Source organism: Lygodium microphyllum, chromosome 2 (assembly GCF_053477565.2).
Source record: "Lygodium microphyllum isolate KBCC chromosome 2, Lygodium_microphyllum_v1.1.10, whole genome shotgun sequence".
In the NCBI taxonomy this organism is placed as follows: domain Eukaryota; kingdom Viridiplantae; phylum Streptophyta; class Polypodiopsida; order Schizaeales; family Lygodiaceae; genus Lygodium; species Lygodium microphyllum.
The window spans coordinates 47,416,539-47,488,627 of NC_141136.1; the positions used below are offsets into that span (position 1 = coordinate 47,416,539).

At 41.4% G+C, this 72,089-nt stretch overlaps 2 protein-coding genes across 6 annotated transcripts; one reads left to right on the top strand and one right to left on the bottom strand.

Annotated features, from left to right (window-relative positions):
- Positions 1 to 13,197: 13,197 nt before the first annotated feature.
- LOC148039699 (uncharacterized) lies at positions 13,198 to 35,665 on the bottom strand. 5 transcript variants are annotated; one of them, XM_087693153.1, is made up of 6 exons: positions 35,483 to 35,665; positions 35,249 to 35,325; positions 34,896 to 35,008; positions 34,568 to 34,742; positions 34,225 to 34,444; positions 13,198 to 14,688 (listed from the first exon to the last, which is right to left on the bottom strand). In XM_087693153.1, the coding sequence occupies exons 3-6, from the start codon at positions 34,955 to 34,957 to the stop codon at positions 13,358 to 13,360; spliced, it is 1,788 nt and encodes a 595-aa protein (XP_087549279.1). In that variant the 5' UTR covers positions 34,958 to 35,008; positions 35,249 to 35,325; positions 35,483 to 35,665; the 3' UTR covers positions 13,198 to 13,357. The 5 variants fall into 5 exon arrangements, with proteins under 5 accessions (XP_087549279.1, XP_087549269.1, XP_087549296.1 ...); XM_087693143.1 differs by lacking the exon at positions 35,249 to 35,325; XM_087693170.1 differs by lacking the exons at positions 34,896 to 35,008; positions 35,249 to 35,325.
- On the top strand, positions 24,142 to 33,055 carry LOC148039700 (uncharacterized). Its single transcript, XM_087689886.1, has 4 exons — positions 24,142 to 25,325; positions 29,653 to 29,766; positions 29,919 to 30,038; positions 32,915 to 33,055. The coding sequence occupies exons 1-4, from the start codon at positions 24,186 to 24,188 to the stop codon at positions 33,053 to 33,055; spliced, it is 1,515 nt and encodes a 504-aa protein (XP_087546012.1). The 5' UTR covers positions 24,142 to 24,185.
- Positions 35,666 to 72,089: the final 36,424 nt, after the last annotated feature.

Below are 72,089 nucleotides of genomic sequence, written 5' to 3' on the forward strand. Positions count from 1 at the left end.
AGAACATACCTTGAATGCTGCCTTAATCTCATAGACCATGTACAATACCTTGATGGGTGCCCAAGGCTCTCCTACAAGCCCAAGGGTACTATCAAGGCTATAAGTACCTATGGCACCCTAATATGCAAACCATGTCCAAGAAATTGTATCATCAAGAGTCATTATTGTGTCCTACATTGGCTTGCACACATACTCAAAACTAGGAAACACAATAGAAATAGCCTCGCGCTATCATCTAATGAAAAAACAGATAAATATTGAACCAGGCCAATCTTGCTTTCCAAGTTGATTGCACTAGCTGTTACATAAGGGATTTGTCACACCCTTAGTATTTGTAGAATAAATAATAGGATTGCATTGCTACATGAAGAATTGCAGCAAACTACTATAGCATTGCAATGAAGTACTCTACTACTTTAGGACATAATCATATAGACTAGGAATAATATTATGGAACTTGAGAAAAGGATATATAATTTCATGACATCATTAGAGAGACAAGAAATAAAGAATAGTGCTAAAAGAAGACACTAAAATAGAGCTTGAAACATGGTGCAAACTATCAAAGCATGTTTTCATGATCAAATTTCATGATCACATTCAACATAATCAGTAAGAATAAAGAAGAACCATGCCTTTCTAGGCTATGCTTGCTATACCTACATCAACCATTGATCATATGACTTTTTAAACTCCATTTATGTAACAAGACCAAATGATCTATAGATGAACTAGGTAAAATGTAATACTAATGTCACGTGTTATTATGATATCAGAGACTAGGCTAATACTTGCCACAACTCGATGGTTAGCTAGCCATAGCAAAGACTCAAACCCTTATTCATAAATCAAAAGCCTTATCCAAACAAATACATCTAGAGAGTAATGGTTATACCTCATATGAAGCATTGTGCCTCAAAATGAGCCACAAAGAGAAATCATGATAGAGCACCTCTAGGTTGTTCGTAACCTAATGATGTGGTTGCATAACCCACTCTAAAGACAATAATCAAAACATAAAGGTATGCATAGATGATGATGATGATATACAAAAAAAAATGACAATCATAGGTGAATCATGAGCTAGAGTGCTCATGCACAATATGAGAAACAAAAATTAAATATGCAGGAGATTGCTTGCCAACATGTGCCTCATTAGTAGCCAAAGGTACTAGATCCATATAATGTATCTTCTTAGGAGTCAAATCTTTAATTTTCACTTGTTGATTGATATCCATCAAAGCCTCATCTATATCAGACTTAGTACCATCACGAGTATGCATGTCCTTATGATGTCCAACTTCCTTTGCATTTTGCAAAGTGGAAAGCATCTTGACAATTTTATCATACTCAATCTATATTGCATCCATCCTCTCTTGAAACCTATTCTTTTTCTCAATCAATGCTTCCCGATTGTCAAATACGAATCTCTATTGCATCAAATCGTATGGCTGAGGAATGATTTGCAACATTCTAGGATCATATCCTTTCGTTTAAGCCAACCATAACCAAAACTAGTATATTCATCATTTGCGTGATGAAGGCTTTAAGAAAATCCTTAAATTGTCTCATCTATCTTCCAGAATAGCATGAAACAACTGGTTTTGAGAATAGTCCTTCAAAATGAGAAAAGATTGCACTTCCTACAACGAAAATGTCGTAATAGCATGAAACAACTCGTTTTGAGAATAGTCCTTCAAAATGAGAAAAGACTGCACTTCCTACAACGAAAATGTCATAATACTTTGAAAATTCTGCACTTTTTTTGCAAAAAGAATGTAAGTTGTTTTGATAAATCCAAGTCAATAAATTCAATTTCCACCATCAATGTATCAAAAAATCAAGTGTAACTAATTATTTGAAAGTCTTGATAGTTGTTCCCACCAAACTTCTTGCATACCACATGTACATCCATTGAAACCTCCAATGCTACTTGTTGCAAGACTGCATTGGTCATTTGTATCTACAGTTCCTTTTGTAGCAACTTGTAGTTCTTACAATAGCTATCTGTAGTTCTTACATGAATGTAGATAGCTATTGTAAGAACTACATGTTGTTGCAAAAGGAATTGTAGGAATGTATGTTGTTGTTGTAGGAATTGTAGGATTGTAGGTTCCTATAGGTCTTCATGCAAAAAAAATTTGAGGGTGATGATTTCTCCAAATGTTGATTTCTAAAGGCTTGAAAGTGAAGGAATGCGGGTGCAATATACCGTACAAGCTATTTTATCAATATTTTGACTTTGATTTAGCATACAAACAAGGCATCAAAGGCTTGGGATACACTAAATAGTTAGTATAAAACATGAAGTCAAAGAAGGATTTAGAACTTGGAGAATTAGCCAACAATTTAGACGTATATTGAAGGAGAAATAGTCGAAGCATTCACTACTCAGATCAAGTATTTGTGACCAAATGGCTAGCACTGGGATACAAAAGATTGGTGAAGTTCCTTTTGTATCTAGTGGTTTCCTCCTCTTATGTTGCATAGTCTCCTTATGCTCTTTCAAGGTAGTTGGTTTCTCAAACGTGGGAGTCCCTATCATGCTTCATGCAGCATATGTGTAACTTGTGGTGGGCTTGGGATGTTCCTCACTACAAGCCAATATAAAAGTGCTTCCATGCTTAGGACATCATGAACATGTATTTGTTGAGGACGTGTGTTTGTTGTCTTGCACTTTAACCATCATTGGCCATATCTAACAAGCATGCACCATATAATAAGATATTTTCCTTGAAGCCCTCCTAGTAAGCCAAGAACCATGCATGCTACCTTCAAGGTTTATCCTTGGTATCTCAACAAACCATTTAGCATTCCTTGCAACTTGCAAGTGTATTGGGATGTATGGAAGTCAATGTCATGCAACTTGCACATAGTAATGAATGGAACTACATGGATGCCCGATGAACAATTCATTCTTCCCATCAACTAAGCCAAATTTCCATCGATTGGATGCCACTTTCCTATGCGTTTCCTATTCATCATTAGTTTCTTATCAGGGCTACTTGTGAGGTGGCATCAACTTTTATTTTTTGGAACCTCCATTTCTCATATATGGAAAGGTGCTCATGTTGCTTCTCATTCTTGAAAAACTTCATTGTATATTGAGGTAGGTTTTTTGTTTCCATTGAAACAAGCAAAATCCCTCCTTCCCCTCCATTCCATTTTTAAGGCCCCCATTGAACATGATTATCATGGTCAACTAATTTTCCCTCACCTTATCAACCATGAACCCATAAAATTTTTGCAAATAGATATCCACATTGTTGCATATTTAAGAATGCACAACTGAAGAGAAGCATGGACATAGAGAGAAGCGCACATGCATACACATACACACTCCGCACGCACGCACGCATGCACACACACACACACACACACACAGATGAAGAAAAATGAAGTAATTATATTGCATTGACTAAAGAAGAATGCTGATACAATGGGGATGGATGGATCAATCCCTACATGTAGCCCAAAGCATTAATGAGGGCACCAGATCAAGTTGATGATGATGATAACACTAAGCGTGGAGAGTCCAAGTGTGCACCTGCAAATGAAATACTGAAGACTAAAAAGTGTGTGTATGTGTACCAAGTGGGGGATGTAGTTATAAATAGCCAAATCACCAAAAAATTTGGCCAACCTACTCTTGTACGGGTCATAAATGCTAGTTGACCAGTAAAAATACTAGTCATTGAAGAGAAAAATGCTAAAAAAATAGGAGAGACCCCGAGAAAAACCTAGATGACAATGTCAATGTCTAACAGTATAGGCAAACTAGGGAAAGTAGAAACTTGGCCAGGAGATGACAAATTGACAAGACTAACATAGGCAATCTAATACCTCCACTTGGATTCTAGGAGTGTCTAAAGACCTAACAACCTCATGTGATGAAGCATAGAAACCGGGAAAAGGCTTCGTCGTCAAGAGATCTGATGTGTTGTCCTTCATGGGGCAATAGGCCAATGCTAACTCAAAATCCATGATTCACTCTCGAACATAGTGATACTCAACCTCGATGTGCTTCATGCGAGCATGAAACAAAGGGTTCTTTGTGAAAGCTAGTGCACTCTAGTTGTTGACATGTACTCTATAGGTCCAAGTTAAGGAAGCCAGTCTTTCCAACACGCAGTGAAGCCAAACCACCTCCATAGTGGTAGAACATAATGTATGATACTTTGCTCTCTATAAAGAAAGAGCCACAATACACTACTTCTTGCTACTCCATGAGATAACTCCCGATCCAAGGGAGAAGCCATAACTTGGAGTGGACCATTGTGAATCTACATCACCTGCCCCATCAAAATCACTCCAACCAAAGAGAATAACCTCTCTCTATACATGATTGCATAGGATCGATTCCCCTATAATAACAAAGAATGTGCAAGGTTGATCTACAATGCTTGTGTTGAGTGGGAGTCTTCCGGAAAGAAGGCAACAAAGCCATAACAAGAGAAATATATGGCCGAGTGTGAGTAAGCAAGATGAGGAAGCCAACAAGACACCTATAATGGGTGGCATTTTTAACGGGAGATTTGACTACCAAAAGCTTGGACTCTAGGTCCATGGGGTGAGAAACAAGTCAACAATCAGTGGTATCAAACTTTGAGAGAAGTTTGTAATGTACCTATTATTAGAAGTATGAGTGCATGAGGGAAGGTGAGGTGTGAATGGACTAGAGGATAGGGGAAACCCTAACCCTAGATCTACTAACGCTATATACATGGCCAAAGGTCACTCTCAATAGAGATGAGAGAGTGTACTAGTTGTACTTCATCAGAAACTTAGTAGACAAGGTTTGTTCTTATACTCAAGGAGAAAACAGACCTACGCAACAGAGCACAAAGTGAGCCCAAAAGCACGAAAGAATGACAAAAGAAAGAAGAAAGGGACGAGGCGAAGAGAATAAAGGAGGAATCCAACAGAACTGAGGATTGAGAAAGAGAAGAGTTAAGGAGGAAGAGGTGGAGCTCAGAAGAAGACATAGCTCTTACTATCTGCCTCTCAGTGGAGCAACCTTCAAGACAAGAAGAGTTAGCGGCCATGAGCCCACCTCAACACGAAGGTCTAAGCACCAGCTCCAAGACACCCAAAAGCATGCCACCCCCAATGACCGAGGGAAAGGGCAAGGGTTTAATCCACCCTATCCCACCCATCCTACTGCCGCCACCCTAGTCATTGCACCCACCCAAGACTCATGTACCATGGTAGATGCCAGCAATTTTGTGGCTTGGGTGCAGTTCCCAGTTAACAAAGAGGCAACTCAAGGTGTGAGTGCAAGAACCCTCATGACAAAAGCAAGAAGACAGGCAGCTATAGAGACACAAAATCTAGACGAGACCTCAAACAATCGAAGATAGAGGCATTTACAACCACTTTCCCCTCTGCACTACTGTTGTCCACAACCTACGATGCCTATGTGCAAGAACTCCTATCACAAATGGAATGGACTAGACTTGTGATACATGACCACCACAAGAATGTGAAGAGGATGTGTTTGACATTATAATTTAAGAAATGATTTCCTTCATCATTGAAAATCTCAATGGGGGACCCAAAGAGTGAGATGACTTACTTCCATAAGAATTTTTCGTGGTTCTAGTATCATTCTTCTTTATGGCCCTAGCCTCCACCCAGTTAGTCATATAGTCAATAGCCATAATGCAGGGTAATATGAAAATAAGTCCCCCGAATCAAGTATCCAACACTAATAAAAAGTGGAGGAAGCATCAAAGCATCAAGAGAAGAAGATTCCAAGATGTAATCATCATCAGACTCAGGCTCCAAGTTATTTATTTCCTCAATTTTCACATTGGACTTACTAGGAACAATGCTAGAATCCTCAAACTTATCCTACACTTTTTCCTTGCCTTTCTCCTTGCACTTATCATTGTGTATCTTATGGCACTATGGCCTAATATGACCCTGCTTCCCACAATAATGACATGTAAGAGAGGCATTACGACCATGGGACTTACTGCAAGATTATCCATGAGATTGAGACCTCTATGAGTCTCTACCACGACGGTCATTACCACTCTTACCATCATGTCTATCCCTAACATCCAATGCATGAGAAGTAAAATTTACGTCCACATTTTTTTTAAAAATCTCTCCTATGTGTAAGGCACCTCAACATCCTAGAGTTTCAAACCATCCTTAGGCATATTAGCACACATGGCAATACAAAACGTGTCCCATGACTCAATAAGTGCCAGAAGCAAGAACAAGGGAGGAAGCTTATCCTTAAGCTCAATGCCCTGCGAAGTCAACTGGATAAAAATTGAGTGAAACTCATTCAAATGTGTGGACACACTAGTCCCTTTCTTCATCCAAATGTACATGAGTTGTTTCAACCGATACATATGTGAAGGACTTTTCTTGTCATAAAGATTACATATCTTTTCCCATGATTGCCAAGCATTATCTTTAGGTGCTACAACATTGAAATAAACTTGTCTAGACAATGCTAATATAAGAGTGGATTTACATAGCTCATCCAACTCATTCAAAGTATCCTTATTAATGCCGTTGGGCTTTACACTCTCTTTATTAAGCAAGCTACTCTAAGTCTAAGTTCATCACAAATTGTTATCTCAATCTAACTACAAGTAGAAACACTCAACCACTCCTACTATATTTAACTAATCCAAACTCAAGTGCCAAAGTCTTCTATTTTACTACATAATGAGAATACAATTTTGGTGAGTCGATTCCATCCTTTTTCCCAGCAACAAAACATATATTGGCCTCAACAAGAACTTGACAATTGGATGACACTCTTATTGTTTCAAGATCTCAACTTGACCATAGCTCAACTACCTCTCAATTAGTTGGCTCATACTCTGGCTCCAATCCAACAACACACACACACACACACACACACATCTCTCTCTCTCTCTCTCTCTCTCTCTCTCTCTCTCTCTCTCTCTCTCTCTCTCTCTCTCTCTCTCTCTCTCTCTCTCTCTCTCTCTCTCTCTCTCTCTCTCTCTCTCTCTCTCTCTCTCTCTCTCTCTCTCTCTCTCTCTCTCTCTCTCTCTCTCTCTCTCTCTCTCTCTCTCTCTCTCTCTCTCTCTCTCTCTCTCTCTCTCTCTCTCTCTCTCTCTCTCTCTCTCTCATGAAAGCCAATGAGATTTTCCACTTAAGGTTGGGAAATCCACCCATTTTTGTGGCTCTTCATTAGGGGAAATATGGACTCCAAAATGGCCCTTTGTATTAGAGGTTAATGACTTTCTTAATTGTTAACAATTTGAGGTGGACCAATGGGAGAGGGAATGGTGTGTACATTTTATCTAGTTTTAAAAATGGATGAGTGGTTTTGCACCACCAAGTGATTTCAAAAAGGCCCCACTTGCTTGAAAACTCACATGATGGCATGTGGTAAGGCCACAATTCAAAATTCAAAAAGGATTCTTCTTTTTAGATTTGGAAGAAAGACAAAGCCCACTTGCATGATTTTTGGCAAGTCACTAGATCATGACACATGGCAGTGCTAGGCTCCCTCTCTTTTCAAGATTGAATATTGTGTTTCCATGTGTAAAGATATACCTCTTTCCTTTCAAAAATGTGGTTGACCTCATGATTACATACTTGGAAGACTTGAACTTTGGTCCCCACCCTACCAACCACTAGCCTTACTACTAAGATAAACATCCAACCACATCTCAAAAAGGGGAGAATATATTGATAATCTAATTTTAAAATGTCATAATGAAAAAATATGCGATCAAATCTCATGACTAAGGGAGGTTTTTCTCGAAAAAGTTTATTTATTTAATCTCGCCCTTAATCAAATCCTTGCAAGGCTCTTTTTGAGTCCATATTCCCCCTAATGGACCAGTACTTTTCTAAATTTATGCATACAACTTAGCTTAATTAGGTCAAGTCTAGCCTAAGTAAAAGATAATAGAGGTTGCTCACAACCTGTGTATCAATTATGGGTCTTCTAATTTAACTCCAAAATATATTTAAATTTTCATGCAATAAGCCTGGCTCTAATATACTTTCTACAAAAATGTAACAATCTCTCATCCGTAAGTAATAGATGGGATAAGTTACAAGTGCTTCTTATGAATGGGCAATTCCTAGATTGATATAATTTAGTTTCAACCAATTATCTCTTGTCAAAAATAGTTTTTGATACTTTAACTTTGCATGCTTTATTGTCTTCTTTACTTCTTAAAATCAAAAACTACACATAGGGGTCCTCAAGATTAGAGATGCTGGTTTGACCTACCAGTTCCATCTCTAATCCCCTAGCCCATCCTTATACCCTCTTTACAAATTTAGGGTACATTAAGAGTAGGACACCTTGGGCTTGCTCAATAGACAATGTAACCATGAATTCTACCACATCACTCAGCCTTCAACTAACTAGGTACTCAAGTTTAGGACACATGCCTAGGGGCTTCTATGACTTTGCATTAGACCCATCTTCCAATTGCACTTGTACATCTATCACACCATTGTACTGTCAAGTAGGCACACCCTAAAGGAAAGTACAATATTGTGCATCTAAACAAGCATACGTAACCATGAACATTAATAGCCCCATCAATTCCTTGTTGGTAGTGATATCTAGATTCGAATCCCTAATAAAGACCATGACACCAAATTGAAGGAGCCTACCATGAGACTAGCACTTGGCTAGCAAGGGGCTTAAATATTAACCCTCACAAAGGAACAGGTTATTGAAGACAAGTTGGAAGACTAAAGGGTATTAGAATCCAACTTTTTTCAAATCATGATCAACTTCAAGAGAGACTGATGTGTTAATTTATGTGTCACTCATCCACATGGCACTCTTGTAAACTTTATATTTATTACTTACGGTTGAAAACCATCATTTTTATTGTAAATATATAGAAAGAGTCGAATTGACTTCTATGCAAATTGGAATTATTCCCAACGCTATATTTATAAGATCTTTAACTAAAAAGAAGATTACAAAAAATCTTATTCATTGTTACTTAAACCATGTCCACAAAAGCCAAGGTGCATGCAAAAGGAAAGAGGACCAATCAAAAGCCTAGTGGAAAAGCATAGGGGGTGTGCAGCTTAAGTTGAGAACCCTAATCCTAACCCTAAAGTGTACAATGTGTAAAATTGAATGGATGGCTCATTCTTGTATGTGCTAGCTTTAAGTCTCTACTCTTCTCTCTTCTTATCTAACTTTTTCTTATGCACCATTACTTGAGAGTGAGGGAGAGGTTATAAGAGTGTGACCTTGAGTGAGAGACTAGTGAGAGCGATGCTTATTATCCATTATTTATTTCCTTCTATTCTTCCCGTCTTTCTCCCATTTCTTGAAGGGTAAGGAGTAGATTGATAGGGAGTGTGTGAGGAAGAGAGAGTGTGTGTGCACGTGTGAGGGACTTTTGAGGAAAGATCTTCTCCATCCTTTTATTCTCCTTCTTCTTCTCTCAATGCTGGAGCCTCAAGGAGAGGTTGTAAAGGAGTGCAGGAGGCATCTTGGAGTAAAACATATGAATCGTGAGACCATCAATGAAACTTGTACGCTTTTGGACTACAAGGCGATGAAGGGAAGTAGGTGAGTCTACTACATCTCTCAATCCTTTTGGTTTCTTATTTGCATCAAGAGTGTGAGGAAACTAGATGGTTCAAAGTTAGAGTATCATCCAACTAGGTGAGAGATGGTTGAGACCCCATAGCAAGTTGAGTTCTTGAAGGAATAAGATTCTTTGTCCAATGTCTCATTGTTGAGCTCTCATTGAGCCCAATAGCATCTACAATACAAAATCCAACATTTGGTAATGGCCATATCATTTTCAATAAATGAAGAAAGAATACAAGAATAGAGAAAGAAAACATTGAAAGACAAGAAATAGTGCAAAGGCTATATTTACTTTACTATTAGAGAACTATTTTCAACACTTGGTCTCAGGTCTAAAGATCTAAACCAATTTACAGATCTAAGATATGAAAATTTTGTTCTCAATGAGGCATCAATCAAAGTAAGGGCCATAAAAAGCAAAAAATATTATCCAATGGCAGTAAGGAAACCACTAGACCCCAGAAAAAAAAGAATAAAATTAAAATTGTTGTAGTAAAGCAAGACTAACTAAACTAAAATCCTTGGTTTTTTAAAATCTCAAATTATCTACAAATGTGAGACAAGCATTAGTTATCTATTTTTGTGAGTGCAAGCTTCAACTACAAGGCACATCATGAAACCTGCTTTTGTAGGTCCAATATATAAGGCTAGTGAACATAAAATTACAACATACACATAGTAGTTAATTCAGCAAAAAAATAAATGACACAAAGAACCTAAGAGTTGGAGCATTCTTGCATAGTAGATGACACCAAATTGGCCCTCAAGGTGAGAGCCCAATAGAGTATATCTTTAATATATGAACCACTTGTTGCCTTTGCTAGTGATTGGTCATGTGCCTAACTATTCAATGGACTAGATTTGCTCCAATTGTTATGTCCTTATCTGCTCTCACCAACCATGAGAATATGAGCTTTGAAACTATCATGATTCTCACACTGAAACTATTGTGTCTTTTGGCATACATAGCTACAATCACTCCAATATTGACCAAAATGACATTGCAAAATATATTCATAGACTCTAATTACTACCACATTGCAATCAATGAGAAGTTCTCATGAATCTCAATCCTTAGACAAATCTAATTTGTTGAATGAGGCCTCAACTAACTTTGGGTGTCAAAAAATCCTAGAGTCCTAAACAATGAACCTTCAATTGAGTATCAAACTAAATTAATGGAAGGACCAAGCAACCCATAAAACTAGAAAGTGGGTAGTCTATCATGAGAGAAGAGCAATAATCAAAGACTTTTTTAAGCCTACATCCAACTAACTAGCATCACTATATGCCACAAGCATCTTATATCATAGATAAGTGTTTAGGATGTAAGTTTTTCATTAATCTTTGCTTTTGCCTAAATCCACTCTGAAGTGGATTGATGTATGATCTTTTGCTCCCACGTGGCTTCTAGGCAATTTTTGGGCATTAATGTGATCTCTCTCTCTCTCTCTCTCTCTCTCTCTCTCTCTCTCTCTCTCTCTCTCTCTCTCTCTCTCTCTCTCTCTCTCTCTCTCTCTCTCTCTATGTTAGTCTTGATCATCTCATTCTCTCCTTAGGCCTTAGTTGAGCAAGCTTGAGCTACCTAAAACATATATCAAGCTTCTTCAAAATCAATTTGAGTAGCTCATTTCACTTCATTAACAAGTACCATTACTTCATTATCTTCTATCATGCAAGATCACCCATTCATTCCATCATGGACCATTTTTCATTATGGTGTATTATTTACTCTCCTTAAGAGCTACAAGAAGTTTTAATACACCAACCTATATACTACTCATGGATAAAATAATTTGTGGAACTTAGAATTCCAAAAAATTCAATGAGGGATCATTACATGGAGATTTAGTACCATGACCCCTCATTTTAAGAAGTATTGCCTACCAAGAAAGAAGCTTGTTTGGAAAGATTATATTATTCTCCAAAAAGACTTGTTTGAAATCCTACGATGGTTTCTACCAAGTTAACATATTTGCGTAGAGACACTAGTAAAGACTCCTACTATAAGACACGAGAGAGAGAGAGAGAGAGAGAGAGAGAGAGAGAGAGAGAGAGAGAGAGAGAGAATCTTTACGAAAAAAAAAAAGAGAGAGAGAGAGAGAATCTAACATTTAGGCCCAAGCTACCATTAAATGGATCTCCTTTGGTGATTTATCCATTCTTGGAATGGCCATATTATATTGTAGCATTGCAAGGTCTACTTCCCCTATATTGCATGTTTTTAGGATTGTAATATAGTCAAAGTCAACCCAAAGGGATCTATGGTGGTGTTAATACCTTTACAAGTACACCTTTGGATAGCACAATTGTAGCATGCACAAATCTTGTACGAATAACCATTTCAATCAAATCATCCACAAGTGCATAAAAAACTTGAATGGATGTCGTTGATCCTCGTTTGGTTGAGCTAATGTTCTTTGTGAACACAACATGAAGCCTATGAGCTTTACTCACCCATATACTCATTGAAACCAAACTCCAAGGCATGCTTCATAAAACTAACTATTCTCGTTGGAAAATGGAAATGAAGTCTAGAGGTAATGGAGAATTGTTAAAGACCTAGCCAAAGGGGCCCCACAAAAGGAGAAAGGCTTTGTACCTGTTGGCATCACACCCGAGGTGGTGTCATACAATGATCAGAAGTATGTATTTGGCCTCACAAAAGGAGAAAAGGCTTTGTATTTGGCATCACACCCAAGGTGGTGTCATACTATGATCAAAGGTATGTATTTGGCCTAAATGATTCCCCTCCAATCTCAACACAACGATCTATCCTTTGAATTTAGTGAGCCTTTAACACACGTTGACGGGCTCAATCAACTCACCACGTTGATTCTAAGCAAGCTTCCACAATAACATGATACATTGTTTAAGGCAACTTATACAAGTGAGGCTTTAATAAATCTTAGCAAGTTGGTCAAATTTTTGGAGGGAGGAGCAAGAGGAAAAGAGGAAGAAGAGATAGAGAGCATGCTCTTTTGGGTGTTCCACGAGACATATAAAGTATCTACAACATATTTCCCTTCAAAATACATACCAAATACATTAGAGGCCATAATGCCATGAAATTGTGGTACACAATCTATGTATTGCAATTACAATTATTGAACAGGTCTATGATGAAGAGACATTGCATTATTTGTACCTAGCAGTTGGATTTGCCGAGGAGGCTCTTTCAATCACTAATGCCACGTGGAGACATTGCACTATCTGTATCTAATAGTTGGCTTTGCTGGAGAACCACGCTTGTTTTATCATTACCGAAATCTAATTTCCAAATTTTCAAGGCTAGTTGAGCTTAGTGTTAGTACTCTGATGGATTCACATATTGATAAACTTGACCTCCATCAGAAGGCTTGTGGCATCACTAAACTTTATCGTCTCAACCCAAAAACAAACCCCCCTAATAACCACCACCTCTGAACTGCTTGAAATCCTGTGTTTAGCAGACTAGGATATAATTCCATCGCAACCACCACATCTCAATTCATCTTATCTTTCATGAAGCAATCTACCGTATATTTCCTTTGACTGAAGGAATCATAACATAGCTGGCTCCTTAAGATTGAAAACAGTAACTGTATATTGCCAACATCTAAATACTTTAGAGAGTGAATGGAATAATTATATGTACCAAACCATAATTATTTTAGCATTTTGACTCAGACAACAAATAATAGTTCATTTGTCTCAACCATTTATGAGTATTAATGAGACTTTTAAGATATAACAGAAGCCTCACACATATCTTCAGACATTTACAATAGGAGCCTGAAAGTGTCACCTTGCAGCTTCAGTGCAATCCTGACCCCCAACGTCAACAATGTTAAAAGTGTTATTCTCTGAGATAATAACAGGAAATGCTCCCTCTTGAAGCAAGCCTTCTCCATATCTTGTAGGCTGCACCACAGGAAGAAATGTGGAGGAACCCTCCGTTATAGGTAAGTACACTGTTTGCTCCCGCACAGGCATGTGTATAACGGCGTTGACATTGTCATGGGTAGAGACCCTACCACCAGCATTCCACTCTTCATTGGACCCCCCTTGCAGATACCGTCTCTGAGGGGCAACAGAATAAGGTCCTCTTGTAATAATCACATTAACCTGCTGATGTATGGAGGCTTGAGTAGGTGCCGCAACATAGTGAACCTTATGATGCTGAGGTTGCTCACTAGAACATGGTTGATCAGATGTATTGGCTATAGGAGTCATTCTGATCCTTGGATTACAAGAAGCAGTCTTGACCTGTGAATGTGAATTTCGATCATCTTGCTTAGGACTTTGATTACATGCACTAGAACACTCTTTATCAGATGTCTCTGGTATGGGAGTTCTCGCAATCCTTGGCGGATGAGGAGAGAAAACATGGTTTACCTGGGACTCTGCGCCAGAAGCTTGAGAACATGTTTGACCAGATGTATTTGCTTTAGGAGTTATTCTGATCCTTGGATTATGAGAAGCCTGGGCCTCTGAACAAGAATCTTGATGATCTTGCTTAAAACCTTCACTCTGGGCACAAGAACACTCTTGATCACGTGCCTTTGGCATGGGAGTTATCTTAATCCTTGGATTAGGAGAGGGAGTTATCTTAATCCTCGGATTAGGAGAGGAATCATTATTTATGTGGGACTGTGAGTAAGAAGTCTGAGGACTTTGTTCCACTGTTTCAGGCTTTGCACAAGAACAGCCTTGAGGAGATGTACTTGCTATTGGAGTAATTTTGACTCTTGGTTTAGAAGATAAAATTTGAGGGCTTTGTTCCCCTCTTTGAGGCAGTGCACAAGAATAGCCTTGAGGAGATGTACTTGCTATCGGAGTTATTTTGATCCTTGGATTAGAAGATGAAATTACTGTAGTTGTTTTGACCCTGGGATTAGAAGATGAAATTTGAGCGCTTTGATCCACTGTTTGAGGCTGTGCACAAGAACTGTCTTGAAGAGATGTACTTGCTATCCGAGTTGATTTGATCCTTGAATTAGAAGAAGAAATTTTGTGGGACTGTGAGCCTTCTTGCTGCAGTTTCACTAGAGCACGATCAATGATAACTTGCAGCTGCTCTTCACTTGCATCTGATTCTGATGAGTGGGATGAACCATCACCCTTTGACAATACTGCCAAAAAAAAATAAGATGAAGTTAAGTGACTGAGACCCCTCAATTTGCATTGTTGCTAGCTTGCATGCACATAGATATACATCAATGTAGAATGGTGCCACATATATATTCATACAAGCATTTTCTTCTATGCCTCTTTATGACAAACGCTTACATCTACATCTGAACTTTCAAACTGGGAGAGTTGATCTTGTAGCACTTAGACCGTAACAGTATTTATCATGCACACAAAGCATACAGTTGTTTTTTCATTTGAAAAAAACAAAACAATTGTTCTGGTCTAAATGTCCGAATTTTATAAAGAATGTACCTCATTTGCTCAGCCAAAACAAAACAAGAGATACTTCATACCTGAGTGATGGCAATCTATTTGATTAGACATAGGTAAGTTAAGGCCATTAAATCAGCTCTGGATCCACTGGTATATTCCTATGTTGGTCCACATAACAAGATGTCTTGAAAGGTTTCATGGAAAATGTGCCTTAATATCATAAAACACAAACAACCCCAAGGCCACCAGGCCACAGATCTAGTATGCCAATGAAGCAGACATTTGGGGCTCTATGGAGGGGTGAAAATGGCAACATTCTTGAGATGTGCATGGGGCAATGCATCTGACCACATTGCATTTGGGCAGCCTGATGACAGGTTGAAGAAATAGCTGATGACATCGCTGGTCACTCAGACTGCTGGTCCAGCTGTATGCAAATCAACCTGTTTGGTTGTTGCACAAGTAGCTATTTAAGGCAAATCATCTCCATCTTCAAGGACTGTCATGAGGACATGTATTTTTGAAACCTCACTTAACATGTGGATTAATTTTTAATCACATGGTTAAGTAAATGTTGCACATGTGAGGTCTAACTGGCGTTAGAATAAATTTACAAGCCCGGGACCCGAGGAAATCACGGGATGTCAAAAGCAAAAGTTGCTATAGGTTATGCCGCACAAGTACTTAGTGGTATCTGGTGCCAGTTGTTGCCCTAGGTCTAGGTCATTCATTTAGCCATAAGTGTTAGTTGGTGATACTAGGGAAGTGACATTTAATGGTACCTAACACCAATCTGATGGTCAAACATGGTGCAAAGACGCTCGGGAATGGAAGTTGCCTAGCCAATTTAATTATTGGCTAGCCATATTATTTTTCAGGGCACCGAAATAGTTATTAGATTAATTTTCAATATTTAAAGACTGAAAATTAATATTTCATTATGGATAATGCTGGAAAAACCATTTGGGAAGTCTGCCACTTGTCGAAAATGCCCATGCAAAACTAAAAAACGTCTTTAGAGGCTGGAGAGAGGCATTTTTAGTGTATTTAGCCTGCAAGAGAGAGGGAGAAGATATTGCTTGTCTGATTTGCAGCCATTGGAGGACCTTCCGAGACAACCAGGGGCAAGAGAAGACCAATCAACAGCAAGTGACAGCATCTACAGGTTGTTGAGATAGGGCAGCAGCAGTAAATGACTGATTTTCTTCAGTTCTTTTCATCTACAAGTTGTTGAGACAAAACAGCAGTAGTAAATGACAAATTTTCTTCAGTTCTTCGTGAAGAAAGCCTGAATTTTCTCTCTCCTCAGCATTCTCTCTCATCTCCTAGCCTTTCTACAGCCTTGCTCTGAAGATTATAGCATCCAAAGGCTAAGAAAATTTCAGATTTCTCTATTATAAACCCTAATCTATAGCAAAAATTAGGGTTTAACAGTAGCCTTGCGAAGTGTCTCAAAAATTGGAAGCTCCAAGACTTGGATTCAACAAGGCTAAAGCTGCTTTTAGCCTATTCAAGTGGAGGGACCAGCAAATCATTGAATTTGGGACATTTTCCATGTCCATCAAAGTGGGTGAATGCCAATTTCTTGCCCGAATCAAGGGGCAAATCAGACTGAATACTTGCTGGCTATTTTGGACAACAAGGGGAGTTGGAATACCGAAAGGGATTGGGAGAATCCCATTGTACATCTTCTTCTTCTTCAATTAAGTTAAATAAATACCGAAAGGGGCGCCAATTTTGCCGCCAATAGGGTGTCCAATGTCCAAGCTTATATGGTAAAGTGTGCATTTCAGTTTTGTGAATTTGTTAATTGCTCTATATAGTGCTTAATCTAGTTATTTACCACCCTATCCGAGGAGGAAGGCTGGTTACATCGTTCCGTTGCCAGGACAACCACTCAATCCCTTGATTTAGTGGACCCAAGGCACCTAATTGCAAGCCAAAGCTTTGTGTTGGTGCTGCTTTTTAATCTCAGCTGAGAAATTACAGCAATATATCTTCATACAGTGAGATGGACTCAACCAATGATGATGCCTCTCAGTATGGACATTCACATGGAGATAAAGAAAATGCAATGTCCGACCTTGGACAAGGCTTAGACCATGGACAGCAAGCTGAAAATGTTGCTGTTGGGCAATATGCACGGCCTTCAAGGCATAACGAGACCGATGACCAGCAATGTGAAGAGGAATTTGATGACCACTTCAAGAATCGAATGAGCACAGCAACAATTCTCTTTGCCGAATTGGCAAAGGATTCTCAATTTACCTGATTTTTGAATGCTCTAAAGAAGGACAGCAAAGGTAAGAAGAAAACGTCTTCTACACCTTCAGAATAGCAAGATGCACCGAAGCTAATGCCAAACCCTTCATTTGAAGCTCCCAAAGATGCTAATGAAATAAAACAGTTGGTACCTACGGGGCAAGGAATGCAAATGCAAGGCCATTACGGAACTACCAATCCAATGGATTTTGGACAGCTGGGCATGCATGCTATCATGGAGCAGTCAACATATTTTGATGGAAGTACAAATTTTCATGCTATGGTTGGACAAGGACTGCATGCAGGAATGTATGGCACAAATCCCTATGCTATGCAACGACCAATGCATGGTGTGCAAGGCCCAATGTATTCGGCTGAGTATGGCTAGAAATATGCAAAACCTTATGTATAACAGCATTGGCTTGATGCTTGGGACACAAAGTAGTATGTTTGGTACTGCATCTGCACCCCCGAATGCTTATGGGGCTCAAGAAATAAATGTTGGACATGCAAATGCTCCGTTTGGCATTGGTTTTGGTGTAAATTCACCAAATGCACCCTTTTTGCAACAGCCAGTGTATGACAACTTGACACCCAAAGAGGCAACAAAAGACTATGATAAGGGTGGAAAAGCGGTGAAGTTTGAGTCCTTCAACAGTGTACAAGATAGGCTGAAAACTTTGCCTTTCATTCAACAATTTGATGCAACCTATTCAAGGGGGAACTTCACGGAATCCTCGAAGATTCAAAAGGCAACCACTTTCGTGAAAGGGAATGCATTACAGTGGTGGTCCACTCTTTTGATGCAAGGTAGAGCACCGTCAACGTGGGTACAATTCAAGCAAATGTTTGCATCAAATTGGTTGACAAGTTCCTTTGAGGTGGACATCATTACAACTTGGAATAAGCTAGATGCTAAGGAATGTGCATGAGATCCGCAACTTCTTGGGTTTATGTTCTTACTACAAGAAGTAAGTATACGGGTTCGCTAAAATTGTATCTCCATTGCATGCCTTGCAGAAGAAGGATGTGTCATTTAGATGGATAACAATGGAAATTTCAGCATTTGAAAAGTTGAAGGAAAAGATGACTTCAGATCCTGTGCTTGTATTGCCCGATCTAAGGAAGTCATTCATAGTTCAATGTGATGCATGTGGTAATGGCATTGGGGGTGTTCTTATGCAGGACAGTCGAGTTGTGGCTTATGAGAGCCAAATTCTCCACATTGCAGAAAAGAATTTGCACATCTATGAGAAAGAGCTCTTGGTTGTAATTCATGCACTGTCTACATGAAAACGTTATTTGTTGGGGGCTCATTCTACAGTGCAGATAGACCATCAAACTTTGAGGTACTTTCTGACGCAAACAAAGTTGTCAAAGAATCGTATGATTTGGGAAAATTTTCTCTCTATGTTTCATTTTCAGATTGTACATATTGATAGTATAAAAAAATTGTTGTGGCCGATGCACAGTCACGTAAGCCACAAATTTCAACCGTCAACATGATTTATCACATTGAGTTGGATGCCATGAAAGAGCAATAGATTGCTAATTCAAACTTTACTAATGTATATTATCAGCTTTGCAATGGCCAAAGGCATGAACACTTTGTGCTAAGAGATGGATTTGTAATGATGCATGGACGACTGTGTGTCACAAGGCAGTTAAGACCTAGAGTTATCACTGAAAGTCATGCTCCTCCGTATGCAGGACATAGAGGTATTGATGCCACGGTCAAGGAAGTGGAGCATTTCTTTTATTGGCCAGCTTTGAGGCATAATGTAGAACAATTTGTTAAGACATTCATCGTATGCCAGAAGGTAAAGCATGATAGGCAAAAGATGCCACGTTTGTTGCAGCCCGTGCATATTCCAAATGGGCCTTAGTAGAGCATTGCAATGGACTTTATTTTTTAGCTTCCTAAGACACCTACAAGGAATGATGGGATATGGACTATCATTTGCAAGTTTAGCAAACAGGCCCATTTCATTCCGATGAGGAAGAAAATAAAGGTTGATCATATAGCACAATTGTTTTTGCAGCACATCTTTAAGTATCATGGTATGCCAAAGTCGATCATTAGTGATCAAGACCCCCGGATGACCAGTTTATTTTAGAAGGGGTTGTTTGTGAATATGGGTACCACGTTGAAATTCTCATCATCCTTCCATCGCAGACAAGTAGTCAGTCTGAGGAAGCAAATTCCACAATGTTAGATCTTTTGGGGTGTTATGTTTCAGACCACAAGATACAATGGGAGTAGTATTTACCCTTGGTTGAGTTTGCTTACAACAACACAGTGCATAGTTCTGCGGGCAAAGCTCCATTTGAGATGGTTGATGGTGGCAAGAAGGTACCATCTATTCTACAAACTAAGGATAAGATCTTTGAGGCTGATCATTATGTGGAAAACTCAGATGTAGCCTATGCAAAGATAAAATATGCACTTCAAAGATCGCAAGAAAAGCAAAAGAGCGTACTTGATTACCACAGACGTGCTTTGCAGTTTACAGAGGGTGATTATGTATTCCTGCATTTTGAAAAGGCAAGGCTGAAAAAGATGAAAAGAAGAGAAAGATTGTATTTGAAGTTGAGTTTGAGATATTATGAGCCCTTCCAGGTGTTGGAGAATATCAACGATGTGGCATATCGACTAAAATTACCTTCACATTGGTGGATACACAATGCCTTTCATGTCAGCTTATTGAGGCCTTTTCATGGTGATGTGTCAGAGGATATGTTTGATGAAATTCAGCCTGAGGTTGAGGAGCTGGATGAGATTTTGGTACCCAAGCAAATTTTGGGACATAAGGAAAAGAAAGTCAAAGGTAAAGTTTCCAGGAGATACTTAATGAAATTTCAAAATTATTCACCAATGGATGCTAAATGGATGGAAGAGAATGACTTGGCAAACCACTATCATAAAGACATATATTTTTGAAACTTCACTTAACATGCGGATTAATTTTTGATCACATGGTTAAGTAAATGTTGCACATGTGAGGTGTAACTGCAATTAGAGTAAATTTACGAGCCCGAGACCCAAGGAAATTACGGAATGTCAAAGGCAAAAGTTGCTATAAGTCATGCCGCACAAGTACTTAGCGGTATCTGGTGCCAATTGTTGGCCTAGGTCATTCATTTGGCCATAAGTGTCAGTTAGTGATACTAGGAAAGTAGTGTTTCAACGCCAATCTGATGGTCAAAGATGGCACAAAGACGCTCGAGAATGGAAGTTGCCTAGCAAATTTAATTATTGGTAGTCAGTTTTTTTCTAAAGCACTGAAATGATTATTTGATTAATTTTCAGTATTTAATTTTATTTTCTTCTCCGAGTTGCGCATTAAGGGGAGGAGTTATAGTTAGTATCAACTTGGCAATTGCCAAAGAAGTTGAGCGTTCTCTCTTTGTCTCCTCCCCCTCTTCATGTTCACTTTCCTCTTTCCATTGCGCACTCTCACATGGTATCAGAGCCACGAGTAGGTGTCACAAGACTGTGACAACTAGTATCTTTTTATTGATTTCTTTATTACATATTTTATTTGGTTTTTCTTTTTGGAAGGATCCCTCTTGAAATCTAAACGCCTGAGTTGCATGGCCAGTATGTGAAACAAACAGAAATGTCTAGTGAGTCAAGACTGGACAATTAAGGTCCAGTATAAGTCTGGAAGAGACTGATGGCACTGTAGATTGACAAGCCTGGAAGGGACTTGTGAAAGTGTATATGGACAAGTGTGTTGAAGAACTAGCCTGGAAGAGACTAGTTCAAAGTGAAGATGGGCAAATCTTCAAAAGATTAGTCCATGTGGGGTCATCAGTGGAAATTCACTTTCAGTTGAGCTACATTACAGATTTGGATGTAGCCATAGTCTGCAAAGATGGTCAGAAGACTAGTGGGGATGCAATGGAAGCAACTCCTAAAAATTGTTACATGTATGCCATGTGTCACAATTTGGATATAAATTCCCAAAAGAGAGAGAGAGGGCAGCACAAAAACGAGTTTCAATACATGGGGGACTCATTTTTGTGAAAGGGCGATGGATTGCTGTAGATGGAGAGCTCTTGAGAGCTGGCCTACCTTGTCTATGTAGCACAGAGGCTTGAGCTTGCTTTCTACTCTCTCTTTCTCTCCCTGACAGTGTGGTTATGCTGCAAAATCAAGGGCCTTTCTTCTGATTCAGGTACAGCTATGTGGAATATGCTGTTTTTGCATGAGGCAAGAGCCTCTTTTCTTCAGGCACAGGAGCAGTTGTTTGCAGTTCCCAGCAGGGACAGGTGAGGGTGTTAACCTCACCAAGCAAGTGTCTGAAACAGCACTAAATCAGTTCTAATTCTGGACTGTTCAAAGGCTATTTTAGAGCCCAATTGATGCCAGAATCAAGGGGCGTTTGGCACACTATTTCTACATTTTTCTTCGTGGATTGGAACCACATTCGCCATTGAGCCGTATGCGAGGGAACTTGCAGATGATGCAGGACAGTGCAGGGAACAAAATGAGCTGAAAACAGGTGTCAGAACAGGTCTGAACCAGTAATTACAGTGGGCTGAATAGTATAGGGAACAGTAAGAGTTGTAAACAGGTTTCAGAACAGGTCTGAACCAGTAAATATAGCAGGCTGAAATGGTCAATTCTGCACTCCAACCAGAAGATTCAGACTTGGGCAGAGTTTCCCCTCCTGGTCAACTTGATTTGGGTCAGTAATTGTACTATTATGCTGCCAAATTTCACCCAGAATAGGTGAAAGACAGCCCATTGTACTTTCTCTCTTTAAAAATAAAGAAATACCGCAAGGGGCGCCTGACTTAGGGGCCAACAGGGTGTCTGTATTGCAACAGGAGCATTCTAGCTTCCTGTATTTCTTCTTGATTCTGTGTCTTTAAGTTCAGGTAAAGTGGACGACTGTAAATTGGGTGAAAGCATTTATATATCTTGGTTGTACACTACCGCCCTTCCCAGTGAACAGGCCGGTTACATGGTTCCATTGCCAGGATCGAATCACTTTTTCCTTAAAGAGTGAGCCAGGGTTTGTTTGGGTGTAAGACACAAAATTGTGCATTATGGCTGATAGAAAGGAAGACACCAGAGAGGAAGTGTCTGCATCACAGGAGATCCCTGTTGTTCATGAGGTGGGAGAGTCTTCTAGACCTCCACAGTTTGTTACTCCTGTTATGGTTGAGCCACAAGTTCTTACAGCTTCTTCTATGGATGAAGACATTTTCAAGACTCAGTTAGTTGCTGCTGTGAGTATGTTTACTCAAGTGATGCAGAATCCAAGGTTTTTGGCATTTTTGCAGTCTTCCCTTCCTTTACAGCAAGTTGGGCAATCTGCAAAGATTTCGGATCCAGTAGAGGTCCAGGATAAGGGTAAGCATGCTGCAGATTCAGTGGAAACACCAAGGCAGCTTGCAAAGTCAATGGAGAATCCAAGATTGGTTCCGACTATCTAGGAACAGGTGGCAGAAACGCTAGTTACACAAGCATTGCCAGTTCAGCTTGCCACTTTACAGCAGCCAAATGTTGGCCTAAATGGACAGGGAAACAGTTTTCAGGCTTTACCACAGGTTTTCCCACCGACCTCTATACATCTTGGGTACTTTGGAGGTGGATCTGTATTTCAGAGTATGGCTGGCTATGTGCCTGGAAACCAGATTTATGTACCAGGAACAGTGTTTGGGGGTACACAGGGTTTTATGCCAAACCCCGTGTATGGCAATATAGGCATGCAGCCTGGATTTCAGGGAGTTCAGGGCAGTTTTGGCATGCCACAGGGCACTTTTGGTATGGCTGGTTATCAAAATCAGCAAGCAAGTATTGTGTCTACAAGCCCTGTAGTCAGTGGTCCGACAACTCCTATGCCACCTATTAGTGTTCCCATGTTACAGGCATATCCTACGGATCCTTTGATGGCTCATGAGAAGCCAAAGCCATACAAGGAGGGTGGTGCAGCCGTACAGTTTGACATCTTTCGAGAATTTGAAGATAGAACTAAGGCTCTCTCTTTCTTACAGCAGTTTGATGCCGCATTTGCAGGAGGGAACTTTACAGAGCCTTCTAAAGTCCGGAAAGCTGCCACTTTTCTTAAGGACAATGCTAGTCAGTGGTGGAGTACACTGTTGATGCAAGGACAAGCTCCTGCCACTTGGACTTATTTTAAGCAAGTATTTGCTTCTGCTTGGTTGACCAATGAATTTGAGATTGATGTTATGTCATCTTGGCACAATTTGGATGCATCTAAATGCAAGGATCTGGAAGATTATAACAAGAAGTTTTGGAAGGCTTTGCTTCCAGTCACTTCTTACAGGGTTGTGCCATTGACCGAGCAAATAGAGAAATATTGTTGTGGGCTGCCCAAGGAACTTCGGAATTATTGTACAAAGACAAAGGTCACCACTTTGACTCAGTTAATTGAGAATGCCACTACAGGAAATGCATTATTGTTGGGATAGTCAAGTGGTTTTGGGGACAGCATTAAACAGGACAAATCTGAAAAATTTTCAGCAAAGAAGCCATTTGGTAAACAGGTTTATCAGAATTCTCAAAGCACAGGTAAACCTTGGCAGTTCAAGAAGAAATCAGCCATGTCCTTTGGACAGCAGTCAAAGGACCAGAAGAAACCTTTTGTGCACAAGTCTCTTGAAGAGAGAAAGGCTTTAATGGCTGAGAGGAAATGCATTATCTGTGAGCAGACTGGTCATATTGCGTCTAACTGTCCGGACAAGAATAAGAGATCAGCTGATGATGATAAAGAGGACAGGAAAGGAAAGAAGCCCAAACCTTCAGCAGGTTTAGTGCCAGATATGCTGGGAGACAAGCCACACTCGGATGCTAATGAGCTCTACAGAGCTTGGAGTAAAGTTAGGGATCAACATGTACTTATTTTCTTTGATCTTTGATCCTGGAGGTAAGGCAAACTTTATCTCACCAGAGTTGGCTTCTACTTTGGGCATCAGAGCAGATGAGATGGGCTACACAACAGAGGTAGGGTTGGCATGTCCTGGCCACTCAAAGTCTGTGACACCCATTCTTGGAAAGCTGCGTCTTCATATACAGTCTTATGTTGATGCAGAAGAATTTTATATCATGCCACTTGAAGGCTGTGATGTCTTGTTGGGAATGCCATGGATGTTCAGAAAGCATGGTGTGTTGGATGCCTTTAACAAGACACTGACTTTGGAACATAGGGGAAAGACTCATGTGCTTGATGTGAAGCTTAAAGGAGAGTCTGTACCTGTTGTATCGGCTTCTGCCATTACATCTGTAATAAAGAATCATCTTTCTGCGTACTTGATTTTTGCACGTGATGTCAAGGATAATGATGAGTCAAATTTATCTATGTTAGATAGAGACAGGTCTGCTTTCTTGTCTGAGTTCAGTGAATGTTTTTCTGACTCATTACCATCACAGTTGCCACCAAAGAGGTCTGAGGATCATGCAATAGATTTGGTGCCGGGCAGTAGCCCACCAAATAGACCTCCGTATAGGGTTAGTGCAGCCCAACAGAAAGAGATATTGAGCCAGGTAAATGAGCTGTTGGAAAAAGGGCTGATTCAGCCAAGTTCATCTCCCTTTTGCTCACCAGTGCTCTTAGTGCAGAAGAAGGATGGCTCTTGGCGCATGTGCATAGATTATCGAGCGTTGAACAAGAGTATCATCAAGAACAAGTTCCCCATTCCAAGGATTGACGACATCCTTGACCGTTTGGAAGGAGCGTCAATTTTCAGCAGGATAGATTTGAAGAGTGGATACCACCAGATCAAGATTAAGCAAGAGGATGTGCATAAGACTGCATTTAGGACCACATTTGGTCTCTATGAGTTCTTGGTAATGCCATTTGGACTTACTAATGCTCCTGCTACGTTTAATCAAATGATGGACAGGGTTTTTCATCCACACAGGCAGTTTGTTGGTACATTCTTTGATGACATGATTGTCTCTTCAAAGAATGAACAGAAGCATAGAGAACACTTGAAAGCAGTCTTTGATGAGCTTTGCAGTAATAGGTTGCTTATCAATGGCAAGAAGAGTGAGTTCTTCTTGGAAGAAATCCAGTTCCTGGGGCACACAGTGTCAAAGGATGGTGTCCGAATGGATCCTGCTAAGGTTGAAGCAATTAGAACATGGCCAGATTTGAAGACTGTCCATGATGTTAGAAGCTTCTTGGGTTTGTGTTCTTACTACAGGAGGTTCATTCGCAATTTTGCAGAGATTGCTTCACCTTTACATGCTTTACAGAAGAAAGAAGTCTCTTTCCAGTGGACACAGAAAGAGATTTCAGCTTTTAATCTTCTTAAAGAAAAGATGACTTCTAGTCCAGTGATCATTCTGCCAGATCTTAGGAAGTCATTTGTTGTCCAGTGTGATACCTGTGGCAATAGCATTGGTCCAGTGCTAATGCAAGATGGCCGGGTAGTAGCTTATGAAAGCAGAATCTTGCGAGGGCCAGAGAAGACTATGCAGGTCTATGAGAAAGAATTGTTGGCTGTGATTCATGCGCTTTCTTGTTGGAAACACTACCTACTTGGGGCAGATTTTGTTGTCCAGACAGATCATCAGACATTGCGTTATTTCTTAACTCAGACGAAGCTGTCAGAAAAGCATATGCATTGGGCAAACTTTTTGTCAATGTTCCATTTTCAAATTGTGCATGTGGAAGGCAAAAAGAATGTTGTGGCTGATGCTTTATCAAGGAAGCCACAAATTTCTGATCAGCTTGTCAATGGACAACATCATGAGCATTATCTTCTCAAGGATGGTTCATGTTGATCCATGGTAGACTATGTGTGACTATGCCATTGAGACGGAAAGTTATGACAGAGAGTCATTCTCCACCGTATGCAGGGCATCGTGGTATTGATGCAACAGTCAAAGCAGTAGAGACATTCTTTTATTGGCCTACTTTGAGAAGGGACGTGGATGCTTTTGTGCGGCAGTGTTTGATTTGCCAGAAGGTCAAGTTTGACAGGCAAAAAGCACCAAGGCTTTTACAGCCATTGCCTATTCCAAATAAACCATGGGAAAGCATAGCTATGGATTTTATCTTTGATCTTCCAAGGACACAAACAGGAAATGATGGAATATGGACTATTATTTGCAGGTTTAGCAAACAAGCTCATTTCATTCCTGTCAAGAAGAAGATAAAACCAGATCAGATGGCACGTTTGTTTATGTGCAATGTCTTCAAGTATCATGGTATTGTTAGCAGAGTATTTGTCAGCTCGTGTGAGTCTGAGCTTGATCTGGGCTGGGCATTTTTATTAGGTATTTTAGGTATTATTCTGGTGTGGCATTTTCTGCCAGTGGAGCATTTTATGCACCAGTCGGCCAGCATTAATGTTGGCCGACCAGCATTATTGCTCCCCACTTTTTCAGCCTATTTATACTCAATGCTCCTCCTCAGTCATCATCATCATCTTCACCATCTGTAGACTCTGTGGAGAGAGGAGCCAGAGCCAGTGCCTGTGCCCACGCAGCCAGCGACTCGCTGTTGTATGCGACTGTCTCGTATTCAGATATATGGATTCCATTTCCCGTGCATACATTTGAGTTCTCATCTGTATCGTGTTCTTTTCTTTTCTCTTTTTGTCTTGTGTTTCAACAGTTTATTTCAGCACATGTTTATGCTTCCACCGCTGCTCCACTTCTGACATGGTATCAGATTTCAGGATCTATGCTCCTGCTGTGTTTTATTGCTGATTTCACAACTGTTTGGTACCCTTGCTGATCAGCCGACTGCTGTAGCAGCCCGGCGACCTGTTTTGGGGCTGTTTTCAGCCTGCATTTTTTGCAGTTTTGACATCGTCTGCTGCCTACGCACCCTCTGCTGCCTGCGTTTTTCATCTGCAACTGCTGGCAACAGTTTTCTACTTGTTTTTCTGCAGTTTATAGCCTGTGTTTTGCTGATTCAGCATCTCTTGTGGCTGGGTGACTGTTAATTCAGGCCGTTTTTGCTGTTTTTGACAGTTTTTGACTGATTTTTTGCCTTTCTGCAGCAGATTTTGTCTTCTATTGATCAGATTTTGGGTTATATTGCATGTGAACTCTCATTTTCTGCAGTTTGTGCTTGTGTTTTGGCTGTGTTTTCCTCTCTAAATTCCATCTATTCTCTACTTCTCTTCTTATCCTCTCCATATGACTCCTCCGTGCACTTCCACTGATGATAAGTTACATGGACCTGATTATCTCACATGGAGTGCTGTCATGAAAGCTTGGTTTGTGCAGAAGCGGTTATGGTACATCGTCTGTGAAGCTATTGCTCGACCTCTCCGTCCTTTTCCTCTTCCTAAAGACTTTGATGAGGACAACCATGAGGAAGCGGTGCTCACATGGGACTCGGATGATGCCTGTGCTTACTCGGCGTTGCTTTGGTGTATTTCTAAAGCAGTCTTACCGGCGGTTACCTCCTATAGGACATCTCCTAAAGTATGGCAGAAGTTGCAGCAGATGTACGAGGCACCCTCCACCATGCGGGCAGTCACACTTTATGGCCAGCTCCAGCAGATAAAGTTTGAGCTGAAAGATACTATTCAGTCTTTTCTTCTTCGTGTTACGCAGGTATAGGACCAGCTTCGGCACATGCAATCTGCTCTTCCCGAGGCGCATCTCGTCGGGACGGTCCTCTACAAGCTCCCCCCGGAGTTTGATGGAGTGGCCAATGCTTTGCAAGCACAGACATCATCGACTCCTGTCAGTTTTACACATATGACCTCGATGCTTCTTGAGCATGAGACATCCTTGAGATTACAGGGGCGGCTTCCGGCACATTATGGAGGTGAGGCTTATGTAGCTTTAGAGCGGGGTAACGGGAAGAAGAAGTCGAAGGCCCAGTGTTATCACTGTGGCAAGAAGGGACATTTGCGGAAGGACTGCAAGACGTTAGCGGCTTCCAGGAAGAAGGAGCAGAAGAGGAAGCGGGATGTTGACTCTACCGATGAGTCCTCTCCTTCATCAGACTCCAACTCAGTTCCTCCGACCAAGGTGAAGTCCAAGGCGCGGAAGGGATCCTCTTCTTCGGATCGCGGGAAGGGCTTGGTGGCCCCTTCCTCAGCTGCTTTCTAGTGGTGGTGATGAGGTCATCCCTCACAACTCTCTTATGACAGAGAGGGAGTGTGAGCGGGTGTTCAGATGGGGCAACCGCGCCTCATCTATACTTTTATACAGGTGCACAGATTCCAGAGAGGGACGTCCCTGACGCATCAACTTCAGTCTGGCGGAATCAAATCCTAGAGCTGGGATTGACATCCAGGTTCATGATGAGCTGGTCATCTGACAGAGAGAAGGAGGCTTTCGTCTGGAGCTCACATGAGGGGACACTTTGGCGGTCTGGCCAAAGGCGGGGAATCCATGGTCACCTATGTTCAGGGGCATTTTTGACAAGATGATCTAGTATGCTACTGCGAGACATTGGTGATGGACACAGAGACATTCTATGATCTTCTCTATTTTCAGGTGTGTGGTACAATCGACATCGACATCAGGTTCTCTCCGAGGCACCTTGGTGGTGGCTTGATCACCCACTGCTTGGGTATCCATGGTTCTACTTGGTGGTTCTATGTTGTATAGTTTCTGATCCCTTTTCCTTGTACTATTGTATTGTATCAGATCACCCATGATCTGAGAGAGGGTGTTAGCAGAGTATTTGTCAGCTCATGTGTGAGTCTGAGCTTGATCTGGGCTGGGCATTTTTATTAGGTATTTTAGGTATTATTCTGGTGTGGCATTTTATGCCAGTGGAGCATTTTATGCACCAGTCGGCCAGCATTAATGCTGGCCGACCAGCATTATTGCTCTCCACTTTTTCAGCCTATTTATACTCAGTGCTCCTCCTCAATCATCATCATCATCTTCACCATCTGCAGACTCTGTGGAGAGAGGAGCCAGAGCCAGTGCCAGTGCGCACGCAGCCAGTGACTCACTATTGTATGCGACTGTCTCGTATTCAGATATATGGATTCCATTTCCCGTGCATACATCTGAGTTCTCATCTGTATCGTGTTCTTTTCTTTTCTCTTTTTGTCTTGTGTTTTAGCAGTTTATTTCAGCACATGTTTATCCTTCCACCGCTGCTCCACTTCTGACAGGTATGCCACAGTCTATTGTCAGTGACCGTGATCCACGGATGACAAGTCTATTCTGGAGAGGCATATTCGAGAACATGGGCACAACGCTTAAGTTCTCATCGTCATTTCATCCACAGACTGATGGACAGTCAGAAGAGGCAAATTCTACTGTCTTGGATCTGCTTAAGTGCTATGTGCCAGAGCACAAGTCAAAGTGGAAGCAGTATTTGCCTTTGGTCAAGTATGCATACAATAATATTGTGCATTCATCAACAGGCAAAGCCCCTTTTGAAATTGTTGAAGGTGGTAAAAAGGTTCCTCCCATTTTACAAACAAAGGATAAGATCTTTGAGGCAGATCAGTATGTGCAGAGTATGGGTGAAATGTATCAGAAAGTTAAGCATGCCCTTGACAGGACTCGGACAAAGCAAAAGAAAGCTGCTGATCATCACCGTCGTGAATTGTTGTTTTCACTTGGTGATTGGGTACTGTTGCGGTTTGAAAAGGCACGCTAAAGAAGCAGAAAGGCAAGGAAAGTCTTTTCAAAAAGCTTAGTATGCGATACTATGGGCCTTTTCAAGCAACAGAGAAGATTAGTGATGTCAGCTATAGGCTGAAATTGCCTAACAATTGGAAGATTCATAATGCTTTCCATGTAAGTCTTCTTAGAACTTATGTGGGTGATGTGCCAAAAGATATGCCAGCTGAGGAACAGCCCGAAGTTGAGGAACTTGATGAAATTCTTGTTCCAGAACAGGTATTGGCACACAAGGAAACCATCTCCTATGGCCAGCCAAAGCAAGAACAGCTCTAATGGTCGCCATACGAGCTGTGGGGGCAAAAGTATCATGGCAGTCAATCCCTGGGCGCTGTGCAAAACCTTTAGCAACAAGGCGAGCCTTGTGCTTATCCAAAGAACCGTCGCTAAGGTATTTGGTCTTAAAGACCCACTTGACGCCAATCACCTTCTTATGCGGGGGGCGGGGCATGAGTGACCAAGTGCCATTCCTCTCAATAGCCTCCAACTCGGCTTCCATAGCTTTCTTCCATGGTGCGGACTGTAAAGCCTCCTTCACGGAGGTGGGCTCTCGATCCTGCATAACACGGGTCATCAAACAATAGTTAGAGCAAACAAGCTCCGTAGAATGTGCCTGGTGCCGCCGTGACCGCCGCGGACCATCCTGCGGTCCCCACTCCTCAGGAACCCCCTCGATCCCTGAATCACGGAGTGTGTCACGGGCCCAACAAGGAGGAGGCCGAACCTCCCCTCGTCTCTCTCCATCAGCAGAGGACTCTGGAATATCCACCAGTGGTAACTCCTCTGAGGTGACCGGTGGAACAGTAGACTCTGTATCAGAAACAGAATTATAATCAAAAGGCACGGGCGCCAGTGGAACTGTAGAAGGAGCCCAACTCTCCCCTGGATCTCCAAGAACGGGATGCTCCTCACCCGTTGACATAGCCAGAACCTCCACAAACCACACATCGCGGCTAGTGTACACATCCCGCTTGACAGGATCATACAATCGATAGCCTTGGGACTAGGAGCTAACAAATACCTGTCGTCGAGAAGCTACGTCAAATTTATCACGGTGAGCCTTGGAAATGTGAACATAGGCATCACACCCAAAGACCCGAAAGTAAGAAACATATGGCTTCGTCCCAAAATAAGCCTCAAACGGGGTCATCCCTTCCACGGCCGAAATAGGGGATCGATTAAGGATGTGGACAGCAGTAGCCACAGCCTCGGCCCACAGAACCTGAGGGGTCTGTCGGTGCTCTATCATGGTGCGCGCCATCTCGATCACACTGCGGTTCTTCCGTTCAAAAATGCCATTTTCCTGAGGAGTGTTGGTATTGGCAAACTCCTGGTGAATTCCTTTATCTGCACAAAACCGAGTAAACTCATTAGAAACAAATTCACCGCCCTTGTCGGATCGCAAGGTCTTCAACTTCCGGCCCGATCGGTTCTCCTCAAAGAGAAGCCAATCCTTGAAGTGTGAGAAAGCTTCTGACTTTAATGCCAAAAAGTAGGCCCATGTCATCCTGCTGTAGTCATCCACGATCAGCATGAAGTAAGAGCTCCCACGCAAGGACTCATTCCTCATAGGGCCGCATAGATCCGTAGATACAAGCTCCATCGGTGAAGTAGACCGCCTTGAAGCTGTGTGGGGAATGGCATCCCTATGCTGCTTCCCCCGAATGCAGGAGACACGTGGCTGCTGGCTCACCACTATATCCGGCAACCCTCGAACAAGCTGTCCACGTGACGCCCTCCGAAGATAATCATAGTTCAGGTGACCAAACCGAGCATGCCATAATTCTGACTGTGACTGAGAGGTAAGAAAAAGAGTAGAGAGGGCGGTGGAAGACTTCAGTTTATAAATGCCGTTCTCCTCATATCCAGATGATAGAACCTTCCTCGATCCACGATCAAGGACTCGCACCGTAGTACTGTCAAACTCCACCAAAAGGCCAAGGGAGCAAATCTTATGAACTGAAAGGAGATGGTACCCTAAGCCTGGTACATGCAAAACCTCTGAGGTATGGGTACCACCTCGTCTATCAGGAATAAGCTGCATCTTACCCCGACCTGGATTCCACACTCTAATCTGCGTTTGTGGCAGCTGTTTTCCTTTAGAAGCTGTCTGCTGCATTTCCTGATCCGTTCAGAGTGCAACACACTATTCATTTTATCTCTACTACGGTCCACAGAGAGAAAGGGAGGTTTAAGGTCATTGTATTCACTTAGGATAGTAGGTGTTCATAATTCATTTTCATTCTCTCTAAGTTATTCTTTACCTTTGAGTTCTACTATTTATCATTGTGTTTTGTTGTACACTTTGTGTTTATCTTCTTTGCTCAAGTATTTCTTTACAACTACCTGCCCACAAACAATGATCCTAGAACTATCCGGCCAGTGAGAGTGTTACCCAGGTCTAAAACTATTCACATAGCTTAATGTCTAGAAAAGAAGTGTTGCTTGCTGTAGGTGAGAGTCAAGGCTGCATGACATGCTAATATGAGAAACCCTAATTTCCACTGATGTGACTATGATGAGGCTACTATCATATGTAATGGACTAAGAGACTATGAATGTATCAGGGCTCTAGACATTATTGCTAGACTCTGTGAAGGCCAAAGTGTTAGCATCTACTTCTAAGCATTAGTCTAAGTCAAGTGAGGACTCCGGGAGCTCTATCATTGTCACAGTCTACAATCTATCGTGTATAAGATTCCTCCATTTCAAGCACATCAAGTGGAGGTTAGGGTTCCTATGCCTAAAACATTTGTCCACTATCCACTAGTTCATGTAGCCTGTGCACACTCCACTAATGATCATTAGTGGAGTAAATTTCCAATTTTAGCCACGTGGACGTGGCAGCTAGGCAGCATTTGTCATCATCAAGACAGCCATTTTGGTAGACAACATCCTTTTGGCATTAGGTCAGTCTGTTCTGCCTCTATTGCCCATCCATAGGCAGCCCAATCCAAGCCTTTGCACATCCACCATTCCAGCCACTCATATTCTCTCATCTTCCTCAGATTCGCATCCATCAGTCCAGCACCCTCACTAACACACCTCCGCAGCATGCAGGGGCTGATTATGTGCAACCTTGTGTTAATGTTCAGGTCAGTGTTTTCTGTAAGTTTTTTGTGCATTTCATTCTGCTCTTCTCTTCTCTCCATGTTACTGCTCCCGTTGCACATTCACATGGTATCATTGCCAAGCTGACTGTTGGTGAGCCCTTCTATGCAGCAGTTTTCATCTGATTTGCTGCATTTGAACACCCTGCAGCCAAGAGACCTGTTTTTAAGCCCCTTTCAGCTGTTAGCACTCCCTCAACCAGTTGGTGTCATCATTCTGAAGGCATTCTTCCATTTCAGCAAGTCATATTCCAGCCTGGAGCAGTCGTCTCCCTTAAATGCGGCATTCAGAAATCTCTCCCCTTCAAAATTCAGCCTGTACGCTGTCACGGCCTTTGTGATCCTAAAACACAGCTTTTGATGCAAATTGCAGGTCATTTTGCCTTTCCAAGGCCGCTGAACTCAAACCACAGTAGTAACCAGAGTGCCATCCACTCTACTTCTCCCCTCTCACATTCAGGACACCATCACCTGGGAGGAGTTAGTCCCCATGGTACTTGGGTAGGATGCGTGACATCAGGAGACAAGATGTAGAGGAGCAGGGTTTGTTAGCCGTGCTTTTGGAGCTGGCGCATTATTGAGGAAAGGATGAAGGAAGAAGAAAGGAAAACAAGTAAAAACAGGGTCTTTTTCTGACTCTGATTCTGACAAAGAGGACAAGCACAAAGGGTTTCCCAAGTGCCAACACTAAGGAAGGGCCTTGCATCCCAAGAAGAAATGCTCAAACAAGTACCCTCACCTTCATCCTGGTGCAAAGAATGGAGTGAAGGCAGCTACCCCTTCATCCACATCTGCTCTCAATGTTACGACGGAGTCAGTCTTCCTTCACATCCATCAAGTGGAGGACTTTCCCTCGACTCTTGAATCTTCAAAAAGGCCTTGGTTCATGGACAGTGGTGCTAGAGTCACGTGACTCAGACGTGTGATTGGGTCCAGGACCTTAGCAAAGGCTGGACGTGATTCAATTGCAATTTCAATTTAGGCTCTTGGACTGGAGAACCTACACCTCCTACCTGATGTTGATGCTGAACGATGCAGTCAAAAGAATTTGATCTCTGAACTATGACCTTCCACGTTAAGAGTTCTAAGCAAAGTCGATCTAGTAATTAAGCTCATTATTTGCAATACTTTTCATTGAAGCTTCAAACTCATAGCTTAGATATTTACAATCACCACATGAAGGGCCAACATTTAATGATAAACATTCAATGTTTCATACGTGTGCTATTATGAAGCCACTTACAAGTGAATAAAGTGTCCAAACAAAAAACTGAAATAAACAACTCCCAACTCACGTTCTTTCAAAGAAGCCCAAGCAACCATGGCTGCATTCTTCTCAGCTTGCTTTTTGGATCTAGCCGGATCACCCTTGAACTTCATTCCTGCTAGTTCCACTGTGGACATAAATAAGAGAAGATGCCCAGGACCTGAAGTTGAAGTAGTATATTCAGGTAATCGTATTCCTGCCCTTTGTGCCACCTCCTGCAACAAATTTTTGCACGCCCCAGTCTCATCCTGTCAAGTTCAGAAAACTTGTCAGTTTCCCAAAAGCTGCAATGCTTTAACACATGTTGCAAACGGCAATACTATGCCTAAATGATGCTACTATTGTTGAAAGGCACTGCAATGTTAGCCTACCAAGGCTTGTGAAGCTAGGGTTTGTGTTGGCCCACTTTTTGATAAGCTATTCAGGGCAACTTCAGCTGCTGCATGTTCGGCCTGCCGAAGTGTGCTGCAAAAACTTGGACTTTCAAAGGTCTCCTCATTGAAGGTCACCATTGCTTTGAAACGTGGAGCATGGTCAGGGCCCTCCCTGATGCATGCATAAGATGGTAAATTGAGGGAACTGCGCTGTGCAAGCTCTTGAAGTTTATTCTTGTACATGCCGAGATGCAAATCAGCAAAAGACTGCAATAGTAATGTTAATTTTATTTAATAATTTACATAATCAAGTGTAAAACCTCACAATTCACTGTCACCATATTGCTGCAATAGGTAATCATTGCAATCATATAGCAATAGATGCATAACTTCAATCTGTATCCAAGTTCCTCATCGTCACCGAACATAAACAGTTTCCTGTGAAGGGAAAGCATATACAACATGCGTCTAAATTCCAAAAGACAGAAAAAACCATTTCTTAATTGACGCCACAATTCACATTTAAGCATTGTAACAGGTAATCATTCTAACCACAGACCAATAGATGTTTTAATTCAATGTCTACACTGGCACTGAACCGAAGCAGTTTCCTGATGAAGAAAAGCATGTACAACATGCGCCCAAAATCCAAAGACAGAAAAGACGATTTGCCTTAACTGAAGCCACAAATTCTCGTGTAAGGGTTGGAACAGGTAATCGTCATAGTCACAAAGCAACAAAGGTCTACACCGGCACTGAATCAAAGCAGTTTCCCGATGAGGAAAGGCAAGTTACAACATCAAATCCAGAAGATAGAACAGCCATTCGCCTCAACTGAGAAGAATCGGATCCAGTGCGCGTGTAAAAAGAAAAACATGACAAACAGTAATTTTGGTAGCCATGGAACTTTACCTATCGCATCACAGAAAGAATTCTGTCAATTTGTCAGACCAGATTTGCGGATTCAATGGTGTAGAATGCGATAATTAGCTTGACTGGGAAGGCGACTCCACCGCCTGCGATCGATATACAAGGGCGGGACGTGCATGTGCAAAAGGAATCAGACAGGAAAACCCGGAACACAGATGCTTGTGTATTTATGTCGAATTAATGTCGCACGTTTTATGACATCGTACAGTAATTAATTAATCTTGTAGATTATTTAATCCGCATCTTTTCTCTTCAGCTCACAGAGTTTTTTTTTAAATGGACATCTTTTTTGCTACGAAAAATATTTTCGATAGCAGGTACAACAAGGTTGACGTGTGCAGGTGAGGTAGGTTTTGGGATTTTCTTTATTAGAGAATTTGAAGTGGATATTGATAATTATCCCTAGCTTATGAGAGTTCTCACCAAAGGAGGAGGAATTAAGCAAGGAGACAAGAGCTCTAAAAGGACAATCTCAGCATTATATTTAGTAATCTCTTCCAAATACTTTTCAAAGGGTATATAGGTCACTATTTGCTTCTTTAAAATTCTCTTTACGAGCATCTTTTGATGCCCGAGGAGTTCAATCATAAATATACATATGTATCACGTAGGTTCAACATAAGGGATTTTAAAATACCTTTTTTTTGCATTTTTTTCATACTAAAAGGTCCCATATAAAGGGATTACATATAGACTACATAGAAAAGGGTAATGTTTTATCAAGGGAAAATTCACAGATGAGGATATTTACAAATAGGCTTTAAACACATGTGATATAGAGGGTATACATATAGTGAATTCCCCGGGTTGTGATGACTTGTGAGCCTCTTCTCTGTCTATCTACTCACAAGTAGATTATGATACGCATCACGAGAAAAAGAAAGGTATAAGTTGCTACTTGGGCAAAGAATACATGTGTAGCAATGTGACTTATGGCTCCAAATATACCCACTTGGGTGCAACTGTAGGTATTTGACTCACCCAGCTTGCGACAACCACATCTCAAAGATCTTGGGAATAGTGCCTAAAGCAAGAGCTACCCATGCCCTATGAAAATGCTAAAGAACCTATTCGCAAATGCATTTTTTGGCAAAATTAGGGGGTTACCTCTTTTGATAACGTTGACCTGGGATACGTTTATAATTTCACTAATATGTTTATGGGATTGTACAGGTTGGATGGATGGTCGTAGCTTATTGGATATTTTGCTCATAAGGGATTTCCTTATTTGAGATGATAGGAGCCTCGCAATTGTTGCAATATCAGAGTTGCAACATAGAGGAGTGTGCACAAGAGAGAGAAGAGAGCTCACAAAGTACAAGAGAAAGATCATGCTTATTCAATTACTCAAGAAGTACAATTGGTACACTTTCACTTCTACATTGAGGGTGACCTTTGGCCATGTACATATATCCTTATTGGAGCTAGGGTTAGGGTTTCCCCTATCCTCTAGTCCATTCACATCTCACTTTCCCTTTTGCACCCTTGCTTACATAGGGTTTTTATGCTATACTTCTAACAACCCCCCTCAATGCCAAGGTGGCATTGGATTAAATAGCCTGTAAATGGTTCGCCCCTTAATGAATCAATGGGATGCCTTTATAAAGTAGGCTACAATTATATTTATGGAAAGATAATACAAAGAATACTAGAAAAGGTGGTCATCAAGTGCTTTAGAGACACAATTGGCCTCCAATTCTTTTGGTGCTTCAATGGAGTTAGGACATTTATTGGTGATATGTCATGTTTGCTCACATTCGTTGCACTTCATCTTGTTGGGATATTTTTTCCAGCAATTGCTTACAATATATCCCTTTTTATTCCAAAAGAAACGTTTTGTAGAAATAGTATGGACTAAGAGTCGATCACGGATTGTTGAGATAGATGCTGAGCTAGTGATGCTTTTCTTTTGATTTCTTTTCTCCTTGTCCTAACAAGATTGAATGACACCTTCAAGTGTAGAATTCGGTACATTTGTCAGAGTAGTTACAAGAGTTGGGAAGACTTTCCTTACAACTTTTAGACATATTGCAATGGCATCTTCTTCTAGAGCTTGGACTCAAGCTAATTGGGCCATCACTCCCTTCATGTGGGAAATGAATTTTCCCAAGTCTTCTCTTTACTTGTATTCCAAGCTAGAAAACTCTATTTTGAGGAAGATTTTGGAGTTCTTTCCTCTTGCACCATACAATTTCTCGAGCTAAGTGTTGTATCTCCGTGCGTTCACTCTGAAATTGGTATCAGAGCCATCAATGTTTCGAGTTCTAGTGTGTGTTCATTTGCAATACGAGATCCTCAAAGGAAATTATTGCCGTATTTGTCATTGGCCGTGGTAGCATTAGTGTTTTGGCTCCAGTCCCTATCTTCATCAGTAATCCTCATTTTGTACTGATGAAGGTCTTACCGGTTGCACAAGGCAATGACAATGTCTATTCCTTTACAAAGTAGGCAATAAGAGCAAAAGTAATGAAATGATGCTTAGATAGAAAGCTGAAATTGATTAAGAACAATTTGATGAAGAGATAAAATGGTCTATGTGTTCATATCTGACACATAGCCTTACAAGGATCAAGAGAGAGATGGCAATATTTAGAACTTAGTGAATATGCTTAAGGTCTAAAAACCTAATCTCCTCAAGACTAAGTTTCAACATAAAACATCTTCCACATACTAATTGGAAATAAGATCATCACTCAGAAATGTAGCATCAATGCTTACAAGCACTCATCTCATAGTACATGCCTACAAGTCACCTTTTGATGAACTTAATGGTGTCCACCAAGTGTATCTAGTTCTAAGATGGAGCTTCTAGCTCTGCAATGAGGTCTAGAGAAGGTTAATTAGTGATTAGAATCACTATTAGATTTGAAATAATGGTTGGGTTTACGAAAACCCTAAAGCTTGCAATGAAGCTTTCATGGCTACTAGGATCTATAGTTAGGTTTTGGCTTAGTGTGAGCACTAAAGAGAGAATTTTTCCAAACCCTTTTAGGGTTAGAAGGCCCACTTAGGGGCTACCAAATCCTTATGGATGTAATATTTCCGCACAAAATATTAATGATTTTAGATCCTGCACACCCTGCGCAAAAAGTAGTTCAAAATAATCTCTCTGCGACAAAAGACCTTTGGCTAAGTACTTACTCTGCGTGCATCACCAAATCCCAGCCCACGTTGTGCACAAGAGTCCATGGCTAAAAACCCGCAAGCCCACGCGGGAACACCCTTCACGGGGAAAAAAAAAGGGGGATAATGGATAAAATTTTGCAAATTTTTTTACTAATAACCCCCTCCCCTTCAGCCGTTGCATGGCGGGGGAGAGGGAGTGTGAGAGGAGTAGGAGAGCACGGGGGGAGGAGGAAGCATGCAATTAGCCATGTGTATGGCTATCCCTCCCCCTTCCACCTATAAGACCCCCCTGTCAAGCGTGAGGAGGGAAGAGAGAGAGCAGAGTCATGCTACCGCCATCATCGCCACATCACGGCCTGCTGCCACCAGGCCACGCTGCTGCGCCACGCCGCCTTCATCGTCCTCACCGCCATCATCATCATTATTATCATCATCTTCATCATCATCACCATCATCGTGATCTTCTCCATCCTCTCCCAATCATTTCTTCCTCTCTCCACGTCATTCTGTGGAACAGAAGCTTGGAAGCTTCTTTAGAAGCTTCTAAACAAGGCTTCCATAAGCCTTATTCATCCACACCATCTCGGGTTTCCTAAAACCGTATCTACAAGGGCTATGTCCTACGCAGAAGAGAAGATTCCGACGGGCAAAGAGGATTCGAGACGCGAAAGTAACCCAAGGGAGAGTTGCTATGACAAAATACATTGCATAAATGGCTCCAAAGCTAAAGAAGCGAGGCGCACACGCGGGAGCCTCCAACCCGAATTCATGCGTGGACAATGCTATGAGTCCTCATGCCCAGGTTCTTAAAATTTGATTCCGCATGAAAAGAGTGCACTAGGCATGTCCAGTTCTCGTAGGCAAGTTTAATTACATTTGGAAATTTTAATTGCTCACCCGATTTTACAAGATTTAGTTGCATGTCATGCATTTGAAATTGCATGCACTTTCGAGTTGCAATCCTAAACGCATATTGCATAAGTTAAAAGGTGGATTTGTCTAAATGCATCCTTGATTGCCTCACAAAAAAGAACAGTGCATAATGCATTTTAGGTAATAATTTCCTAGTTGTGATCCGTATGAGATAATCGTTGACGTCCATTAGATGTTGTCCAAGTAGTTGCAATGTATGAAAGGGATTTATGTACCGTGCAAATCGCATGCGATGATAATTACATCTTAGGTTGGGCTAAGTGTTGAAGGACGAATTAAATTATTAATGGTCTCATTGCATTCGCTCATGCATGGAGCCCTTTTGCCAAAGTTTGAATGCATCTTCATCAAAAATATTAAAGCCTTGATTTCGTTGCATCAACGTAGGTTTTTATATGAGTTAGCACTAATTTGTCAATCATCATTATAGGCAAGGAAAAGTAACAATCATTATAGATCTTATAGTTGCATAGATGGAAAAATTCTATGAATCGCACATTTGCATGGAATGTTATATCTTGCAATTATTTACATCTTTTAGGACAAGTATTTGCATCTCTAAGGAAAGATCACCTCTTGTCGCAAGACAATTAGATCAATTAGGTAAATCACTTGTAATGGTGTAACTCAAATGATGATCACCTCAATGCGCTAGGTAAAGCTAAGCCGCGATAAAATTCTGCCTAGTATCACACTTGGAAAACCGATTCAATATTTCTGACCTCAAAGGTCCTACCCATATTCACGAATGTTAGGGTTAGTTAAATGCCCATGCAAGAACGATCTAGGGTTCTTACCCTAGGGTCAATTGGCCTAATACTAGACTTCCGCAGGGAAATTAGAAACCCTAGGGCTAAACGTTATCGGCCTAGCAGGGTTAGGGTTGGATTGGGTCGAGAGGACTCCCAAACCCTACATCTTGACCAAAGGTATTCTTGACCAAGGAATACCGTGTGACGGGAGAAATAATCCCACAAGTTAGGTGCGACACTTGTCTCGTGCAACAAGTCGCAACGTCGCATGATTTGGTGACTAAACCACAAAATAGTATTGCCACTCCTTAAAACAAGGTTGGCAGGTTCTAAGTACAAGTCTAATTTGCAAGAGAATGAGTAGTCATCCTACTACATCACCCTTCCTTGGGCTGATTTGCCAAGTTAAGGGAGTTATGAATTGCCTAGCAATCAATTGACCAATCAAGTGAGGACAATGAGGTTTGTCCAGGATTTATTGACCTTAATATAAGGAACCTAAGGTGTTTGTCAATTTGGGTTAATAGGGTATAAACCCTAACCCAAGGAAAGAGGGTAAACTAGCAACACAGCTTACGAAACCCTTGGGGATCTTGCCAAGTCGAAATTGATTCCGGATCGAATGCTGGATGTATTCGGAGAGAAGGAATTATACCTTAGCAGTTGGCCGTATAAACGACTACTGGAATGCTTGTGTTTGTACACTTAGGAGCACTGTTTGTATTTCTTTGCTCAAGGAACTAATGCTGAAAAATAACTAATACTTCAGGTTGAAAGCCTGGAGGGAGAGGCAGCATCAATTACCCTCGACTGTCTATGTGACCCTATCCAAGGGGGTTGTTAGCCGCACCGGGTACGTGGACCGAACCCGCCGCGAGAGGTCTCTCCGTGGGTGCTACTTGGAGCAGGAGGACGCTTGGGTGCCAGGGGGCTCTGGCCATAAATCCCTTGCCTCCGAGCCCTGCATAAGAGGCCGACGTGACTCGAGATTGGATCTCAAGGCCCGCATATTAGTCTACGGGCGAAAACTTGGAATAGTGATCCCTGAGGATTGCTGGAATTACCTTCGCGCGGATTATGGAATTGCCTTCGGACGGATTATGGAATAGCCTTCGGGCTGGATTATATGATGTATTCCAAAGACTGATAAATAAGATCAATTGTTGAAAAGGAACTTGCTTGACATTGTTTTTCTATGTCAGTGCTTAAGTTACGTGAAGGAACTGGTGATTAATTGGCTAATTAAGGAAGTTGTTTTCACTTCTCAAACTAAATGTACTAGGTAATTAGATAACTAAAGCAACTTGAGAAAAGTGCGATGGATGTGACCATGGGTCCGTCCTACGGAAGGGTGGTCCCGGTTGGCTAGGAACTTTTCTAAAAGGAACTGACAGTAAGGTAACGATGACCTAGAATCTAGAAAGCTAGAGTCCCGATTTATACTGTTTTAGGGAAACGGAATGGGACTATGCCTTATGGGCAGAGAGGTCGAGCTTCACATCCCTCTCGTTTCCCATTCTCCTTGAACCAAGTGCAGTATAAATCCACTTCGACCCTGATGTTTCTGCGTAAAGTAGTTCGTCTGGGGCTCGACGCTAGCTATCTTCTAGGAACTCGACCATTAGGGAAACCCTGATTCAGGTCGATCCTAAGTGGGAATGGCCGGAATACTTCCGCTTCGTGGCAGACTTGGGAAGACCTAGAACGCAAACCCCGTGTCATTCCATGGGAGTGTCGGGCGGCGCTTTCTGGAATCTCTTCCCAATGAGCTGCCAAGACGTGTCCTACAAGTGGACATGTGGACACGCTACAATGGAAGCCACCAACATTGCACCTTCTATAGGTCATGCCAGCTTGGCGAAACACATTGCTATCTAAGACTAAATTGATTTGGGTAGAACACATAATGTGGTCGATTTGAGTGGCATGTCAGTGTGCCCTTAGGTGGGGAAGATATCACCAGAAGAAGACTAGAGCTAATATGCCCTCCTTTGGCCACACTAAGTCCTCCAAGTTAAGTGGGTTGCATGCAGCTATGGAGGTTGAGAAGATAAGATGAAGAAATGAAGATCACTTGTGCAATTAGGTCAAGATATGATTGTAGAAAGCTCAGTGAATCAAAGGTGGCTCTGATACCATGTTGAAATATCAGAGTTACAATATAGAGAAGTATGCACAAGAAGAAGAAGAGAGCTCACAAAGTACAAGAAGATTTTGCTTATTTAATTGCTCAAGAAGTACAATTGGTACACTCTCTATTCTACATTGAGAGTGGTCTTTTGCCATGTATATATAGTCTTATTAGAGCTAAGGTTAGGGTTTTCCCTGTCATCGAGTCCATTCGCACCTCACCTTCCCTCATGTCCCCTTGCTTACACAGGATCCCCATGCTATACTTTAATAGCAATTGCACTTCATGGTGAAGTGATAATAGGATATAAGGGGTTATTTTCCCATTTTATGTTGGTTTCAACAAAATTACTAGAGATACGATCTTCACTCGACATGTCTATAGGAGGATTGAGTATGGGGTATGCTAATCAAATGATAGAAGCAAAAAAAACCTCATACCCTTGCAGTTGTCTCTCTATCTCTACTTCTCTTTTCACCAAGAAGTGGGCCAAATGGTTGATGATTTTTTAATTATTATGATAGGGAACCCTCTTCTATGATATTTGCTATACAGTTTTCTCTCAAGGACAGCAATACCTTCTCATGTTCATAAGAGGGAAGGTGGCCCTCCCTAAGAATTGAATGTGTCTTTTTTAATGCATGATATTAATCTTATTGAATTGAATTTATTTTTTAACCATAGATAAGTAAAATGAAATGTCTATTTTAAAGTCTAAATTAGATAAGTAACGCTCATAAGTTTTTAAAGCTAATAAGATTTAGTTGGAAATTTGATGCATGTCATCTTGAGATGTTATGTTGATGAAGAATATCTTGCAAAACATAAAAACAAAAACCAAAAAGTTACTTGCTCAAAGTCTTAGATGTAGTGGCTTTCACATTTTACTATTTTTTTGGGGTTAAGAATTCACTTATTAATTCGTAAGAGCACAACAATAACACAAAAAAAACACATAAGCATGCTATACAAGTATCATGTCGAAGAGCTAACAGAGGTCTTTGCGTTGTTTTATAGCTATAGGGGAATATGCCATTCCCTTGTCTTTAAAGAAAATATGCACTTTTCTTTGCTTTTCTTTACTTTCCTTTATTGTTGATTATGATAAGAAGGGAAGAATGTAAATTTTAACCTTGTGAAAGAGTATTCATATCACAATTGTAGGTGCATTTGCTAAAGTGAACCTTGTAATGATGAGACAAAACTGAATGAGTGAAGGACATTAATTCTAAGTATAAATACAGTAGTGAATTAGTTATACTAAGTAATTGCAATACAATACACTAACAGATTGGTTATAGTAGTACGCTAATTAATTGCAATATAATAAATTAACTAATTAACTAAATACATTTAATTGATTAAATATATTAATTAATTAACTATTTAATACTAGTTAATGTGTTGTATTGGTTATACACTAACTAATTAACCATTAAGTTAGTAATACATAATTAACTTAGAAAAACTTTAGACTTGGAGCAAACTTGACTCCATAAATAGCAAAAACCTTCAAGGAGGTGAACTAAAAGTCAAAAGAAATTAGAAATTGGTCAATAGAGTTGTTGGCATTGCCACGTAAGGGACTTTTTAATCCAAAATTGGGGTGTGAATGCATACAACTGTTACGAAGCGAAACATGTAGCAAATCTAGCAAATCAAATATCTCAACTATTAAATACAAACAACATTATAATACATAAGAGGATTTGAAAAACTCAATAGATTGAGAAAGACAAGAGAAAAACACACGATTAGGCCCAACCTCCCCCATGGCAAAAGCCATGGTTTGCCATCCTTAATTATATATTATAGTTTTACATGGATATTTGCATTCATATATTACATATAATTATAAAAAAAGTACAAATATCAATTGAAATACAGAGTTTTAAGAGTCAAGAGGTATTATGTAACTTGCTAAAGTTGCTACAAAAAATTCTATGCTCTGAATCTTGACGTTTTGACATCACCATCGTGTCTGGAGCATCCAAAATCCCTCAAAGCGACTCTTCAAGCTCTGAATTTTGATTGCGGATGAGGGACAAATGAAAAAACTCAATTTTCACCATGTTCTCTTGTTTTGTATGTGATCCTGTTGCTCTTATAAAGAAAGCTAGAAAAGCCTTCTAAAACTTAACCACATTAAGAAAATAGCAAGGTATTTCATAAAGAAAGCTTATTTCAATAAAATCATATCTTAAATCTCATATTCTAAAATAATCTATATTACAAACAAATAAATTAATAGTACTAAGGACAATGATCTAATTATTACTAAAGAAGTTTAAACTTATAACTTATAAATAGAGTAATGATTTTAATAATACAATATCATATAAATGCATAATTTTATATATTATACTTAAGATAACTAATCATAATTATGAAATTTACGCTTGGACTTACGCTAACACCCAGTACTACCCAAAGATATCGCTACTTGCTCTACACATCAACTGAAGCATTCAGAATTGTTTATAAATAAAATAAACAAACAATAGTGAATACCTAGTAGTCTTCAGCTACAAATAATTAAAATAGGTTGGAACATTGTCCTAACCTTAATTTAATTCGAGTGTGCACTCTAAACTCATAAACATCCATTAATTTGATATGTATTTTGTGAAATCACCCGCTATGGAACCACCCACATGCACATTAAATTAATTTAACGCCCAAAAAAGATAGGTGTCCCCATCAACTTCTCGCACAAGGAATCCACCTTGTGTATGAGCCCTGGCAAATAAATATAGTTTTAAGAATCCAATGAAAACCCTCATGGAATCCACTGTGGAACATATCTCTAGTTTTACGGAGTCCACTAAAAAACCTCACGGAATCCACCATGCAATTTGCCTCCTGGCATCAATAACATAAGCAAAGCCACCTTTTCCACTCTTTCAATATTTGGATAATGCCATGATGGATGTCCTTAAACTATGGCAACCCTGATGCCATCCTTGTCCTACCCTTTGACTTCTCTGTCCTTCACCACAACTTCATGTGCACCTACTCTACCTACTAGAGGATCTAACATCTATTAGTATATATCCATGACAATGTACTAGTATCATAGCTACTCAAGTATTTAACACATCATTGGACCTTGCATTGATCACAAGCAATCTCTGAGTGGCTCCACATCTTATCACCAACTTCCACTAGATAACCCACTAATGACTCTTAGATTGCCTTAATCAAGTCTTCAAAGCACCACTTGTAACCCATGCAAAAATCCAACCCTACACAAAACAACGGTCTACACACACTCATCCAGCAAGCACGCCATGCCAATGAATTCCATGCAGTAAACACTTGGTAGCAGTAGGCCATCTAAAAGTTGGGCTATGCACAAGGTGGAAGTGAAGGGAGGTGAGTTATGAAGTGGAAGCACACAAGCACAAGCAGAAGCAAGAGATATGGTCAAAGGAGAGAGAGAGAGAGAGAGAGAGAGAGAGAGAGAGAGAGAGAGAGAGAGAGAGAGAGAGAGAGAGAGAGAGAGAGAGAATGTGGGAACTCCAACAATCACAATGTGTGACTGACCTTCCCTTTATTCAAATGACACTGAAAGAAGAAAGAATAAAGTGACAATAATGGGCACCTGCAATTGAGAGTGTATAGGTGTGCGAGTAACTAATATACAATGCATATACTATCAGTGTAACTAATATATAGGTAGCTAGGCACATGCACCTTTGCCCCAACCAACCTCCCACTTAAAGGCAAATGTGCCCGAGAGAACAAACAGAAAAGTGATAAAGTACAAATATACATAAGTACAACAGGATGAGGAAAGACGTCATCTCATCCAATGCCCATCATCTTCTCCTAAGGAAGGCAAAACACTCTACTGAGAGACTTTTAGTGAACAGATCTACAAGATTTTGGTCAATTGAGATCTTGACAAGCTCAATGGACTTTCCCTCAATGACCTCTTGAATAAAGTGATAGTGCCCCTCAATGTGCTTTGTCTTTGCATGGAATACTAGATTCTTGGCCAACTGAATAGCATTCATAGAATCCGAATGCAGTGTAGGGACCTCATCAATAATGCCAAGGTCTGCCACTAGACAACCTAACCAGAGAGCCTCTTTGCAAGCCTCAGTGGTTGCAACATACTCAGCCTCTAGTAGTAGATAGTACCATGCACTTTTGCATCTTGGACATCTAAGAAACAACACCTCGAGCAAAGGTGAAGACATAGCCAGAGGTGGACTTCCTATTGTTTGCATGTCTTGCATAATCAATGTATCCCATGACTCCTATATCCTAGCCACCATAATAGATGCACATAGCTATTATGTCCTTCATATACCTCATGATACCCTTGACAACATCCCAACGTCATTTGCTAGGTGTAGGCATATAGCATGCCACAACTCCCACTACAAATGCTATGTCAAGGCGAGTGGCTATCATGGCATACATCAAACTGTCCACTATAGATGCACAAAGGACCTTGGCCATCTTGGCCTTATGCTCATCAAATTGCAGATAGTCAGCTTGACTAACCTTCACATGAGAAGGCAAGGGATAGCCAATAGGCTTAATATCCTCAGAGATGAGGCCACTCAAGGACCTTCTAGATCTATGTCTATGATATGTAAAGGAGCCCCTTAGAGTGATAGAGCATAATGTGCATCCCAAGAATATGTGAGGCATGTCCATGTCCTTCATCTCAAAGCTCTTCTTGAGCAGACCTTTCAAGGCATCCAACTCATCATGAGCACTCCCATCAATCAACATATCATCCACATAGAGGATCAAAATCATAAGGTTTCCATCACAAGCCTTCTTTATGTATAAAGAAAGATCCATATCGCTGCGAGAATATCCTTGTGAATGCATAAAAGCATAAAACTTGTGGTGCCATTCCCTAGGTGCGTGCTTCTTAAGGCCATAAAGGCTCTTTCTCAATCTACACACTAGGTGGTCCTGCCAAGTTCTACAAAGCCCTTAGGTTGCTCCATGTAAATCTCATCATGTAAGTCCCCATGAAGAAAAGCCGTCTTGACATCCATGTGATAAAGATCCAAGTCAAGCTGAGAAACCAAATCCAGTACCAAACATAGAATAATCATCTTCACAACAAGAGAAAAGACTTTATCAAAGTCCACACCATGCCCCTGCTTGAAACCCTTAGCAACCAATTTGGCTTTGTATGCCAGCTTGGGGCATCTAGGGGTACTTTTCAACTTGTGCACCCACTTGCATGGCACAATACACTTTCCACTAGGCAAGGGAATCAAATCCCATGTATGATTTTTTTGCAATGAGTCATACTCTGGTTGCATGGCCCTCTCTCAATAGTGACTATCACCTTTGCACATGTCCCTATCATAAGTAAGAGGTTGGTGCTACCATAGCATAATCCATAAAGGGCTCAAACTGTACAAGTTGTCATCTATCTCTTGTAGATTTCCTCAAAACAGGTTGGGGAGCCTCAACATCCTATGGAGCATTAGGGACATGGGCCATTGGAGCATCGACCGACTGCCATCAAGCCATCTAGCTAGCTGTACAGTAGCAAGAGGCTCCTCCTGAAATATCACCCTGTGTAGCTCAATAACATGCTTAAGCTGCTTATACATTTTCTCCTCATGGAAAACAACATCATGGATATGGATAATCTTTTGAGCCTAAGGATCCCATATGTGATAGCCCATCTCACCTCCTTGGGTACATGGTAGAAAGCCTCACAACCAAAGACGTGCAAATGAGCATATGAGGGAGATTTCCTAGACTATACCTCCTCTGTAACTTGATAATCAAGAGCAGTACATGGGGACTGATTTATCAAGTGTAGGATAGTAGTAACGGCCTTAGTCAAGAGTAGTACATGGGGACCGATTTATCAAGTGTACGATAGTAGTAATGGTCTTAGTCCAAAAATGTTGTGGTAATCTTGCTTGTCTAAGCATAATGTGGACTTGCTCCTGAATTGTCCTATTCATGGGCTCATCCATACCATTCTTGGGTGGGGTGTATGTGACAGTCAACTAACTCTTAGTACCCCTCTCATCTCACAAAACTGCTCAAAGGCTTAGACACATACTCACTCCCATTATCTGACCTTAGGCATTTCAACATATACCTAGATTGATTCTCAACCAAGGCAAGCTAGCACTAAATGTAGCCAAGACTTTTGATTTTTGCTTAATAGGATATGCCCAAATCTTATGTGTATAGTCATCAATGAAGGTAATGAAATACTTTGTGCCATTCAATGACTTGCAGGGCATGGGACCACATACATCTAAGTGAACAAGAGCCAACGGCTCACCCATGCGTGTCATACTAGACTTTCTATGCATATGCTTTCCATATAAACAATGATCACAAGACTCAAATCACTTATAGTCAAGAGGGGAAGATACTACAAACAAGTAAGAATTTTCATTCCTTTCAAGGACATGTGCCTAAGATAACGACACCAAAGAGATACATGTGGAACTACATCCACTGCCAAAATGTGGTCAACTGACCCAAATACAAGCAAGGGGTAGAGAGTATTGAACTTAGCACCAAGTACAATAATAAGATTCCCATTGTTGGGATAAAGGGTAGTGCCCGTGTGTCTGTCCATAAGGGCTAGGTTGTACATAGTACATATATCTATCTAAAATAAGATTCCCATTGTTGGGATAAAGGGTAGTGCTCGTGTGTCTGTCCATAAGGGCTAGGTTGTACATAGTACATATATTTATCTAAAATCATTATTGAGGTACACTCTTCAGTACCACAAATCATGTGTCTGTATCTCTTCTCTCTCAACCTACATCTCTACACAGAAGCTCCATTGCAGCTAACTCAACAAAGTGGTATCATAGGCAATCAGGAGCTTGGCATTGCTTTAGGTGCAGGAGCTCATTGTGAAGAGTCTGCAAGTAGGGTAGCAAGGTTTGAAGCTTCTTCTTGACGCTTGAAGCTTGAAGCTTCCCTCTTCATTTGAGCTTGTTGGCAGCCATCATTGGCCACTTGGGGACCCTCCCCATCATCTCCAACACTTGGACTAGCATTCCAATGTCCTTAGGGCTGAAGGTGTCATTAACGTGGGTATGTAGATCTAGTTTTCAGCATGCTCAAGACCTACGACAGAGCTACTCCTCTTCATTTGGCATTATGGTTGTGCTTCAAACTTTGCATCTAATGCTTAGCATTGAGCATTGAAGTGTCCTATTACACTTGGGACTGATATACATTTAGCTTCAGGTCTAAAATACATAGTATTCGAATATGTAATAAACAGGGCAGCACCTATTCTCTTGAGATTGATGCTCATATGATAGCTATTTGGATATGTCTTGATGTTGGATGCTTTGGGAACCATGTGGCATTGTCTTGAGGCCATTTTGAGGCTAATCTTGGCAAGGATTTGGCTCATTTTGAGGACATATTTGGCTACTGGAATAAGAGGGCTAAATGACATTTTGATTGTGTATGCATTATGTATTGCTTCTAGACCTGGTCTCGGGCATTCTAAACCAAGTATGCATGCTTATCATTGATGTTACATGCTTGGATTTGATTCTGGAATGCATTTGAGCAGTGATTAAAGCTCATTTTTGGATCAGCTTTACCTACATGTCTATTGCTGTACATTCAGGACAGTTTTCTGCATATTCATGATAACACAACTCACTATTATGAAATTTGATACGTTTCTATGAAAGAACATTACGGCGATGTTTTGAGCAGCTTTGCATGATCTTTAGAGCTCAATCTTAGTCACAGTCTGAGAATCATGGCTAGTAGTAGTGACAATCATCTTATGCATATCAAGAAGCTTGAAGGAGCACACAACTTTGCAGTTTGGCAAAAACAGTACTATAATATCTTGTTGCAGAAGAAGCAAGCAAAGCCGATTAAAGTAAAGGGAACAAAACCAACTGATGTAGAGCATGACGACTGGGATGAGTTGAATGATCTTGCACACTTGACCATTGAGCTATCGATTTTTGATGCCTTGTTGTTTGACATTGAAGGGTTGGATTTTTCTTATGACATTTGGAAGTGACTGGAAGAATTGCATGCTTAGAAGAGTGCTACAAGCAAAGTCTACTGGGCTGAAGAAACTCATGGATTTGCATGTATGAAAGAGGGTACTGCAATGTCTACTCACCTTAGTGAGTTTAGCTCCATTTTTAGTCAACTTGCTGCTTTGAAGTTTAATATTGATGATGAGTTCAAAGCTACGTTCTTGCTTTGCACTCTGCCAGAGAGCTGGGATAGCAAGGGACACAGTAAATCACGTAATAAGGATGTTGAATGCCATCACTGTGGCAAGAAGGGTCACTTCAAACGTGACTGCTATAAATGGAAGACAGAGAAAGGGAAAGGCAAGAAGACAGATGTGGGAGCTCATGCTCAACCGCCAAGACTCCGATAGCTCCACGATTCTTGATGCTAGCTTAAGCATCCTCAAGACTCCTCCATCTCCAAGCTCCACCCTCCATAGCCGCGCGTGCAAGAGAAGAGAAGAGAAGAGAAGAAGGGAAGAGGAGATGGTGAAGAGGTAAAATATTTTATTACTTTCATAGATGATTTTTCACGAAAAGTTTGGGCTTATCCCATTAAGCTGAAATCCGATGTCTTGGCTGAGTTTCAGAGATGGCTTGCATTGGTTGAGAACCAGTCTGGGTATAGGCTCAAATGCCTAAGGACAGATAATGGGGGTGAGTATGTCTCACGTGCTTTTGAGCAGTTATGTGATGAGAGGGGTATTAAGCGTCAGTTGACCACCCCCTAAACCCTCCCCAGAATGGTTTTGCTGAGTGGATGAATAGAACCATCCAGGAGCGTGTACGCAGTATGCTTAGCCATGTAGGCCTACCACAGAGCTTTTGGGTTGAGGCAGTTAGTACAGTTGTGCATATCATAAACAGATCACCTTCTAGTGGTTTGGATTTCCAGGTTGCAGAGGAGGTATGGACTGGAAAACCTCCCTCTCATGCACATCTCCGTGTCTTTGGATGTGAGGCATTTTGCCATGTGCCCAGGGACAAGAGAAATAAGCTAGATCCTAAGAGTGTCAAATGCATTTTCCTTGGTTATGGGGATGCAGGCGAGATGGGTTACCATCTTTGGGATCCACAGGCAGGGAAAGTCATTCGCAATCATGATGTAGTCTTCCATGAAGACAAGATGCATAGGCATCCTGAGAGAGTTGTTGAGATCTGCAGGGTCATATTTCAGGAGGAGCCGAGAGCTCCCGCATAGCCAGTTGGACAGCCTACAGCTGCAGTAGATGCTCATGGTTAGGGTGTTGGACAGGCAGTTGGGTAGGCAACAGAGCCTGCCGTGAGACGGTCTACTAGAGGCAGACGTCCACCTGATAGATTTCAGCCCTCAATGCATTATGTCTTGGTTACAGATGCAGGAGAGTCTTTCACTTATGATGAGGCTATGCGCAGGGGTGACAGTCACTCCTGGGAGAGGGCTATGCAGTCTGAGATAGACTCCTTGCTTAAGAATGACACTTAGGATTTGGTTTCCTTGCCTATGGGTAAGAAGGCTTTGCCATGCAAGGGGGTGTACTGTTGAGATTCAACAATCACACTCACTAACAGCCTCTTTGTATGGAGCTTCAGGGGCCTAGGACATGCAGGCTTACCTATCCCATATGCGCAGTGGTGCATACTGCAGTTTCCTACTTTCCTATAAAGCATTGTACTTGCTTCCTTTTCTTAATGCAATGGTAGTACTCTTTTCTTTCTAGTAAAGTGTCTGTGTCATTGTCCATACACAAGATTGTGTTTATGAGTTCAAGTCCTAATCTTGAAACCTAATTCACTTGTGTGACAGTCACTGTCTAAGTCTATGTCTACATGAGTCTTCTTCCCATCTTTGAACCACCATAGCCATGCTCTAGATCCATGTATTCTCACATGGTATCAGAGCTCAGCTGAGCATGGCACTGCCTCTCTAGTCTCATCTCACCTCTGATCATGTCCACCTAGCTCACTGTCAGCTCAGGACTTCATTTTCAACTTTACCCTTACTTGAGCTTCTTGTCTGCCATAGCCAAATCTGCACCCTGCCTCCTTGGAGCTTCTGGATCTCTCAAACCAGTGCATATTTTTGAGTACTTTCTTCTGGAGAACTTCTCCTCTGCCCTGGGCGCTCCTTTATACCACATCAAAGTTCAACATTGCTCATCGTGTACTCCAGCATTGCGTGAATGCAAGCTCGCTGTCCAGACTACACCATCTACTGTTCGTACATCAAATTCTGCCTGCACACATCGCGATGATGACAAAGATCATAGGGCTTTGATAGGCCTTGGAAAGAGCTACATTTCCATAAAAAAAGTTTTGGAAATGATCAACCATAGCTCTTGCAATCTGCAAAAAACCAGGCCCCTGTCTGAAACCCTAAACTGTCAGCCATAGCCAGTTTCATCAAAGCTCAAAAATCTCATCATTTTCTCTCTCCTGCCACCTGGAGCAGCCCACTGCCACTCTGATCTACTGTCCCAGCACCAAATCAAGGAGGGGAAGGACCTGAGAAGATTGAAGAAGGATCGATGACCCCGAGCAAGGAAGATTCAAGCTCAACATCAAGTCTCTACATAGTGTGCTTTCACACTACCATTACTTGTGTCTCTTGACACATTGTAATCTACTCCTTCACTTGCAACATCTGAGAATCTTGGAGTTGATTTGCTATTGCTCCAGCCATCCAACATGGGAAAAGACTCTCCAAATGCTCGGTTCAAGGGAGTCGGGTTTCACACCTGGCGAACCCGCATCAAGCTCATCCTGATGAAGAAGGAACTCAGGGCCATCACCAATGGCAAAGAAAAGAAACCTCGAGATGCGGACCTTGCAATTACTTGGCAGAAGAATGATGACAAGGCACAAGCCATCATTAAGTTGGAATTGGATGACAACTACATCTATCATGTGGATGCCTGTGACACGTCCCATGACACTTGGGACAAATTGGATACCTTATTTGGTGCACAGTCAAAGTCATCTAAGTATGGTCTATTGATTGAATTTTTTCGACTTGATATGAAGCCTCATACATCCCTGGCATCACATCTAAATTACATGGAAAGTCTCCTAACCCAGCTTGCAGGGATAAAGCTAAAAATGGATGAAGATGTTTGTATTGGTGTCTTGTTAAAAAGTCTGCCTCCTGCCTATGATAATGTATCAATCACTCTAACCAATATGCCTGATCCTCAACTTGTTGATATTAAAGCCTCTCTGCTAGAGGAAGAAAAGAAACTTAAAAGGAAAGAAGAGCCTAGCACTTCAAAGGATGAACGAATGTTATATGTAAACAACAGATACAAAGGTAAAAAGGAACCACTCTTTTGTGACTTCTGTAAAAGGACCAGACACACTGAGAAGTTCTGTCATGCTAGGAAGAGGTCCCAAAAGGCCTATCTTGCTGTGAAAGAAGAAGAAGACCATGGACCAAAAGATGAAGATGAAGATGAAGATGAAGATGAAGATGAAGATGAAGACCACCAAGATCGGAAGGACAAGCCTCATTAGTCCTTCTACTCTCATTACTCTGATAGATTGTTTTAAAAGCCTTGTATTTCCTTGCTCTAATGCTTCTTGTCATAAGCTTTGTAAACTCCTCATGTAACCTGGCACTACAGTCCCTGTACACTTTGTGAGGCCCCTGTTATAGCCTCTGGATGTCCATCATGTTTTGGTGCCCACACTTAGCCTTTTTTTTTTGTGACAGCCTCTGGTGTCTACCATGTTTGTGGTGTGCCCACACTTTGCAGGTGGTTCTCATTACAACCTCTATACACTTTGTGCCTTCTTAGTTGTGATTGAGGAGGGGTGTTGAGATTCAACAATCACATTCACTAACAGCCTCTTTGTATGGAGCTTCAGGGGCCTAGGACATGCAGGCTTACCTATCCCATATGCACAGTGGTGCCTACTGCAGTTTCCTACTTTCCTATAAAGCATTGTACTTGCTTCCTTTTCTTAATGCAATGGTAGTACTCTTTTCTTTCTAGTAAATTGTCTATGTCATTGTCCAAACACAAGATTGTGTTTATGAGTTCAAGTCTCAATCTTGAAACCTAATTCACTTGTGTGATAGTCAGTGTCTAAGTCTATGTCTACATGAGTCTTCTTCCCATCTTTGAACCACCATAGACATGCTCTAGATCCATGTATTCTCACATGTACAAGCTGAAAAGTACCCTTGGACACCCCAATCCGGTATACAAGACTGGATTGGTAACAAAGGGTTTTAAGCAGGAGCATGGTGTGGACTTTGATGAGGTCTTTTCTCCTGTGGTTAAGATGACCACCCTACGCTTAGTCTTGGCTTTGGTTGCTCAGCTTGACTTGGATTTATACCAGATGGATGTCAAGATAGCTTTCTTACATGGGGACTTGCATGATGAGATTTATATGGAGCAGCCTAAGGGCTTTGCAGAACCTGGCAGGGAGCACCTAGTGTGCAAATTGAAGAAAAACTTTTATGGCTTGAAGCAGGCACCTAGGGAGCGGTATCATAAGTTTGATGCCTTTATGCAGTCACAGGGCTACAGCAGGAGTGCTATGGATCCATGTCTTTACATGAAGAAAGCTCGTGATGGTTCTTTATTGATTTTGGTACTCTATGTGGATGATATGCTGATAGCAAGGAAAGGTCATGATGAGCTAGATGCTCTTAAGGCTCAACTCAAGAAGAGCTTTGAGATGAAAGATCTGGGATAGGCGTCTCACATACTTGGTATGCGTATTAGACGCGACAGGCATCAAGGACTCCTCTACTTGTCACAAAGGGAGTACATTCATAAAGTCCTTGGGCGCTTTCGCATACAGGATGTAAAGCCTATTGGCTGTCCATTGCCTTCTTATGTGAAGGTATCACAGGCTGATTGTTTGCAAACAGATGAGCAGAGGGCCGAGATGGCCAAGATTCCCTATGCATCCACAGTGGGGGCAGTCTTATGTATGCCATGATTGCCACTCGTCCACATATTGCCTTTGCAGCTGGTGTTGCGGGACACTATATGGCTACACCTGGCAAGAAGCATTGGGATGCCATGAAGGGTATCATGAGGTACCTAAAGGGCACTGCAAATATGTGCATATGCTATGGTAGCCAGGATACAGGAGTCGTGGGGTACACTGACTCTGATTATGCAAGATATGCAGATAGTAGGAAGTCCACTTCGGGCTATGTATTCACCTATGCTGGAAGTGTTGTTTCTTGGATGTCCAAGGTGCATAAATGCACGGCCCTTTCTACTACAGAGGCCGAGTATGTTGCAGCCACTGAGGCTTGCAAGGAGTCCATTTGGTTGGGCTGTTTGGTTACTGACCTTGGTATTGATGCTACCCCTACACTGTATTCGGATTCTATGAGTGCTATTCAGTTAGCCAAGAATCCGATCTTCCATGCAAAGACGAAACACATTGAGGTGAGGTATCACTTCATACATGGGGTCATTGAGGACAAGTGTGTTGATCTTGTCAAGATCTCAACTGACCAGAATCCTGCAGATCTGCTCATGAAAAGCCTCTCTACAGAGCACTTTGCCTTCCTTAGGAGGTTGATGGGCGTGGGATGAGATGACATCTTTCCTCATCCTGTTGTACATGTGTACATGTTGTACTATCTTTTTTTCTTCTTTTACTCCTCACTAGGGCAGATTCACCTTTAAGTGGGAGGTTGTTGGGGGTAAAGGCGCCTCCACCTAGCCGCCTGTGTATTACTACACTGATAGTCACCGCCACTGCACACTGCAGGTGGCGGGCGCCCGTCAAACTGTCACTTTATTCTTTATTCTTTTAGTGACAATTTGAATAAAAGGAAGGCCTGATCACACATTGTGACTGTTGGAGTTCCCATTTCTTGTCTCTCTCTTTCTTGCTCTTACTCTCCCGCCATAGCTCTCGAGTGCAAGCTTCGATCCTTCTCACATTTCATAAACCTTGAGGATAAGGTGCTTCAGCCTAGCCTTCTCCATAGGTTTCTCTCGCAATCCATTTGCTCTAGGATTTGTACTATGAAATCACCCAATATGCTATTAGATTTGCCCTAAATAGGTCTCTCTCACTAAACATGCTAAAAAGGTGTGTATTTGGTAGGTCATCTATGATGCCTTGGTCAGCAATTTATCCTATGGGTATATAGGACATATGGTTTGACATATAGCACAAGGTTTGTTTACTAAAATAAAGCAAAGCCTGATGGTCAACGAAGAAGGTGAAGGGCATAGCTAGAAGATAATGACATAAATTCTTCACAACGAACACCATTGCTAGGTCTTCTCTTCCCATCATGCAGTAATTCATCTCCGTATTTGTGAGTTTTCTACTAGCAAAGCTCCTAGGATAATCGAGATTATGTTCACCAGGTTGGCACAATAAACAACTCTCACAGCTAACTTTGATTCATCAATGTGCACATAGAATGTTATGTTCCAATTTGAGGCTCATAGGATCGGTGCATTCGTAAGATCCTTCTTTAGTTCCTTGTAAGTGCATTAACACATCTCGGTCCACTCAAATATAATCAACAATTTATAAAGGGGTCTAGCAATCAATGCATAGCTTAGAACAAACCGTCGATAGTACCCTATGTGTCCTAGGAAGCATTGAACTCCCTTATAGTTCATCGGTGGTGGTAATTCGACAATGACCCTGACTTTGGAGAAGTCGATGGCAATGATATTCTTACACACCACGTGCCCTAGGATACATCCATGCTTTACCCAGAACTAGCACTTCACGGGATTAAAGGAGATATTATACAATCTATATCACTCAAAGACTGCACGAAGATTACCTAAGTGCTCCCTCCAATTGGAGTGGACACATAGATCATCAACGAATACCTCTGATTCATGTCTTTGAAGATGGTGCACATGAGGTGTTGAACGGTAGCTAGTGCGTTCATTAGCCCAAAGGGCATGACTATGTAGGCAAATATGCCTCATTTGGTCATGAATGCTATCTTATGTCTGTTGTTAGTGTGCACATGCACCTAGTTGTAGCCTAAGAAGCCGTCTAGGAAATCGTAGGCTTCCTTCCCCACTACTCTTTCGAGCATGTGCTCCGTGTAGGTTAGTGGATAGTTGTCCCTCTTAGTTGCAGCATTGAACTTTTTATCATTCACACACACTTGAATCTTCTCTTTCTTCTTTGGGATAATCACTACAAGTGACAACTAGTCCATATGCTCAATTTTGTAGATGAATCTGGCCTTCAACACCTTATCTATCTCCTCCTTAACAATGTGTGCATACTTCGATTCATCAAGTATGGTTGTGGTTCTTGAATACCATTGCATCAGGAGTCATAGGGATGTTATGAGTCATGACCCTCGAATCTACTCCTCTTAGTTCATTTAAGGACCAAGCAACCACATTTATGTACTCTCGGAGGAGAGCAACGAGATTCGCCTCCTCTTTTTCAATTAGGTCCTTGGCTATGAATAGAGGTTAAGGCCTTTCAAATTCCCCTACTAAGCTAACTTCCTTGACCTTAGCGGGCCCCTCTATCAATTCACTTGCCTTTCATTGCCTCTTAACTCCTAGCAAGATAACCACCATGTCACCCTTTTTGAATTTTGTGAAGCGCTTTGATAGATCTTAGGTCTTCCTTTGCTCTTTGTCTTCTGGCCTCTTTGACTAGCTCCTCTTTTCCTCCTTCAACTGCCTGCACCTTAGGTGGCCAAAGGGGACCGATAGATCCCCTTTGGTGCATTTGGTCTTAGGTGGTCGGTGTATCTCTAGATTGCTCTCTGAGCTCACTTTTGATTGAGAGTTAGATTCACAACCCTATCTAGAAGAAGGAGTTTCCCCTAGTGGTTGCAGCTTTGAGGTTGATTCAGTTCTAAAGAGTGGTGCAGTACTTGGTTGAACTAATCCAGCTTGTTCATAGTCCATTATAAGTAGGTGGTCCAACCAAGTATGGTCATATTCCATCTTGAAAACTCCTCTTTCAATCCTAAAGACATTGGCTTTCTGTGGCTTGGAGTCTACTCATATCTATTTGATCACTTAACCATTTGTATCATACTCTATTGTATCAACCTCTTCCTCACTTTCCTCATTGGTAGAGTAGCAATCTTCGTATTCTCATCCAAATCATCATATTCTGACTACTCATCATCTCCTAGGTTTTTGCTCTTAGCCTTCTTTTCATCCATGATTAGTGCCCAATTGTATAATAGGTTCAAGTCATACACTTTGATCCATTGCCAATTCGGCTCATCCATGAGGTCCTTGAGAGGTTTGAGATTGGCAGTTGGGTTACTAGCAAGTCTCTCTTCAAGTATTCAAGAATCCCCTGGAGTTCAAGTTTGTTAGATGAGACGTGGAAGGGGACAGGTGTTGGTTGACTGCTAGAGCTCTTAGCCATCATGCAGAGTGGTACTAATGGTGGGATCCTACTCTTCAGTACCACCTAAGATGGTGTGACTTTGTGGGACTCACCGGCTGCTCTAGCAGCCTGCTTATAATCCTCTTCATCATCTGAGAATGGTAGATCAATGGTGGCTAGCACATGCATCCCATCCCACTCGTTCCCTTGGGGCAAGAAATATACTTTGTTAATGGCCTGTAGGAATTGCTGACCTATGAGTCTCCTTTCAAGATGGAGGAGATGCCATCTAGGTCGTCCAGTGTGGTCTTTCAAGTGTCCATCTTGACTCTTACAGCTTATGATCTTTTGCCCAAGAATATTAGACCATTGATCTAAACTCCTATCACTTACATTCTTTGCATCTAGGGTCGGCCTAACAGGATGCGATAGTCCACTCCCTTCATGACTATGAAGTTCACTAAGAACTGGACTCCAACTATCTTCAAGGGCTAGTCTTTTAGTACTCCAAACCGTCTAACCTTCATTTTGTTAGCTAGCATGACATTTAACCTAGTGGTCTCCACAGGTGGATTGCCCCAAGCCTACAGGACTGTATGGTGGCTGAGCACATTTACTCCTGCTCATGTATCTACAATTCCCTTCCTTGTAGCATCTCCTAATGCATTGATAGGTAAAACGACATGCATCTTTGTGCCTTCCTAAAAATCATTCACATGCAAAGACTTAGGCATTGAGTATAGGGTTAAGCTCGATATGTGTGTTATTGCGTCGTGGTCAGGCAAGTTGGTTGCTCCAAGCTCATCAAGTCTTTCTACCCACTGCTTCAACACTTGCCATAGTGTTGGCTTCTGCCTAAGCAGCTCTCCCAGAGATAGAGTCATAGGGGGGACTGATATCAATGTTTTGAGCAAGCTGCCAACTACTTGCTTTTTGTTAGGCTCTACACTCTTTTGCTAGTGATCTTGATCGGTCTACCTGCCTATGGTGTTTAGGCTTTGTCTATGCAGTGCTACATGAGGCACGGATACACCTCTTGATATATCAACTGCATAGGCGAGATTGGTGGGCTCACACTAGAAACCTCATCGATCTCGTCTTCTATGATAGATTCAACATCTTTTAGGTGCTCTTGGGCTTCTCTCACCCACTCCTTGACCTTATCCACTACTTCTAATCAGTGCCTTGGGTCAGGATATTCCCCAATCTTGGCACTCCTCTTTTCTACTGTCTTAGGAGCATATGTTTTCACTTTTTTATCCATGACTTGCTTGGGTTATGTGGTGGCCTTATCTATCTTAAGGGTTGCCTTTGTCTTAGCCCTCTTTCTCCTTCTCCTATGGTTCTTCTTCCCTATTGAAGTTGTGTCAAGGTTGCTAGGTATGTGTAATGAGATACCGGCCTCCTTCGTTTGTGCTCGTCCCATGACATTCAAGGGGATTGGCGTGGCCTCACCATCAAGTGTCTCAACCCCGAATAGTCCCAATGGTACATATGGCATGATTGGGGAACTAGTGGAGGTTTTTTTCCTAGGACATTCAGCATATAAGTGTGTAATCCCACACTCTGGACATCTCAGGCTGGCTTTATCTCTATTAGCTTGCTCCCTTTCAGGGCAATGAAATGTTTCAAGAATTTCAAGCTAAGTGCAATGGCTACCTCTCAAATAGCCATCCACACTCTCACACCTATCAGTGTAGTGAGCTTACCTTCATGCCCGATCGAGTTGCCTCCTCCCACGAGCTCTTTGATAGCTCCACAATTCAAGGTACAAGCTCAATCCTCAAGCTCCAAGCTCCAAGCTACAAGCTCCATTGTCGCATGTGAGACAAGAATCAAGAAGAGAAGTGAAAAATAAGAGAGGAGAAGTGGAGAGCTTCTCCATCACGATCCCTCACCCTCCCTCTCTCAAGTGCAAGTACAAGTAAGAATAAGAAGAAGAAGAGGAGGATGAGAGCTAGTTTTGGCCACACACAAGAATTAGCTTCTTCATTCACTTTTTGCTTTGTGGATCTTGTCACTCGATCGCCAAGACCCACAGACCAATTATCGTTTCAAGTGTTTTAAGCCAAGTGCAATGGCTAACTCTCACATAGCCATACATGCTCTCACACCTACAAGTGTAGTGAGCTTACCTTCACCCTCAATTGAGTTGCCTCCTCCCACAAGCTCTTTGGTAGCTCCATGATCCAAGGTGCAAGCTGATCCTCAAGCTCCAAGCTCCAAGCTCCATTGCTATGCATGAGACAAGAGAAGAGAAGAGAAGAAAAGAAGAAGACAGAAGAAGATGGAGAGCTTCTCCACCTTGGTCTCTCATCCTCATATACTCAATCTCTCACTCCATCACACTCCCTCTCTTAAGCACAAGCACAAGCAAGAACAAGAAGAAGAAGAGAAGAAAAGAGCTATTTTTGGCTACACACAAGAATGATATTCTTCATTCACTTTTTTGCCTTTTTATACATGCCCTCATCCTCTTTGGGTGCCCGTCCCTTTTTAAATGACTGGCTATTTTAGCGTAGGTCCTCTTTCCTTATTCCTTCCTATTTTCATGGTTTCTCTACCCATGCCCATCTAATTGTACAGGAGGGGGCCTGAGCTCTTTTAAAAAATGAATTACAATGTGCCCGATGCTTTCCTTGCTAGAATATTTGGTGCACTTATTATTGCTTCCTTTTACATTTGAGGCTTTTCTTGCATTTTTAAAAGCTTTCCTTTCTCTTCCATTTTCCTCACCTTGGATTGTCTTCCATTTTTGAAATTTTGGGGCTTTTCCATTTCTGACTTTTTGGGTCTTTTCCATCTTTGACTTCCAAAGGTGGAATATTACCCCCCTCCAACTGAGTGCCAGTCCCATGACACTTGTTGGTAAGGGCTCGGGTGGTTGAAGGTTTGTGAAGAGCACCTTGCCATGGCACCATGAGAACCACGAACCGACTAGGTAGAGGCTGCAAATACATTGCTGGCCACAAAAACCTACAAGAAACCTTTCCTCCTCACCAAGAACCATTGCTCCAAAACACACAAATGAATGGCACACAAGAAATTGAGAGAAATTCTTCCATCCTCACTCTCTTCCTCTTCCTCACTCTCCATGAGATTTTGCAAAGAAGCACAAGAGAGGGAAGCAAGAACAAGAAGGCAAGTGTTGTGCCAAAAATGAGAGAGGAGGAAATGAAGCGTGAGAGGAGAAGATAAAGGAAGAGAGAGGGTGTAACCACCTCAACCTCCCACCTCCCCAAATCCCACGATTACAACCACCCTTTTTCTTTTCTTGCATTATAAAATTCAAATTTGCATACATGGACTAAGGTCTAAGGACCTTTCATTTTTAGCATGAGACAAAAGGGTTCGACCTTTCCTTTTCCTAGAAATACTTTATAGTGTGTCTCTTTTGGACTACACATTTTACATTGCTTCATATTTGAAATTTTGACAAAAGGGTACATTTGCAATGAGTCATTTTACAAAAAATTGTTCCATGTGAGCACATTTTGGTGCCTATATTTGCACTGATTTCCCGGTCATCAGTTTGCCATGTGGGTCGATGATGGGATTTTAGGGAGGTTGGCTATGGAGAAGAAGTACACCCAAAATGAATGAGAGGTTGTGGGAGAGACCAAGGATGGATTGAGTGGATGATGGGGCCCTCCAATGTCAGTGGTGGTTGATCGCAGGTTTGGAGCCCCAAGAGGAACACCAAGGAAAAGGGGATTCTACTGCAAGAAAATCTATCTTGTAACATCATTTCATTCTTTTGATGACCAAAACAAGATGCACCCCAAGAGGTATGTCTAATGCGAAGAGGCATCAGAGCCACTACAGTGTCTCTTCATAGCTCACTACTATCACTGTCACTCTAGTCTTCTCTTCAATCTTTAGCAGCTGCTTCTTCCATTTGTTTTAGCTCTTTTGAACTTAGATTCATCCTTTCCAAAAGTTAGAAAACTTTTTCAAAGTCACACATACATTCTACAGAACACTTACAGAAGATCTACAAAACAGCACAGAACAGGAACAGAACAGAGACAGAGCAGAGACAGAACAGATACAAAAGCTCTACATAAGGTTTACAAAGGGTTATCAGAGAATAGTAGATCCTCACAACTCATACTAAAACCATTCCAGACTATCAAAAACTATTCAATAAGCGTCCAAAATATTTCAACCTTCATCAATCATCAATCCATGCTTCATGCAGAAGAAAATCAGAACAAAATAGAAGCTATACAGAAGGTATCAGAACCAATTAAAACCTCAACAGAACCTATCAAAACATCACAGAGCTTCATATTTCTACTAAAAATCATCATGAACTTCCAAAACATAATCAATATCATCCAAAACACTCTCAAACACTTCCATTAACAACCATACATCACTCTAAATCCATAAAAAATCAACCATTCAGACCTCAAAAACAACAAAAATCAATCAAATATTCAGTCTTTTTCCACTCTCAACAAGGTTATTGAATGTTTCTGAAGGAAAAGGAAGTGTACTACTTGGGGGTGTACCTATCTCACTATGCAGTGCATGGTGTATGTGCTAGTGAAATTGGAAGTTGGGTTGAACCTTAACCTTAGGCAAGCCCATGGTGTTGTCCCACAATTAGGATCCAATTTGTGTACAATGAGAGGTGTTGTGGGTGTGATTTAGGAAGACAGGTGTCCCTAGGTGTGTCCTTCCCTTGATGTGCCCTAATTATGTGAATTGGAAGAAGGGACTAGGGTGGTCCTCCTTAGGTGTAGTGCTTGTGACACTCCTAGAACATAGATGTTGTTGATTTCCTTGTTGTGTTTCCTTTCTTTTTACTTCTTTCCTTCTTGTCCTTTTTATTTTCTCTTCTTCTCTTTTCTCTCTCTTTTTTCCTTTTTGTTTCAATTTAATAAGGGAGCACACTAAGAAGCATCCCGTTGATGAGCAGGGGCTAGGTTGCGTGGTGGCTTGAGGGCTTTACTTGAGATTAAAAAAGAGGGGTGATAGTCACTTCCTCTATAGTAGGTTTTTATTTTAGTAATATTCACAGTAGACAAAGGTAGTTACATGTGGTGATGAAAGCAGGGTTGGGGCATAAGGAGAAGTCCTTGAGGAAACCTACTATAGATGGGCAAAGGTCCCTTTTGGTGAAGATCAAGCTTTCTTCAGGGATTGAGGCATTTACATTGTAGATAAAAGGAAAGCCATATCTACCATGCCCCTCCCACTTGAAATCAACTCCAAACCTTCTTGGGTAGGGCATGCAGATAGGATCATCTCGTTCATGGGGTAGGGTGCTACAGAAAGTGATCTAGACCTCTAAACTAGAGTCCTAGATGTTCCTCTGCCACTTAGGCTGTGCCTCATATCCCTCCACCCTTTGGGATACCTCCACTACCTTAGCTTCTTAGTAGTCTTCAGGTTCTTGCTACCACCTTGGGGTGTCTCCTCTGTTCCTCTAGCCATCTCCTTCCTAGCCTTGCTGAAAGCTTGATGACATCCTCCACCACACTAGGAGATAATACTCTATCCAATGTGTGAGGGAAAGTGAGGGAGAAGGGGTGGCAGCAGCAATTCTCCCATTGCTCCCACACTGCAAATTCCTAGCCCCAATTAATAGGATCACACTCGTCACTTTGAGGAATGGCCATTTGTGAAGCTTACGATATCTTAGCTTGAAACTTCCCATGGGCGTTTTCCAGCTACTCTGTGCTTATGCCTCATCTCACCATTTTTCTTGTTCTTTCTCTTGATGGTTTGGTTCAAAGTTAGGCCCCACTCCCTAAACGGCTCTAGTGGCTCCTGTTGAGGTGGTTGCATTTGCTATTTTGGCTCCCCAAGTCCTAGCAAGGTGAGTTCCTATGCGTGGTTAAGCTAGTTGAGATTAGGTGGACGCATTGCTCCTCTACTCCCAAGCTAATGCTAGGCTTGGGTGTGTTGTCATGGAGTCTATGTTGCAGGGCCCTCCTTGTTAGTTCTAGTTTTCTTCTTAGTTGCTCCAATGTGTCTTCTCCTCTTGACTATGTGACATTCAATACTGTGCTCAAGAATGTGCATTGTTGCTCCAACATTCTTGTCTCAATAGAGCTACGGATTTGGTTTCTATTATGAGGCAGTCACTCTTGAAATGGGCCGGCTTGTAGGCTAAGTTTTTTATTCTATCTTTGTTCATGGTTGCCCATTCCTCTACTTTTTCCTTCATCTACTCTAACCCTTAGTTTTGGTATCGGGCTACGATGGCAATCACCTACTCTTGCTCCCATCACAATGTGTGCATTTGTTCTTGCTCTTGGTTTTTACGTTCCACCTGCTCTTTCATTATGGCTTGTTTGTGGAGAGCTAATTGTAGTTGGTTGTGCAACTCCACCAGTTTCTTTGTATTCTCCTCATATCTTTGGTTCCTTATTGCCACTTGCAGCTCTGTCCTTGCCTCTTCTCTTTTTCTCCTCAACTCCTTTATTTTCAGCTCTAGATGACTATTTTCTTGGGAGTTGAAGGTGCAAATATTTTCTAGGGAGATATGGTTCTCTCTCTCTTTATCATACAACTCCTTTGGACCCTATTCTCCCTCCCTTTCCTTCAAGGTCTCTTTTAGTGCGATTACCTCCCTATTTATGATGGTCATCACTCTTGCTTGTTCCATCTTGTAGTCTATAAAGGCAGTCTTCTCTTTTTCGAGCTTTGCAAGCGTGGCCTTTTTCTCTTTTATTGCCTTGTGGAGTTGGCTTTGAAAGTCCTTTACCAATTTGTTCAGATCTTCATTGTGGCACATGGTTGAAGCACCGAAGTGGTTGACACTTCTAAGCAAGGTACCTTTGGCCCTTGGTGTGACTCTACATTCGCTACTGTTGGCCTCTATGTTCTTGCAAGGGGGGACTCCTTTGTTGGCCGTACAATTTCTTGTACTTTGCTAACTAGGTACTCCCACCCAAGCCATGATATTGCTTTCATTGACTACCCCTTTTGTAGTATCCTATGTTGGGGTTATTGCTGGTGTGGCCATGATGACTGGTGGGATTGGTTGTAGTGGGGCTTTAGCCTTGACTTTCTCTACCGGCCTTGGTCTCACTTCTTTAACTACTATGTTCATGCTTGGCACATCCTCTCTTGCTAGATTCATCATTGCTGATTCTTGAGATCGGGAGGGTTGCTCCATGGATCTTCGAATGGCCATGTCAATCTCCTCTTCCTCCTATTGCCTCAGTCTTTCTTCCTCCTCTTCTTGCCTCTTTTTGCGCTCTTCTTCTAGTCTCTTTGACTCCTCCTTCACCCTTTGCAACTCTTTGCTTTCCTCAACAGTGGATTGAGTTTTCCTTCAGGGGATTTTGAGAGTGATTTGTTTTCTCCCCCCTTGGCTCAATGGTGGATTGAGTTTTCCTTATGGGGATTTTGAGAGTGATCTTTTTTCTTCCCCCTTGGCTCAAAAACATTGAGTCTTGCTACTCACTGATTGTCCTCCTACTCAAGGTTTCTTATGGTTAGTCACTCTCCTTTTCATTAACAATTCTCACCACATTGTCATGCCACTCTTTGTGACTTTCTTCTTCCCCTTGTTCTCGTGCTGAAAGCGAGATGGTCGGGCTTGCTAGGGTGGGAGAGTGATGCACCTCGTGGATTGGTGATGGCTCCGGGGTATCCTTTACAACTTCTCTTTAGCCTTCCCTAAAGCTTCCTAGATAATGGTCATTAAAACTCCTCCAAAGGCTGCAATCAAATCCTTGGAGGTAGGTTTTTTCCTCTTGGACTCTACTGTGGTAGCTAGAGACTCCCCTCCTGCCACCCTTGGTGTTGTGGCTAGTATCTTTGTCAATGCATGTATTTTCTTCTAGACATAGGCATTCTAATTCACCTCATCTGGGCATTGGCTACAAGGCTCTCCAGCAACGGTACACTTATTCTATTTATAAGGGCATTATATCTCTGACTTGAAAAAAGGATGTTGATCATTTTATCTTGCAGTCACATGGTGGGTTTTGGAATATCAGCTAGGCTGATTCCATCATTAATGTAGATCTTCTTTTTGTCCATCCCCAGCATTCCATACACACCCCTCTTTGGCATCTTCTCCTACTTCTCTGCTAAACCTAGTGCCTTCTCCACGATCTTTGGATTAAGGGAAACTTCCACCCTTCTAGAGGTTTCACTTTGCCTGATAGTCACCGTGCCACTATTCCTTTGGACATCGAAAGTCCTCAAGAATTATGTACATTTACAGTGGTTGATGTCTTGTCCCACCTTTTCCAAGTACTTGGTAAGGTTACATCGCTCTATCATCTATGCCACTACCTCTTCAGATGTCACCACTCCTTCTGATTGTGGATGTTGTGATATTTTAATTGATTGAATGCTCATATCTCCATGGCTAATCCATATCTTCTATGCTCCTCCTCCGAGAAGGAGAGCATGTTGGCTTTATCCTATTTTCCTATCGTTTAGGACACACTATCCCACAATTAATTTTCTTTAAAGGGCATCTCTTGCATAGAAAGTAAAATGACTAGAAAGATTAGTGTCCGACAATGAGGAATATACCCCACAAAATAAGAATTCTCGTATCAATCAATCCACACACTTTACACATTCATTCTTCCCTCTTAAAATTCAATTTCTATTTTCCATTACTCCCCTTCCCCCTTGAAAGGATGAAAATCCTTCGTAGGATTGTGGAAATCAAGGTGTATGGGCATCCAATGCATTTGTGGTGTGCCTCACTTTCTCAAGAACCAATCCTAAAACTCAAGGTTATACTCAAGAGTTGCATAATGGTCCATATCCTATGGATGAATGCCTACTTGTGTGACGTAAGTTAATACATCTGTCTCAATAGGTCACTGGAGTTTAGTCGACTTACAACATAGAGTTTCTCCTCCATTAGAATCTTATCCAAATATGGGTGAAGCATGATATTGTCTTCTAATAGCCAATTCCTAGTTATGGCCAACACTATAAATGAGGTGGGGACCACATAGGTTGGGTTGTACTCGAAAGTCTTGATGGCACGCGGTTGCTCCACATTGGTCATGATTTGTAACCATTTTGAGCCCATGAAAGGTGCAAATTATGTCACTTACATAAGAAATTGGACTTAGATTAAACAAGTTGTTGGAGCTCAGAAAGTTTTTGTGGTGGAATGGAAATTTTACTTTTCTTATAGGATGTGATCAAGCATTGACTTGCAACCTTTTCTTGTGAAATTTCATTGGCAATCATCTTGTTTGCAATAGTGTAAGTCTTAATAAAAATGAATTCAAATTCTTTCTAAGAACACGGCAAGGAACATACCTTGTTTGCTATGGATTCGTCAAGTAGGCCTAGGTTTAAACGTTCATAACTTCTAGCAATCATTGATGTGATCAAGCATTGACTTGCAGCCTTTTCTCGTGAAATTTCATTGGCAATCATCTTGTTTGCAATAGTGTAAGTCTTAATAAAAATGAATTCATATTCTTTCTAAGAACACGGCAAGGAACATACCTTGTTTGCTATGGATTCGTCAAGTAGGCCTAGGTTTAAACGTTCATAACTTCTAGCAATCATTGTGAAAGTTAAACCCAGCCATTGGATGCATATAGCCAAGTCACCCCCTATGTCCATGGCCATATTGGATGCCACCTCAAGAATGGATTATCATGGCTACAATGGCTTAAGGTGTGCTAGTGGTTTGGGTTTAATTGAATAAGGCAAATTGATGCGTGGTACTTCCACTTGAAGATTCTTAGTGGGTGTGGTAGGCTTGGATTGTGAGGTTTGAAGTTCGATTGATATTTTATCATCAAGTTTTATGGTGGTGATGATCTTAGAGTCCTTATGTGGGGACTTGCTTATGAGTGGTTGCTCATGGACTCTTGCTTGAACTTTGGGTCTATAGACCATTTGCACACTCAAGGATTGAGCGCCCTCCCTTTTAGTTATTCTCCTCCCCTATTTCGGTTGACGTTGTGAAGCTTGGTTTTTGGGGTAGCCTAAGATTGAGGTTCATACATACCACTCGTGAGTTTAGGTAACCATAGCAGGGTGGTACCCTCATAGTATCCTTGGGCTCATAACAAGGCTTTTGGAGCCTAGCGCTGCTCATTTTATATGAAGTATAGGAGTACCAACTCCGCTATTTGGGCCTAGATCTTGAGGCATGGAAACTATGCATTCCCAATGATTAGCATTTGTGAAATTGTGGTCTATGCTTAGGGACTCACTTGAGTGTCATGGTTCCTTGATGTGGATGGGAAGGTACCATGGAAGCACATTGGGATGCACTACCCCCCTCTTTAGGGTTGACATTAGGTTAATATATGCTTTGGGATAACTATGGTGCCCTTGCTAAAAAAGCAGTTATGATTCTAACATGACCAATGGCAAGGTGGATGCGCTGCGAGTCATAGTCAACATTACAATAAACTTGTTTTTTGAACTCTCGTCCTAGCAGTGACTCCTTACTAACACTTTGCTTGTTGGGTAGCATGTAGAAAATGGCAGGTAGACTCTCAGTCTCAACAGAAACCATCAGTTTCCATTTTTTCAAGAGTGGATAGGATTGCCCCCCCAAACGGGCTCAGTTTCGCATTAGTTGGTTGCAATTGGGGTTGACCCATGGCAATCGAGTGCTCGTGCATTAACATATTAGTGTCGGCTCCCTTGTCAATTAGCACATCTAGGGTGTATGCATTTTGGGAGGTTACGGTGATCCACAAGTAGGTTAATACTACTGCTTTCTCATCCGCCTCCTCGAGTTCTAGAATAGTTGCAACCATCACATTCAATGATGGTTCTATCATTGGAGATTCATGAAGTGGATGTGACGGAGAGTAATGTTTTCTTATGCGACTTCCGTTGAAAAATCCTATGCCTTCTTCTAGGATTTCGAGTTCCACATTCCCCATTCCCCATTCTATTGACATTGGGAACCTTGAAGGGTCCCAATCCCTTGAACTTCATTTTTTGCTTGTGTCCCTTGACAGAGTATAGCAAGACTGAGTCTCCTTGCCCAAAGTCTCATTGCTTGACGTATTTTTCAAACCAAATCTTGTGGCATACCTTTTTGCAGATTAGAGCATGGGTTGCAATGAGACGAGTCTCAGATAGGCATTTCAGCTCCAATAACCAATTTTTCCATGCTTCTTGGCCCTCCCATCTCTCTTGGGCTACTATTCTCAAGTTGGAAACAAAGAATTCTACTTGCAAAATAGCTTGGTTGTTTTATAGGATATTCTATATGCCCATAAAGCTGCCATGAGCTTGTTGTCCCAGTCACTGTGCGAGGTAGAGATCCCTTTTGTTAGAATATCCACCAAGATCTTATTTGTGGATTTTGCTTGACCAGTGGCTTGCGAATAATATGGAGAGGACTTTTTGTGGATTATTAAGAAGGTGGATAACAAGTGAGTGATCACTTCATTGATGAAGTGTGTGCCTTGGTCACTAATCAACTCTATGGGGCAACCGAACCGTGAGATCATTTTCTCCCAAAAGGAACTTGGCCATGGTCATTGCATCATTCATATGAGTTGCTCGAGCTTCCACCCACTTGGTGAGATAGTCAATGGCAACAATGATGTAATTGTCTTGGGAGTTTTGAGTCCAATGAAATCGATTCCCCACTTCTTAAATGGTTGGTGCATGATCACTATGGTCAACTACATTTTCGCCATACAATGTTGCTTGCCCTTGTATACAACCATAGAGAAGTCAAATTCCAGAAGAAAAAGTAACCATCGAACAATCCGTCCCATTGCACAAGGTTTATTCACAAGATAAAGCAGAGCTTGATGATCCACAAAGAAGGTGAAGGGTGTCACTAGAAGATAGTGTTTAAACTTCTTTACAACGAACACCATGGCTAACCCTTCTCTCTCCATTATGGTGTAGTTCATTTCTTTCTTAGTGAGTTGTCTACTAGCAAAACTCATTGGATAGTCTAGGTTATGTTTACCAAGTTGGCACAACACTACCCCCACATCAAATTTTGATGCATCAATGTGCACGTGAAAGGTAACGGACCAATTTGGGGCTCTCAAGATAGAGCTGAAGTTAAAGCTTGCTCAAGCCTTTCATATGCCTGTTGACATTCTTCAATCCACTCAAAGACTATTAGTAGCTTGTACAAGGGTCTAGCAATCGATGCATAGTTCAGTACAAACCACCAGTAGTATCCTAGAACTCCCCTAAAGTCTATGGCTATCCCATTCCTCAACACAACGTGCCCTAAGATGCACCCATGCTTTACCCAAAATTGGCACTTTAAGGGGTTCAATGAGAGACCATATTGATGACACCATTCAAAGACTCTTCACAAATTTTTCAAGTGCTCTTCCTAGTTGGTGTGGATGCATAGGTCATCGCCAAATACTTCCAACCATTTCTTAAGCATGTCCTTGAAAATGGCCCACATGAGGTGCTGGAAGGTACTAGGAGCATTAGTCAGTCCAAATAGCATGATTATGTAGGCAAACACCCCCTATTCGATGGCAAATGTTGTCTTGTGCCTATCATCGAGATGGACTTGTACTCAGTTATAGCCTAAGAAGCATCCAAAGATCTGTAGGCCCCTTTCCTACCACTCTCTCTTGCGTATGCTCCGTGTATGGTAGCGGGTAATTGTCTTTCTTGGTGCCCCAATAACCTTCTTATTAGTTTATGTACACTTGTATCTTCCCATTCTTTTTTATGAGTATGACTATGGGTGACACCCAATCCATATGCTCTATCTTGTAAATAAATATGGCCTTCAATAGCTTATCAATCTCCTCCTTTATTGTGTGTTCATGCTTAGGATTCATTGCATATGGTCATCACTTCATTGGTGATGCATCTAGGGTCATGGGGATGTTGTGAATCACGATACTCAGATCTATTCCCTTCAACTCATCTAAGATCCTCATGTAGATCACCATGTAAGAATAGAGTCTTTACATCCATCTATATGAGCTCTATATGTCCAGCTGCAACCAAGCCCAAAATGGTTTTTAGAGTAGTCATCTTGACTACATGAGAGAATATCTCATCAAAGTCAATTCCATGTTCCTACTTGTACCGCTTTGCAACTAACTGTGCTTTGTACTTTGGCAAAGAACCAGAGGTGACCTTCATCTTGTAAACCCACTTGCATGGAAGAGCCATTCTTATCAAGTGATTCCATTTCCGACAACATGGCCTTGAACCACTTCTTGTTGTCCGGTCTAGTCATTGCTTTCTTGAAGCATGACAGCTCACCAGAGTCAGTAACGATGACATAATCTATAGCATACTGTGCTTAAGGAACAAACCTATTTGACTGCCTTGAAGGTCAGGTTGACCTACATAGTGAAGGTTCTGCATTTGCTGGCTACTACTAGGCCTACAAATCTACATTT

Excerpts from the sequence above, each read along its gene's own strand:
- LOC148039700 (XM_087689886.1), top strand. The coding sequence starts at position 24,186 with ATGGGCTACACAACAGAGGTAGGGTTGGCATGTCCTGGCCACTCAAAG. Across the intron at positions 25,326-29,652 it reads TCCGAATGGATCCTGCTAAG|AGTATGGGTGAAATGTATCA; the intron begins GTTGAAGCAATT and ends CAGTATGTGCAG. Across the intron at positions 29,767-29,918 it reads TGTTTTCACTTGGTGATTGG|ATTCATAATGCTTTCCATGT; the intron begins GTACTGTTGCGG and ends AACAATTGGAAG.
- LOC148039699 (XM_087693134.1), bottom strand. The coding sequence starts at position 34,813 with ATGTACAAGAATAAACTTCAAGAGCTTGCACAGCGCAGTTCCCTCAAT. Across the intron at positions 34,445-34,567 it reads CCCTAGCTTCACAAGCCTTG|GATGAGACTGGGGCGTGCAA; the intron begins GTAGGCTAACAT and ends TGAACTTGACAG. Across the intron at positions 14,689-34,224 it reads TTGGGCTTCTTTGAAAGAAC|TATTGTCAAAGGGTGATGGT; the intron begins GTGAGTTGGGAG and ends TTTTTTTGGCAG.